Genomic DNA, 72,089 nt, shown 5'->3' on the forward strand with positions numbered 1-72,089 from the left:
CCTAACCGCCCTTAGTTTGAATCAATTTTTGGCGGGAAAGCTCAAGATTAAATATGATAACTTGAGACTACGATCGGGGCTACTGAAGAGTGATTGTGAAAAGAGAAAAACACTTGAGGTGTTTATGAGTGAAGACTATACTAGTAAGGAGAAGCAGGGTAAACCGGTGTAAGGAACAAACCGATTGAGTTAGCATAGGATGCAGAGGTGAAAATATAAAGGAAGCAACATCTGATAAAGAGTGATCAGTGTGAGTTGAATTGGGAAGACATTGTGAGAGGGGACTTAGCAAAGTTAGAATCAGCAACAAAGCAAAATTGCAGAGTGTGTGGAGGAAACACAAACCGGTAAGGTTGAAACTGGCAGAGTAGAATATTGTAAGGTTGCAAAACTTATTTTGCAATAGGGATCTCATTTGTATAACTAAGTTTTATATTGTTTTAACTAAGTTGGTGCTTAGTGTAGGGGTTGTAGCACCTTTAGGTTGTAGCCTATAAATTGTGCAGGGGTTGGTGTTCCTTTGAGTTGGTGCTCATAAATCAAGGGTTGGTGCTCCTTGGGTTGGTGCCCTAAAATTGTAATCAGATCTTTTACATTGTGAGGCTGGATTGGAGTAGAAGATCTCCAACAACTATTCTCATTGAGGTTTTTCCTTGTATATCTAGTATTGTGTGATGCATTCTTGTGTATGAGTTATGTTGATGATGTAGAAAATCCTTTCACACACTTAGTTTGCACTGTTTGAGATATTGGTTATTACTCAGTTTGTTTTATAAGGTACCGATATATCCCTATTGAAGGAAAAGTGTTTAAATCGCTGATTCACTCCCCCCTCTCAGTGATCCTTTGTGTCCAAAAATTGGTATCAAAGCCTAGGTACCCTATTTTGTCAAAGTGTTCTCTAGCTTGGGTAGATCCTGTCAAGTGTTCACAATGGCAAGAAATGAATCCGCCTCCCTAAAAAGCCCCTATGTTTGATGGTGTCAACTATGCTTTTTGGAGTAGAAGAATGTGTTATCACTAATTAAAAATGGGCTTTTCTTTTCCCATAATTGGCTATGGTCTTTCAAAATTTTGAGTAAGGCGCATTTTCAAATGCTTCAACTCTATTTTAGGCCTTAAGGGTTTAGGGTTTTTTGATTTTTAAATCGCCTGAAGTCTGTTAAAAACCCTCTGGTTTCTATTCTTTCATTACTTTATCCATTTAAGTAATGGGTCATGGGATCGTAGGAAGTGTCCCCCCTTGTCGTTTGCCTAGGCGGTCATGTTAATTAATTGCAAAAAATTTATGCCTTATGTGTATTCCTCCTAAAGTTATCGGGCCTAGTAAATAGTGTGCATCTCACGGATGGATCTACAGCTTTCTCTATTTTGCTAGGTGAAGTTGCACGTAGTTTAAAACCAACGAAGCTACGAAAATGACATGGCATGCCAACTAGATGGTCTAGCTGGTCAATGAGGGCGAGTAAAATGGTGGCATGTGGCATAAGCTACAACAATTAGCAAGTTGAGATTAAAGGTTAAAAGGCAGGTCCCAGAGTAGAGTCACATCGCAGGTTAGGAGATGACACGGTAGATACAGGTGTCAAGAATTAATCAGAGCCCAGTGCGTTCTCTTGGCAAATAAAAAAGTGACATGTCAACTCTGAAGATGACTATATGCTAGGTGTTCAAAGTGAGTCAGAGGGCCCACCCCTCCCCAAGCCTACTCAGATGGTTAAAAGTTGATCAACTAAAAAATGATCTGACGGCCCGCGCTATTTCGCAAGGGTAAGATGCTCATGCTTTATACCCTGCGAAATAGCGAAAGTGAACAAGGACCGTCCATTTGTCATGATAGATGGTAACGTGTCCAAGGACACGTGGTCTTAGAAGAAAGCCGTGGGCCCACCAAGGTGGAACCAGTGGTATAAGAGAAAGACACGCGACCAGTGTTGAGTCGAATGCGAAAGGCATTTCAAGGCCAGTGGTTGAGTGCCATGTGGTAGCACGTAGCCAATAGAGAAGCGAGACCCAGCGCGGAGCCAAGGCTATTAGTTAGTGTAATGGTTGATCAAGTTTCTTTTGATCGGACGGTTGGCTCTATTTCGTAGGACCAAGCTACTCGATAGTTATGCTTCACGAAATTGCGAAAGAGCAAAAAGAAATACTTGCAGGAACGTTGTGACCCGTTGGAGCGAAAAATACGAATTCTCCTATGAATTCAATTTTGAAGGGATGGCCGAAGCATGCGGAATCAATGTTGCAGTTAAGACCCTGGGTACAATATATGATTTCCCATCAATCGGATGAAGATATCCTTTTAAAGAATTATTGCAAAGGAGCAGATGTAGAGCAAGTCAATTTAGTTGCAGAGCATATTCCTTCGAGTTAAGAACAGTTTTTCTCGTACTCTTGTGTAGCAATTTTTGTGTGGTGTGTTTCAGAAAAGATATTGATTCGTCATAGAAGTATTTAGGGGCAGTATTCATTTCCTACATTTTTTTTAAAATGTCTCCTAAAAGAGAATTTTCTGGCAAAGTCAATTATTTAGAAAGAAGTATCTGTGATGATTTTCTTGAACAGTTGACATTGTCAACTAATCAGGCATCGAAGGCAAAATAATTAGTGCCTAGAGCTCCCCATTTGAAAATAGGAGAAGGACTATATGACAAGGGTAAATGGTTGAGAGACCCACAGGTTGGATTGTTTGGGTTGGGGTTATTTAAGATTGGATTTGGAATGAGAAATTCTCTGGCCCCACAAAACAGTATTTGGGAATTAGATGTTGGGAAATTGGTAGTCCCAGGGGTATTTATGAACATAGATTTGTTGACCCAAATTGCACTCAACTATGATCCAGTCACAAGAAGCATTCGGGATATAAATGGAAAAACCCTTATTGAGATTAATGCTGAAGAATTCAGAAATGCTTTTGGGCTTAATGAGTTTACCAATTTTCTAGAGCCCATAAATTTCAAGTCATTAGCTCAAATTTATAGTGCACAGAGGAATCATCTCAGGAATGGGCCACTCAAGGAATTTTTTGTAAAGATTGGTGGGTTGACAGTTGTAGGACCCAACACAGAAGAGACCTTTTCATTGAGTATGTTCACCCTTAGGGCTAAGGGAATGTATTGGGCAATTTGCCAAGTTTTGGGAGAAGATGCTGAAGAAAATATGCCCAATCACTACCTGCTCATGATTGCTTAGATTTTGAATCCTTCTCTTGTAATTACATTTGATTATGCTTCTTTCATTGCTGACACTATCCATGGAGGGTTAACAGGAATAAAGAATGGAAAGGTGGATAGGCCTTTCAAATGGTACTCACTCCTGATGCATCTATTTCTTTTCAAAGGTGGTGATTACTTTGCCAGTGGATTGGACCTTGTCAAGGAGAAAGAAGGAGAAAAGATGCCAGTACAACTATGGAGTACTGTGTTGTCATGGGATAGGGAGGATGCCAGTTTCTTGAAGTTTGACAAATACATTGCATCCAAGATCAGGACTCTCCTCTGCTTGGAGAACCCAAGAATCCCCAAGGTTCTTTTGGAGTTCATAAGACCAAAAGAATTCACAGAGAACATAAAAATTGTTCACAATTGGGGTGACATTTATTTGTATCCAGTCTCGATGGTTTTCAGAGTGTTTGGTTTTAGAGGCACCCCATTCTTGGTACCTTACCAGGTCCCTCTCAAAGTGGGAATTGCAGATATCCTTAGATAAATTGGTGGTGTACAAGAGGCAGAGCTGACAGGCAGGGGTAAAGGGACTATTTTCCCTACAATTACCATAGCCCACCAATTTGTAATAACAAAAGGGGGTTGGAATTGCTTTGAGAATTTTCTCAAGCCTTATCATTTGTCTACTGCAATATCCAGGTGTGCTAATCCAGAAGACTTCTTCAATGACATGTTTAGAAAGAGAGCAACATGCAGAGGTAGGCCCCATCAATTTCAGTTTCCTGAAGACCTCATCAGAAATGAGTTTGATCTAGATGAGCAGGAGCTGAGGAAAGAGAAATTTGTGGCTTATAAGAAATCCTTGGATTTTGTGCATCAGTTTGATGCCAGCTATGACCCATTGTCTAGCTTTTTCCCTCTGGAGGAGAAAATAAAGTTTTTAATTATTTGCTTTGAGGATGTGATGTAGACACTGAAGGAGAAGAGGGAAGTTGTAATCAAAGGAAACCCTAAAAAGGCAAGAGTGGTCCTAAGTAGGTCAGCTTCCAACAAAGCAATCCCTCCTGGTGATTATACACTGCACAAGAAATCTAGTTACAGTGTGCTAATGCCTACAACAGGGGAGCCCTCTACCTCTAAAGGAAAGAGGAAGATACAAGATGTCATTGACATCCAAGAGAGACCAAAGAAGCAAAGGGTAGGGAAAGAAGTACAATTGGATGCACCTTTGTATTCTCCATCCCAATCCCCTATCCACATAGGAGATGAGCAAGCAGCAACTGAGCAACTCCTACAGTTAGGCAGTCTAGGGGAAATTGCCTACACTTATGATGAAGTGGAAGAAGGAATGCCAGAAGAACCCCTTGCTGCTGAAATGGACATTCCCACCACTGAACTCAAAGGCCAGGAGTGGGATCCTGAGATAAAGTAGGCAAGTAATGCCTTCTTGGCTAACAACAATTTTGTCACATCTAAAGCATTTATGCAGTTTATATGGAAATAGAACATAGATAAATACAATGCTAGATGTGAAAAGAGAAAGGGTGAGCAGCCTAATAAAGATCCAGCCCTGGTAGAAGAGGAAATAAAGTAGGAGATGATGGAAGAATTCAAAACCATCACACCTAAGCAAGGGAGAGATATGGTGGCACAAGCTGGAGTGCTTATTTTACTCGAGTGGGATATAGCAGATGCCTTGGTACTAGACGCAGTGAGGAAGGAGACCAAACCCATGGAGGGAATTAATTTCAATAAGGATAATGCTGCACTCATCATGTGGTCTCTCAAGAGAAATGAGAGTAAGAAAAACAAAGATACCCCAGGGTCAATTTACCTTGGTGGGATGATGGTGAAGAGAGTGTAGAGTACAGGGGTAGTGGAAGCTGCTAGCACTTTGCTAGAGACTGCAAAATTTAGTGTTGTAGTAGCACAAAAGGAAGCCAAAGAGAAAGAGATCCTCCAGGTCAAGTTGGAAACAATTTTGAAGGCCTATAACAGTGCTAAGGAGGAGGTAAGAGGTAAGGATAGCATCATTGCTAAGCTGCAGAGCCAGTTGACTAGACAATACCATCAAGGTGAGTCTTCAACACTGATGATCTCCTCTACTCCTACAAGACCTCCACCTACTAGCCCTATCATTGAGTTTCCACCATCTCCAGCACCCTCCAGCTCTCAAATGGTTGAGATTACTCCTCAAGAATTAGAAATTTTAAAACAGGCTCAGGCCTTATATGCAAAGAAGTATGAGGAGAGAGTAAGAGCTACAATTTCCATTTTTGCAAATACAATGAATGCCTCATTGCTATATAATAATGTAGGTTGAATTTCGGATATATGGAATGAGCTCAAGGGAGATAAGGCCATTTTGACACCTATTTTTGACAAGTGAAGGCCTAGGGAGCAAGATTTAGAGTTTATATGTGCATCTTATGATGAAGCAGGGGCCAATCCTATCATTAAATCCACTTGTGACATCACTAAATATTTAGTACAATTAGTAGCAGAGGTGGATAATGTTGATAGGAAAGTTAATTTGTGCAAAAAGGAATATATTGATCAAGTTTTTGAGTTGCTCCTAGGAGTTTTTGCTAGCCCGGATCAACTGAAGGATAAAAAAATGTGGCTTAAGGAGATAGAAGCCAAACTGTCAGCAAGAATTAAAGGAATTATTGATCTAGATGATGCTTCTTTCTTTGTTATAACAATACAGGAGATAGAGAAAATTAAGGCACATTATGGTTTTCTCAATTCAGAAGTCAACAAATTGAGAAACTCCTGTAAAAAGTTGACCAAGGCTAAAGCTAAGGTGATTAATTTCTCATGGCCTACCGATGATGTGTATGATGAGTGGACCACAAAATATGCCACCCATGATTTGGAATAGTTGGAGAGCGCCCCTAAAAAGATAGAAGAAGTTACAACTAAACAGCCTGTTGAAGAAACTGCAGAGGCCGAAAAGAGCTTGTAACCTCTTTGTTTTGAAAGAAATGATTGTAACAAACTCTCCTTGAGAAGTCCGAAGCTTTGTGCATCCATGTTGTTATAAATGGATACCAGGACTAGAGGAAGTAGATTGCAAAAGAATTGTAAGAAAACGCTGCTGAAATTCATAGCTGAGCTTTTCTAAGTGTAATGGAGAAAATTCCAAAGTTTTTGTAATACTTTTTTGAAGAATAATATCAATATGCAGACCATCGGCTTTTGAGTAAACTTTGTGTTGTCTTCGAGTATTCCTGCAATTTGTTTACTGCTTTCATTCTGAATAATCAAGGGTTATTTTGTTTGAATGGTGTTGCAAGGCAATTTTTAGTAGATGTGATCGCTAGCTTTTCTCTTTAGGAGGGAAATTAAAGATGCGGGGATCATTCCTACCGGTGAACTCTTTGTAGGGAACTTTGAATCTTGATGATCATGGTTTAATTTGATATGCATAAATTCTTATAAGTGTTAGGCACATATAAGGATTAACAGAAGTCAAGCCAATGGGATGTGTGAAGATATTTCATTTTGGGGAGTATTGTCTGAATTTTAGATGACTCTGTGACCTTGGATATGGCATTGGTATTGATTGGAGTTGTCTATTACATGTTTTGTTGGTCACAATACTGAATATGAGTATAATTTGCATTCTTTTGTTTCAATTGGTTTCAAGGTGATTAAATCCACTGGTTTTCTGGACTAGTTTGCTATGGGTTTATGTTTGAAAGTGTGAATTTAGTTCACAAAGGTATACCCACCTGGACTTTGAGCAAGTCCAAAGTGTAGAAGGTTTATTTAAACCTTGTCATATGTTGTCTTGAGAATTTCCTTATCTTTGATATCTCTTCTGCACCAAGTTCAATCATATTATATTAAGGATGATTAAAGAGAATCAAATTTTGAAGACAACAAAAGTGGCGTCTCTGCTGGGGATAGTCACAATAAAGATATAAATGCAGATCTGTGTTGAGGCTTATAAAGAAAATTGTTGTGTGTTTGTGGATTAGACTGCTTGTTTTCATAATTCCCATAGTTTTATGGGTGGCGAATTTGTTACTTTTGAACCTGTCCTTGTGAGATACAAATATTTCTAAGAGGAAGACAAGCAAGATGCAAGGAGCAAAAAATACGAGATCATTCATGAAGAAACATCCTCGTGAAACCTTGCAAGAAGGTTTGCCATAATAGTCACAGAGAGGCCAGAAGAGATTTGTGTTGCATGAGCCATCAAATGCTGCTTGGGTGCAGAAAAACAATAATGCTGGTAAGATGCCTGATTGATCTGTTTATGCAAAGTCTAATTCATCTTCCAGAGATTTAGAACATGATATATTAGGTTTCCATTTGGGATTGTTTGAAAATATTGATAATGCACCTATTTTAAATCAAGATTTATCTGATGTTAGTGTTTCTGCAAGAGATAGAACCAATTCAAATGCAATTAGACACTCTATTCCTAGGACAATTAATGGGATCATTAGTTTGATTGACATAGATCAAGTTAATGCATCAGACTCTGAAGAAAACTTCCCTGATGAGGATAAAGTGTCTCAAGAGATTGAAGACTTAAATAGAAGGGTCCATCACTTAATCTCCCTAAGAGCCCAAAAGGAAGCAAATAAGGAGAAGGAAGTCAAAGCCAAATTAATGGAAAGGGATAAGCTCCTTAGATAGATAGCTGATCTTGAAGTACTTGCTAGGGAGAAAGAAAAAAATGAGGAGGAAGGCCCTGTGATTAGAGAGATTCTAATCCCCAAAACTAAACAAGCTTGTAAGTTAGTAGTCCCACCAACTAGGGAAGTATTTAATGACTCCCAGCTTCCTAAAGCTAATATGGATAAAGGAAAATAGAAATGGGTAGATGATGGAATAGAATCTAAAACTGTAGAAGAGATCTCTCATAAGCTCTTAGCACATGAGAGAGAAATGGAAAGGATGAGGAAAGAAAAGGAAGATCTCCAAATGGAATTAGAAAAGGCTGAGTTAGAAGCAGCGAATCAAGAAGTAGAAAGAAAGATTAATTACTTAAAGGCTCCCCCCATTACATTCCCATCAGAAGATCTTAGCAAGCCTAATTCTCAACATATTTCCCTTCCTCAGGCTAATACTCAACTTGCAGTACAAGCTAATATTGCCTCAGTAAGTCAAATCCCTATGAAAAAATAGCACACCTAAATACCTCAATCTCCAATCCCAAAAGTTAAAATGACCATGGGAAATAATAATGCTATTACCCCTTTTCAAAGAAGACCAATCAATTTAGAACAATATAGACAATTGTTCTTTGATGGGATCCCGGGATATCCAAATCATGTTCCCACTGAGTTAAGAGATAGACTCCATAAATTTGTTGGGAACAATGCAATTAGTGCTGAGGAACATCTAAAATCTTTTGGGGATCTAATAAATGATTATGAGATAGTAGATGAAGATGTTATTATGAAATTGTTTGTTCAATCCCTGGTTGATGATGCAAGAGATTGGTACAAAGGTCTCCCGGTTAATAGCATAGGGTCCTGGGAAGATTTTAAAAATTGTTTTCAAGAGTAGTATGGTGACAAGACTAATGTGAGTTTCATGCTAAATGAATTCAACAATATCAGAAAATCTGAAAATGAAAAGGTCACTGATTTCAATGCCAGATTCCAGAAGGCCATGCATAGATTGTATCAAGTGATGAGGCTAGATGATAACATGTGTCTTAATACATATTACAATGCATTTGATTCCAAGATGGCCTATATTTTGAGGGATAAGAACCCACATAACTTGAGAGATGCTTTTAGAATTGCCATAAATGTAGAAAGTAATAGAAAAGCATCTGGGGAGTTAGGAAGAAGGACAAATGGTAGATTATGGCAAGAAACCAAACAACAACCTAATAAAGTTGCTAAGGAGGATGATAAGATAGAGAAATTGGTTACTGCTATGAAAGATTTGACTGCCAAGGTTAACAAAAATGATAAACCTCATTATAACTGGCAAGATAGACCCCCTAGATTGCATGATATGCCATATAATACCAATTGGAAAGATGGCAAGCCCCAAATTGAGAAGCCTAAAATTGCCCAAAGTCAAGACACTCTAGATCCCTTGAAAGGGAAAACTATTCACAATATAGAAAATACTCCTTGGTGTATTGCTTGTGATGGACCACATTCTCCTCATCAGTGTGCAGTGGCTCAGGCTCTAGAAGAATCTATGAGACCAGAAGCAGAGCCTGACATTAATATGTTTGAAACCATCATAGAAAGTGATGAGGAATCTATGCAAAGTGGATACAGTGATGTGCTGGATAATGAAAGGTTAGTGCAAGGACAGTTAACCTTAGATTGGCATCCTACATTGAATGTGGTAACAATTGAGGATGAAGAGGTTCATCTTAGGAGGCCTAGTGAGGAAGAAGTTAGAAACCTCACTAAAGCTGCAATTGCCAAAGCAAAACACAATTATAACTTGAGAAGCACTAAGAGAGATACTGATCAGGGTGAGCCGGGTTCTATGTTCGTAAAGGAGGTCACTAAGAAGGGGGCATCAAGTAGTGCTACCATTGTTCCCAAGGTTGGTCAAGAGAAAGAGGAACAAGTTAAAGATGTACCCAAAGGCAAAAATGATAAAAATGTTGATGATGTACAAGGAGTAGTAACAGTGAAAAAGACAAGCCAGTTCAAGACAGAAAGGGTTAGAACTAACACTAAAACATGCAATAGTTCTAAATTTGACATGGCCCAAGCTCTTACTCAAATGAAGGTCACTGTTCCCTTAGTAGAATTACTAAATATTAAAGAACATAAGGATGCAACTTTGTCTCTATTCTCTAGTATATCTGACAGCGACACAGTCTTACCCACCGGTTTAGCTAGAGTTAGAAAGGATCAAGAGTTCCAAACCCCAGAGGTTTATGTTGGAATCACTATCACTCAAGAGCCCTCGCAGGTAGATCCCTTCTATGTTACCCTATTAGTCAATAACCGGCTGATTAAAAACTGCATGATAGATTCAGGGGTTGCTGCTAATGTAATGCCTTATGGTGTTATGAAAGAATTAGGATTATCAGTAACCACTGTGTATGGGAAGTGCTATGCCATGGATAATAGAGAAGTGCCTGTGATAGGCACAATGAAAGATGTGGAAGTAAAAATAGCAGCATTCCCTGAAGCCACTTACAAAATGGATGTTATTGTTACTGACACTAAACCCCACTATGGTATGTTACTTTCCAGGCAATGGGCAGCAGCAGTAGGGGGAAATGTCCAACTGGACTTATCTTATGCCACTATTCCTATTAATGGTAATCAGGTCAAATTGTACAGAGAGCCACGAGCTCCTAGGGTAATAGAAAATGTAGACCCTAATATGCTTAATTGTATGATTGATGTAGACCTAGATAACTTCAGACTTCAACCAGTTTTACCTCAATTGAAGAATATTGACCCTATTGTGATCGAGTTACAAGCACAATAGTATGGATTGTGGCAGATGTATTTTGATGGAGCTTGCTCCAAGGAAGGATCAGGGGCAGGGGTTCTTTTTGTGTCCCCATCAGGTATAACTTTTAAGTGTTTATTTTTATTGGCATTCCAGTGCACAAATAATACTGCAGAATATGAAGCCCTATTATTGAGACATGAGGTTGCAAAAAGGCATGGAATCCAACTGTTGAAAGTAATGGGGGATTCAGAATTGGTTGTCTCTCAGGTCAGATCTAAATATGTATCCAAGAATGATAGATTAAAGTAGTATAAGCATGTTGTTTGGGATGTTATTGAACATTTTGATGCATTTTCTATTAATTGGATAGAGCAAACAAATAATATTATGGCAGACTTCCTAGCTAATGTCGCTTTGAAAAATAATGATGCAACCCATATCGGTATCTCCACTGTGGAAATAAAATCTAGGCCTGCTATTCCTGACAATGTGTACAATTGGCAAGTTTTTGCTGATGATGAAGACATTCTTAGGTTTATTCAATGTGTTGACGATTATGATGGACAAAAGATTGATTGTAATGCATTGGTGGAAGTGGTAGACAATAGAGAGACAATGTTTGGAAATGATGTGGTCCAGTTGGAAACTAATGAAATACCTAAAGGGCTAGTAGGGCTGGAGAGCATGTTCAGTTACAATGATAGTCACTTACTTCAGCAATCGACCACCAAATTAGAAGAGTTGGAGGAGGTAAATTTGGGGACTGAGTCATCCTCGAAGTTAGTATACATTGGAAAAAAATTACCTCCTCATGTCAGGACTAACCTTATTAATTTATTGAAAAGGTATAAACATGTTTTTGCTTGGTCTTATGAAGACCTAAAGGCGTATAGACAAGATCTTTTTCAGCATGAGGTTCCTTTACTTCCAGATGCTAAGCCTTTTAGGCAAAAACAGAGACCTATTAACCCCTTATTAGAAGCTAAGATGCAGTAGGAGCTAACTAAATTAAGGGAAGGGGGGATTATCAAACCTATAAGGCATTCTTCATGGATCTCCAATCTAGTCCCAGTAAGGAAGAAGAATGGGGACATCAGATTGTGTGTAGATTTTAGGAATTTAAATGTTGCTTCCTTGAAGGATAACTACTCATCCCCAAATATGGAAGCCATGCTATAGAGAGTGACAGGATGTGATCTTTTATCCATGATGGATGGTTTCTTAGGGTATAATCAAGTGTTAGTAAAGGAGTCTAAATAGTTTAAAACAACCTTCACTACTCCATGGGGAACTTATGTTTATGTGAGAATGTCATTCGGATTAAAAAATGCTAGAGGTACATTTCAGAGAGCTATGGATGTAGCTTTTAAAGAATTCATTAACATCATCATGGTAGTTTATCAAGATGACCTAACTTGTTTCTCTAAGAAGACTGATGATCATTGTGGACATCTGGAGAAGGTGTTCAATAAAGCCTTGGAATTTGGTGTATCACTAAATCCCAAGAAATGTCATTTTGGGGTCATTGAAGGAAAGCTATTGGGACACATAGTTTCCAAGGAAGGGGTAAGGATAGACCTTGAAAGAATTGAAGCCATCAATAAGGTGTTTGAACCTAAGAATGTGAAAGGTATTCAATCTTTTTTAGGCAAAGTAAATTTTGTTAGGAGATTCATTGCAAACTTCGTAGAGATAGTGAAGCCTATTATCAAGATCCTCAAGAAGGATACCAAATTTTATTGGGATCAAGAAGCCTCAAAAGCTTTTGCTGAGATTAAGAAGGCAATCCAGGAGGCACCAGTGTTGAAATCTCCTGATTACAATAAGCCTTTTTCTCTATTTTCTTTTGCTTCATATCATATGGTGGCTATAGTATTACTACAAAAGGACAATGAGGGGTATGAACATCGCATAGCCTTCTACAGTAAGTCTTTGCAGGCAGCAGAACTAAAATATGAGACCATGGAGAAACAAGCTTATGCTCTAGTTAAAGCTGTTAAGGCTTTTAGGCCATACTTAGTGAATGCAAATATCATTGCCTATGTCCCACATGCGGCAGTTAAGGATATTTTGTCTCAGTCTGAGGTTATTGGGAAGAGATGCAGATGGATCAACAGAATTCAAGAATTCAACTTGGAGATAAAGATCACCAAATTGGTGAGAGGTTTAGGTTTGGATAAGCTCATGACTGAGTCTAATCTCATGAATGTAGAAATACATAATGTTGAGGTTAGAGATGCTTCAGTCACTAGTATTGAGAGGCAACCCTAGTACACAGAGATAGTCCCAAAAATATGTGCTCATTCAGGGTGATCTTTTTTGGAGGAAAAGAGATGGAGAGCTACTAATGTGTTTGGATGAATTCCAAGCTAAACGGGTGCTGACTGAAATACATGACGGAGTATGTGGAGGTCACTACTCTACTAAGACTACTGCTGGTAAGATAATCCAGGCTGGATACTATTGGCCCACTCTATTTAAGGATACTCATGCATATGTTCAGAAATGTGACCCATGTCAGAAATTTTCATCCAAGCTGAAGTATGAAGGAGCCTTACCTTTAAATCCAGTCTCTGTAGAAGCTCCTTTTGTCCAATGGGGCATTGATTTTATTGGAGACATTATTGAGAAGTCAGGGAGAGGTCACAGATGGATCATAGTGGCCATTGATTATTTCACCAAATGGATAGAAGCCATCCCTACAAGAAAAGTTACTAGTAAAGTTGTCATTGATTTCCTGATGGATAATGTTGTAACTAGATTTGGAACACCTGCAAGATTGGTGATGGATAATGCCATGTGTTTCAGATCAGAAGAGTTTGTAGGCTTTTGTACCAGTCACAGAATACTCATGTCCTACTCTTCGCCTTATCACCCTCAAGGGAATGGACAAGCAGAATCCAGCAATAAAAGCCTATTGACTATCATTAAGAAAATCCTAGAAGAGAATAAAAGGTCTTGGGATCAAAAATTGAAGTTAGCTCTATGGGCAGATAGAATAACAGTTAAGAAATCCATTGGAATGTCACCTTTTGAATTAGTCTATGGTGCCCAAGCCAGATTGCCAGTAAATAATCTTCTTCCAGTTTATAAGTTTTTGCAAAGTGAGGACATGGAGATATCTGAACCGATGGAAAATAGAATGATCCAAATTGTAGAAATGGAAGAGCTTAGAACTTCTTCCCATAAGAGAAATCAGACGATCCAGTTATAGTCAAAATATCTTTTTGATAAAAGGACATCACAAAGGAAGTTTCAAATTGACGACATGGTTCTTCAGTGGAATGCAAAAGGACAGGATAAGGGAAAGCATAAGAAATTCGAATCACTGTGGATTGGCCCTTTTGTGATTTATGACTTAAATGGTAAGGATTCATATTTCTTGAAGAATATGAATGATGAAATATAGGAATTTCCAGTGCATGGACAATTCCTGAAGCATTATTTCTCTTAATGTCCATGCACGGTAGGTCCTTTGTTTGTACATATTTTGTTCCTTTCCTATTTTTCTGTTTTGGTCTGTGTTTTGGTCTGTGTTTTGGTCTGTTTCTCCAGAAGTTTCTGAGTCTTCTTGTGTTGACCTTGCAGTCAACCATCCCCAGTCAGAGCCGCTATTATCACTGATTAAAAATGGGCTTTCCTTTTCCCATAATTGGCTATGGTTTTTTGAAATTTTGAGTAAGGCACATTTTCAAATGCTTCAACTATGTTTTAGGCCTTAAGGGTTTAGGGTTTTTTGATTTTTAAATCGCCTGATGTCTATTTAAAACCCTCTAGTTTCTATTCTTTTGTTACTTTATCCACTTAAGTAATGGGTCATGGGATCATAGGAAGTGTCCCCCCTTATCGTTTGCCTAGGCAGTCATGTTAATTAATCACAAAAAATTTATGCCTTGTGTATTCCTCCTAAAGTTGTCTGGCCCAGTAAATAGTGTGCATCTCACGGATGGATCTATGGCTTTCGCTATTTCGCTAGGTGAAGTTGTGCATAGTTTAAAACTAGTGAAGTTGCGAAAATGACATGGCATGCCAACTAGGTGGTCTAGTTGGTCAATGAGGGTGAGTAAAATGGCAACACGCGGCATAAGCTACAATAGTCAGCAAGTCGGGATTAAAGGTTAAAAGGCGGGTCCCAGAGGTGAGTCACGTCGCAGGTTAGGAGATGACTTGGCAGATACAGGTGTCAAGAATTAATCGGAGCCCAATGCTTTCTCTCGGCAAATAAAAAAATGACATGTCAGCTCTGAAGATGACTATACGCCAGGTGTTCAAACTAAGTCAAAGGGCCCACCCCTCCCAAAGCCTATTCAGATGGTTAAAAGCCGATCAACTAAAAAATGATCTGACAGCCCGCGCTATATCACAAGGGTAAGATGCTCATGCTTTATACCCTGCAAAATAGAGAAAGTGAATGAGGACCGTGCATGTGTCATGATGGATGGTAACGTGTCCAGGGACACGTGGTCTTAGAAGAAAGTCGTTGGCCTGCCAAGGTGGAACCGGTGGTATAAGAGAAAGACACGCGGCCAGGGTTGAGTCGAATGTGAAAGGCATTTCAAGGCCAATGGTTGAGTAACACGTGGTACCACGTAGCCAATAGAGAAGTGGGACCCAGTGCGGAGCCAAGGTGGTTAGTTAGTGTAACGGTCGATCAAGTTTCTTTTGATCGGACGGTCAATGCTATTTCGCAGGACCAAGCTGCCCAATAGTTATGCTTCGCGAAGTTGCAAAAGAGCAAAAAGAAAGACTTGTAAGAACATTGTGACCCGTTGGAGCGAAAAATACGAATTCTCCTATGAATTCAATTTTGAAGTGACGACCGAAGCATGCAGAATCAATGTTGTAGCTAAGACCCTGGGTACAATATATGATTTCCCATCAACCGGATGAAGATATACTTTTAAAGAATTATTGTAGAGGAGCGGATGTAGAGCAAGTCAATTCAATTGCATAGAAGATTCCTTTGAGTTAAGAAAAGGTTTTCTCATACTCTTGTGTAGCAATTTATGTGTGGTGTGTTTCAGATAAGATATTGATTCGTCACAGAAGTATTTAGGGGTGGTATTCATTTCTTACATTTTTTTAAAAATGGCTCCTAAAAGAGAATTTTTTGGCAAAGTCAATTATTCAGAAAGAAGTATCTGTGATGATTTTCTTGAATAGATGACGTTGTCAACTAATCAGGCATCGAAGGCAAAAGAATTAGTGCCTAGAGCTCCCTATTTGAAAATAGGAGAAGGACTGTATGACAAGGGTAACTAGTTGAGAGACCCACAGGTTGGATTGTCTAGGTTGGGGTTATTTAAGATTGGATTTGGAATGAGAAATTCTCCGGCCCCGCAAAACAGTATTTGGGAATTAGATGTTGGGAAATTGGTAGTCCCAGGGGTATTTATGGACATAGATTTGTTGACCCAAATTGCACTCAACTATGATCCAGTCACAAGAAGCATTCCGGATATAAATGGAAAAACCCTTATTGAGATTAATGCTGAAGAATTCAGAAATGCTTTTGGGCTTAATGAGTTTAACAATTTTCCTAGATCCCATAAATTTCAAGTCATTAGCTCAAATTTATAGTGCACAGAGGAATCATCTTAGGAATGCGCCACTCAAGGATTTTTTTGTAAAGATAGGTGGGTTGACAGTTGTAGGACCCAACACAGAAGAGCCCTTTTCATTGAGTATGTTCACACTTAGAGTTAAGGGAATGTATTGGGAACTTTGCCAAGTTTTGGGAGAAGATGCTGAAGAAAATATGCCCAATCACTACCTATTAATGATTGCTCATATTTTGAATCCTTCTCTTGCAATTACATTTGATTATGCTTCTTTCATTGCTAACGCTATCCATGGAGGGTTAATAGGAATAAAGAATGGAAAGGTGGATAGGCCTTTTGGATGGTACTCACTCCTGATGCATCTATTTCTTTTCAAAGGTGGTGATTACTTTGCCAGTGGATTGGACCTTGTCAAGGAGAAAGAAGAAGAAAAGATGCCAGTACAACTATGGAGTACTGTGTTGTCATGGGATAGGGAGGATGTCAGTTTCTTGAAGTTTGACAAATACTTTGCATCCAAGATCAGGACTCTCCTCTGCTCGGAGAACCCAAGAATCCCCAAGGTTCTTTTGGAGTTCATAAGACCAAAAGAATTCGCAGAGAACATAAAAATTGTTCACAATTGGGGTGACATTTATTTGTATTCAGTCTTGACAGTTTTCAGAGTGTTTGGTTTTAGAGGCACCCCATTCTTGGTACCTTACTAGATCCCTCTCAAAGTGGGAATTGCAGAGATCCTTAGACAAATTGGTGGTGTACAAGAGGTAGAGCTGATAGGTAGGGGTAAAGGGACTATTTTCCCTACAATTACCATAGCCCACGAATTTGTAATAACAAAAGGGGGTTGGAATTGTTTTGAGGATTTTATCAAGCCTTATCATTTGTCTACTTAGTATCCAGGTGTGCTGATCCAGAAGACTTCTTCAACGACATGTTTAGAAAGAGAGTAGCATGCAGAGGTAGGCCCCATCAATTTTAGTTTCCTGAAGACCTCATCAGAAATGAGTTTGATCTAGATGAGCAGGAGCTGAGGAAAGAGAAATTTGTGGCTTATAAGAAAGCCTTGGATTTCATGCATCAGTTTGCTGCCAGCTATGACCCATTGTCTAGCTTTTTCCCTCTGGAGGAGAAAATAAAGTTTTTAATTGTTTGCTTTGAGGATGTGATGCAGACACTAAAGGAGAAGAGGGAAGTTGTAATCAAAGGCAACCATGAAAAGGCAGGAGTGGTCCTAAGTAGGCCAGCTTCCAGCAAAGCAATCCCTCCTGGTGATTATAAACTATACAAGAAATCTAGTTATAGTGTGCTAATGCTTACAGCAGGGGAGCCCTCTACCTCTAAAGGAAAGAGGAAGATACAAGATTTCATTGATATCCAAGAGAGCCCAAAGAAGCAAAGGGTAGGGAAAGAAGTACAATCGGATGCACCTTTGTATTCTCCATCCCAATCCCCTATCCACATAGGAGGTGAGTAAGCAGTAGCTGAGCAACTCCTACAGTTAGACAGTCTAGGGGAAATTGCCTACACTTATGATGAAGTGGAAGAAGGAATGCCAGAAGAACCCCTTGCTGCTGAAATGGACATTACCACTACTGAACTTAAAGGCCAGGAGTGGGATCCTGAGATAAAGCAGGCAAGTAATGCCTTCTTGGCTGACAACAATTTTGTCACATCAGAAGCATTTATGCAGTTTATATGGAAACAGAACATAGATAAATACAATGCTAGATGTGAAAAGAGAAAGGGTGAGTAGCCTAATAAAGATCTAGCCCTGGTAGAAGAGGAAATAAAGTAGGAGATGATGGAAGAATTCAAAACCATCACCCCTGAGCAAGGGAGAGATATGGTGGCACAAGCTGGAGTGCTTATTTTACCCGAGTGGGATATAGAAGATGCCCTAGTACTAGACACAGTGAGGAAGGAGACCAAACCCATGGAGGGAATTACTTTCAGTAAGGATAATGCTGCACTTGTCATGTGGTCTCTCAAGAGAAATGAGAGTAAGAAAAGCAAAGATACCCCAGGGTCAAGTTACCTTGGTGGGATGATGGTGAAGAGAGTACAGAGAATAGGGGTAGTGGAAGCTACTAGCACTGTGCTAGAGACTGCAAAATTTAGTGTTGTAGTAGTAGAAAAGGAAGCCAAAGACAAAGAGATCCTCCAAGTCAAGTTGGAAACAATTTTGAAGGCCTATAACAGTGCTAAGGAGGAGGTAAGAGGTAATGATAGCATCATTGCTAAGCTGCAGAGCCAGTTGACTAGACAATACCATCAAGGTGAGTCTTCAACACTGATGATCTTCTCTTCTCATGCAAGACCTCCACCTACTAGCCCTATCATTGAGTTTCCACCATGTCCAGCACCCTCCAGCTCTCAAATGGTTGAGATTACTCCTCAAGAATTAGAAAATTTAAAATAGGCTCAGGCCTTATATGCAAAGAAGTATGAGGAGAGAGTAAGGGCTACAATTTCCAGTTTTGCAGATACAATGAATGCCTCATTGCTATATAATAATTTAGGTATAATTTCGGATATATGAAATGAGCTCAGGGGAGATAAGGCCATTTTGACACCTATTTTTGACGAGTGGAGGCCTAGGGAGCAAGATTTAGAGTTTATATGTGCATCTTATGATGAAGCAGGGGCGAATCCTATCATTAAATCTACTTTTGACATCACTAAAGATTTAGTACAATTAGCAGCAGAGGTGGATAATGTTGATAGGAAAGTTAATTTGTGCAAAAAGGAATATACTGATCAAGTTTTTGAGTTGCTCCCAGGAGTTTTTGCTAGGCCGGATCAACTGAAGGATAAACAAATATGGCTTAAGGAGATAGAAGCCAAACTGTCAGCAAGAATTAAAGGAATTATTGATCTAGATGATGCTTCTTTCTTTGTTATAACAATATAGGAGATAGAGAAAATTAAGGGACATTATGGTTTTCTCAATTAAGAAGTCAACAAATTGAGAAACTCGTGGAAAAAGTTGACCAAGGCTAAAGCTAAGGTGATTAATTTCTCATGGCCTACCGATGATGTGTATGATGAGTGGACCACAAAATATGCCACCCATGATCTGGAACAATTGGAGAGCACCCCTGAAAAGGTAGAAGAAGTTACAACCAAACAACCTATTGAAGTAACTGCAAAGGCCGAAAAGAGCTTGTAACTATTTTTTTGAAAAGCTTGTAACCTCTTTGTTTTGAAAGAAATGATTGTAACAAACTCTCCTCGAGAAGTCCGAAGCTTTGTGCATCCATGTTGTTATAAATGGATACCAGGACTAGAGGAAGGAGATCACAAAAGAATTGTAAGAAAATGTTGTTGAAATTCATAGCTGAGCTTTTCTAAGTGTAATGGAGAAAATTCCAAAGTTTTTGTAATACTTCTTTGAAGAATAATATCAATATGTAGACCATCGGCTTTTGAGTAAACTTTGTGTTGTCTTCGAGTATTCCTGCAATTTGTTTACTACTTTCATTCTGAATAACCCAGGGTTATTTTGTTTGAATGGGGTTGCAAGGCAATTTTTAGTAGATGTGATCGCTAGCTTTTCTCTTTAGGAGGGAAATTAAAGATGCGGGGATCATTCCTACCGGTGAACTCTTTGTAGGGAACTTTGAATCTTGATGATCATGGTTTAATTTGATATGCATAAATTCTTGTAAGTGTTAGGCACATATAAGGATTAACAGAAGTTGAGCCAATGGGATGTGTGAAGATATTTCATTTTTGGGAGTATTGTCTGAATTTTAGATGACTCTGTGACCTTGGATATGGCACTGGTATTGATTGGAGTTGTCTATTACATGTTTTGTTGGTCACAATACTGAATATGAGTATAATTTGCATTCTTTTGTTTCAGTTGGTTTCAAGGTGATTAAATCCACTGGTTTTCTGGACTGGTTTGCTGTGGGTTTATGTTTGAAAGTGTGAATTTAGTTCACAAAGGTATACCCACCTGGACTCTAAGCAAGTCCGAAGTGTAGAAGGTTTATTTAAACCTTGTCATATGTTGTCTTGAGAATTTCCTTATCTTTGATATCTCTTCTGCACCGAGTTCAATCATATTATATTAAGGATGATTAAAGAGAATCAGATTTTGAAGACAACAAAATGGAAACCTATTTGTCCTCTCTAGGTTGTGATGTATGGATGTCGGTTGTGAATGGGTATATAGTCCCTAATAATCCCCCTACTGATCTAGATGCTAAGAAGGAATACGAGAACAATGCTAGAGATAAAAATGCCATTCTTAGTGGGTTATCTAATAATGAGTTTGTTAAAGTCATGCACTGGTCCTCTACCAAATAAACTTGGGATAAGTTGCAGAAGATTTTTGAAGGCGATGCTAAAGTCAAGGAAGCCAAGTTATAAAAATTGAGAGCACAACTTGAGGGTTTGAAGATGAGAGATGGGGAGAAGATTGTTGACTATCTCCAAAGGATTGATCAAACAACAAATACCATTAGAGGGCTTAAAGAAGAAATAAAAGATGAGTTGGTTGTGTAGAAAGTATTTAGATCTCTTACATCTACGTATCATACACAGATCTCAGAAATAGAAGAAGCAAAAGATCTAAAAGTCTTTATAATGGATAAGTTGTATGGCTCCCTAACTGCTTATGAGATGAGGACTGCCAGTACTGAGGTTGTGAAGAAAGAAGTTCCATTCAAAACATCAAGAAAAGGAAAAGTAGAGTTTTCTCATGATGCAACCGGTGAAGACTCTGATGACATCATGAAAAAATTTGTCAGAAGACTCAAGACGGGTTCGAGAAAATACAAAGGCAAGCTGCCTTTGAAATGTTTAACTATGAAAAGATTGGACAAATTGCTGCTAAATGTCCCTATGGTGATATAAATGAAGATGATCAATCAAGTTGTAGCAGATCATATGGTAAGGACAGGAAGAAGAACGTAAGAGGCTACTGAAAGCAGAGTAGTCTTTACACACATGAATATGATACCACGGACGAGGAAAGTGCCTCAGATGAGTGTTGTAGTGAAGAGATGTAGATATTGAAGAAGAGCTCATTAGTGCCTTGGATGAGATAAAGAAAACAAGAAGAGAGTTGAAGAAGGTAAAAAGGGTTGCAGCTGAAGAACAAGAGTTGTTGGAGCAATCTCTTGAAGAGTCCAATAAAACTATCGCAGATCTAAAACTCCAACTAGAAGAAGCCAAAAGGATCTATGAAGCCACTAGCACCGGTTTGAGTGAAAAGAAGAAGGAGCATCAAAATATGGAAGCAAAAATAGTGCAGCTCCAGAAGGAATTAGAGAAAATTCACAAAGAAATAAAATTGAGAAGAAAATATGAAGGCAACACTAAAGCCCTGGACAAGATGCTAAGAAAATAGAAGCAATCTAAAGATACTGATGGCTTAGGGTTTCAAGAAGGACAAAGTTCAAACAAAAAAGACACATCCAGTGAGGAGATACAATTAACCTCTTCAAATGAAGGTGAAGAGAAGAAGGCATTCATGGTAAGCAAGGATACCGACAAGAAGACATATGCAAATGTTTTGAGAAACCACCACACAAATTGGTATACTCAATCAATGAACCAAAGACCATACTCAATGTACCGACATGCAGATCCAAGGAGAAATGCAAGTGTTGATCATGAAGGAATCACCAAAGTTAGCAACATGAAAGGAAGACCCCTAGTGAGGTAGCCGTTTGTAGGTTCAAGACAACCTAACCGGTATGTTCCAAATTTTCATGGTTATTGTCACCGGTGTAATAAGTTCGGTCATAGAATGGAAGATTATAGGAAAATGAATGTCAGCCCTAGTTTTGAGAGTAGAAAATCATTTTTTGTATTACAAAGTACAAATGTCACATGTTATAATTGCAATGAGTTTGGTCACAAGAGTTATGAATGTAGGAGTAATATGCAAATGTCCTACAAGAATGCCTTGAGTACATCTTACAAAGCTAATGTGAAATGTTATAAGTGTCAAAATTTTGGTCACATAGCTAGGTATTTTAAGCTAAGAACTGACAAGCAAAAGAAAATAGTATCGGATGAGAAGTTAGCAACAAAACTGGAACATAAAGTGACATAAGAGGAAAAGAAAGAAGAGAAACAGGTTTGAGTAGAGAAGGAGAAAAACAAGACAAAGTACAGCCTGATTGTGCAGAGTGCTCTACATTATGAAAGGAGGAATCTATGGGTAGTTGATAGTGGTTGCTCAAATCACATGACCGGAGATAAGAAAAAGTTTATCAATCTTGATGATTGGAATGGTGGTTTAGTCCGGTTTGGTGATAACTCGTCCATCAAGATCAAAGGCTGGGGTACACTGAATATTGATGGAAAGCTCAAGGCTCATGATGTGTACTATGTGGAAGGACTGAAGTATAACCCGCTGAGTGTAAGTTAGATATGTGACAAAGGGTACAAGTTTACATTTAACTCTACTAGTTGTTAGATAAGAAAGAAGAGTACTGGCCGGGTTGTGGAAAAAGGAAAGAGGACAGAAGGTAATGTCTACAATCTGAAGGAATGTTATGAGTCCCAATGCATGATGGGATAGGTTGATGAAAGTTGGTTGGGCACCAGAGATTAGGCCATGTGAACTTTGATAATCTGGTTAAGATAAGCAAGAACTAGTGTGTGAGAAACATACCTTAGATCATAAAGCCGGCAAGAACATTTTGTGATGAATGTGTCAGAGGTAAGCATGAAAAGGTCATCTTTAAAATAAAGGAATATAACACCTCAAGATCTTTTGAGTTGATACATAGAGACTTATGTGGACCAACAAGGACAAGAGAATAGGTCGGTGAAAGGTATTTCATGTTGCTCATAGATGATTACTCAATAATGACCTAGGTAACTTTCATGATAAGTCACAAGCATTTGAGAGATTCAAGATTTTCAGGAAGATGGTAGAAAATGAAAGTGGGTATTGGGTAAAATGCTTAAGATCAGACCAGGGTGGAGAATTTTCTTCCAATGACTTTGTTGACTATTGTGAGAGACATGGAATCTGAAAACAATATTGAGCTACATGGACACCTAAGCAAAATGGTGATGGACTTGAAAAGCACTGAGAGGGGGGGGTGAATCAGTGACACCAAAAATAAAACTACTTCAAACACTAACCAGTAGATGAACTTAACAAAGATTTTAAACACAATGCATGCAATCCAAAATGATATAACAACATCCACAAAAAGCGAAGCATCCACCATAACACAAGTGTTTGTACGTGGAAAACCCAAATAGGTAAGAAACACGGTGAGATGGAACTCACAAGTTAACTATCTGTAGTAATAGATAACTGACCAATTAAGGTCTACAAAGTACTCTGCTTGGAGCGAATCTTGTTAGAGATCCTAAAGATTGATTAGAAGCTTATACCATGTTAAAGGCAATACCCTGTTAGGAGTAACCTCGGTGGAGGATTTCTGAATCCAAACTAATGGATCACCCTGTGAAAGGATTTATACATTGAATCTTGTTAGAGCTTACCCGATTAGGGGATTTGATTCTATTGTAATTGTTAGAAAACAACAAGAATGGTTTGATCTGTTCTGAGTAGCACAATACTTGCTTGATCAGATCCTTCTAAACATATTCAACACTGCTCTTTTGCATACTCTGCAATTGAACTCTTTTTCCTTTCGCACATACATAACACTATGACTTCCATCAAATAATTCATTGCGATGTCAATATATAGACCTTATGATTTCATGTCGGCCTTAAGAAATCATAACACAATTTCCTAGGTTCACTGTATCTGGACAAGTGATCATAACTCATCACAAAAATTACCGCCAAGCAGTTGGTGCTAGTAACTCATCATGAAATGTGGTAACTCATCACAAAATTACCAAATACCAGTTTGAGTAAAACATATGAACCATTGTCCTTGAATATCCACTTGATCTCCATCTTGATGTCGACTAAGTATAATCATAGGTTGTCTCTAATCCACATACCAGTTGACACAAAGTACCGGTTAGAGATAAACCTCTTAGTATAACCTCTAACATACCGGTTGACAATGTAAAGAATTGAAGTTACATCGGTAGTCAAATATAATCATGTGTGTGTGTGTGTGTGTTTCATCAATGACAACAAATGATGAATACATTACAATCATCATCAAGCCAACAATCTCCCCCTTTGGCATTGATGGCAACACTTAGAAAATTTTAAAGTAATACCGCTAAGTGTGCATACACAACAAATTTAAACATATACTCGTGCTCCCCCTTAATGCATACATTATACAAAATTTTTAAAAACACACATACATATTTCTACTCCCCCTTTGACAACAATGCCAAATTGAAAAAGCAATATATATATATATATAGAAAATTTGTATCAAAGTGTTCAACATATACAATAATAACTTAAAAATTTCATGCATTAGCTAATCTCATAAAAATATCATTAAAGTTCTACTTCAACTGTGATATGGAATTTGACCATGTTGCTAGCATGTGCTTAGTGTACTCTTTTGTAGACATAAGTTGTGTATGGAATTCTTCCATTGAGTCCAGTGTGCAAGTGTTGGGAGTTGCTAAGATAGCTTCTGCATTTGAGTAGGCTCTTTGTAAGATGTCTACTTGTGATGTGAGCAAACTCTTGAGTTCCTTGAGAGACTGGAGTCTCTTTGCCTTCTCATTATCATAGATGTCCATCTTGTTATACAAATCATCTACAAATTTGCTAAAGGCAAATACAGAGTCCTGAAGTGGGATGTATGCCTTGCATATCCTTTCCAGCTCTTGCTCTGTTTCTATTTGTCTTTTTGAGATATCAGAATAAAAGAAAGAAACATTAGAGGTGGAAGAAAGATACTTTCCTTCTATTTCAATAGCTTTACTCAACAAATTTTTATTGTGTGACGGGGCCATTTTTCCATTTTCAATATCCTTTGCCAGTTTTTCTCCATACTTCTTCTTGTGACTCTTTTTAGGATAGAGTTGAGTAGCATCTTCTAGTGACTTGATTTGATCAGATGCATCTGCAACTAACTGACCAAGTTTGCTAATAGGTGTAGGTAGATGTGTTGTAGATGTTTTTGGTAGTAGACCAGATAAAATATCTACTACAGTCTAAATTGTTTCAACTTTAACCCTCTGCTCTTTTAGTGTCTCTTATGCACTCTAGATTGCATGACACTTGCAATCTTCATTATTTCTGATGCGCTCATGTTGGTCATATCAATAGGTCCTGAAATACTTAAAGAATCATCATCATCATCAAGTTGTTTCTGCTTTGCCGGTTCAGAGGATACAAACTTGATGATTGCTTTCTTTGTATTGTTCTCCACTTCCTTTTCAGAGGTCTGTGTGACAATAATTTCAGTAGACTCCTTATTATCTTCAGTGGCCGATGGAGATTGGGGTTTCTCCAGTTGTGTTGTTTCTAGTGGATTGTCCACTTTTAGTTGAGTCGGTTACTCAACTAAGGTAACATGTACATTGGTAATTGTAGGAGGCTCTATATCTGGTGCAGTGTTGTCTCCAGATAGATCAATTGTGTTCTGAACATCATCAACAACATGAATAATGGAGTCATCTTTTTTCTTGAGAGGATAGACCTCATCATCTTGAATAATCTCTTCTTCATCCATTTCCGGTCGATTAACATCATCTGCAACATTATCCTCATTCATAGAGGATTGGATGAGTTATTCCATTCTTTTGATTTTACAGGCTATCCGATGGGTCTCAGTTTCAATAATTGCCTTCTTTCCACTAAGTAACTTCAGTCTTCTTGCTTTGAATGTAAACCGAGATTTGTATTGAGCAACTAAGGCACTAATATCATCTTTAGAAAATTCAGAAAAATATTGGACAAATATTTCATCAATGATTTCCTTTTCTTATTTTATAGCTTCCTCCCATTTACCCAAAAGAATAGTGTACAAATAATTTGAGATATCCCTTTCCAGTTCATGTGGATATCTACTGTAATGACACAAATGAGTGATTACTTGTTGAATGAATTTCTCTTTCTCATTTTTAGTGAAGGAATCAAAATGCTCTCTGACATTATCAAACCTATTCCTCCCTAGTGTCTTCATTGTTCTTTCAAAATGGGTTTCTGGCCTGAAAGATGCTATATCAATAGGCACAGTTGCCTATGGCACTTCCTTAACTATTTTTTCTACTCTACCGATATCCTTCACCTTCTTAGGTTCTTCTTCAGTATCTGAACCTTCCAATTCTGGTTGGAGAATAAGTTTTAAATTCCTCTTCTTTGGTGTATTCTCCTTCTTTGTATATACTTTAGGTGTTGGTTCCTTTTTGGTTAGGACACTCCAAGTCACCCTTGTAGTCTTAACACTAGAGGTGAGTCAATTTTTTTTTCTTTCCTTTCACATTAGTGATAGGAGAAGTACTGGTTTCTGCTAGTGCATCTTAGACTACCACAATGTCCAATTTTGTCTTCTTTTTGTCTTCGGGAGATGCTAATAGGGTATTAGCATAACCAACCAGTAGATCATGGTTCACATCATAACTCATGTCTTCCATCTCTTCTTCTCTTGGCACAATTGCTTGCATTAAGCAAAAGTTAGTGGTAACAGTAAAGACTATGTCTTTTGCAAAGTGCCTTACCACATCTTCTAGTAATTTCATTCTCATGCTCATCTTTTTCCGAAATTCATTAAAATAATTATTCATGGCCACAGGGAAAGTATTCTTTACAACCTTAATGCTTTTCTTGATTTGTGCAGAGATCGGTAGGTCTTTTGACCATTCAATTTCTCCAATTCCCGATAAAAGATTCTGGAAATAGAAGAATAACCCAATTAATAGCTAATCATATTTAAATTTTTGAGTGTTGTCCTTTTTAATAGATTGCAGATTTTGAAATAATTGCCTTCTGATGGCTTCACAAAGATCATAATTTGCATTATCAACTGTAAAGCGGAAAATCACGGTCGAACCCTAGTTGGTCTACCCTCTTCTAACTCCGAGGAGAGAGAAGGGAGGTTTGCTAGGATTCGATGGGTTTTCACTTAGGGGAGAGACTTTACATTCAAAAGAGGGGTTGAAACTCATAAGATTCAATCCCACACAATGTAAGATTGGATGCTAAATGAATTTCAAGGGTTTGGAAAGCAAAGCTACCCTCTTTTGTAAAGAATGTTGATTAAGGAAATTAAGCTAAGGATGCATAGAAAGTCATAAAGATTTGCTTATAAACTGAGTTTAGGTTATAGGATGAAGCTGTGGACCTGGAATTAGCAGTAGAATGTTGATACGGCGCTGTCCTGCAAATTTGAGAAAAAGTTGTCGGGACGAAGGCGCCCGGTGCCACGGTCCTCCGAAAAATCCGTGAAACGAAGGGGGATCTGTTCGTCTCTGCACAAGGATTCCAGATCTTCAATCTCAGCCCCGTACCTGCAACCTACACACAGAAAAGTGAAGATGATTGGGGGGTTAGGGATTAGGGGTTTGCCTTTAGGTCAAACCCCGGTTTTGGAATTAACCAAGAAATGAGCAAGTGTTGTAAATGTAAATGACTGTAATGTAAAAAAAGTACTAATACCTTGTTCTAAGGATGTTTGTATCCTTATGTGCAAAGGTTTAGATGTTGTATGTTGTAGTATGTAGCATGTAATAAGTGATCTCCTCTTCAATGGTTGAATCCTTGACTTGAATGCAACACTTAGCCTTGAATGGAGACTTGGAATGATCAATTGCTTGAATGCTTGAATGCTTGAATGCTTGAGTGCTTGAGTATAGTTTCCACACTTTTTCGGTCATGTATGTCTTCTATTCTCTTTCTTCTTTTTATCCCAAATGAGAGAGAAAAATGTAGTTTATATACTTGTCAATTAGGGCTGATAGACTGATTTTCCCGACCTTAGGCCGACCAGGGAAGTATATTTCCAAATTGCAATAAAAAAGACCCGATATCACTTAGGAAACCAGGCCCAAAATAGGACCCAGGGACCAGGGCGCTGGGCGCCATGGTCCTGGAGGACCAAGGCACTAGGCGCCCTGGTCCTGAGGGACCAAGGCGCTGGGCGCTCTGGTCCCACCTCCGGGACAACGGGGTGCAAGGAGGTTCAGGCCAATGGTGCTTGAAAAATGCAGTTTTCAGTGTCGTGAGCAAGTTTTGGGGTCTCCATTCAGGTTGCATGTTGCGTCGCCATCGTGAAGACCGAAATGCAGTCGAAATTGCAAGTGTCGCAATTTTAGGATGCTACATCAACAATCATTCTGTGAGCTATATGAATTGCTGCAGATGGAACACTATTAAGTCTACTAGAGTAAAATACTCGGTAGCCTATCACCATTGCTGCTAGTTTCACTGTAGAGTCTCTAATATTGTTGATAGAATAGGCACGCTTATCAAAAGTAGAACCGGTTAAAGAGAATATCGTATCCTTTGAAATTTGTCTGAGAATAGGTACTTCACCGGTTGAGAAATAACTAGTTACAGCCTGAATGGCTTCCTTAGTTATTGTGTGAGTTCTCTCTAAATACATATTCTCTCCATGAACTCAACTCAAAATGATTTTGATATGTTCATCCTTGAAATCTTCAAGAAAGTAAGCGACATTATGAAAACCTTTTTCAAAAACCCTAGCATACTTTGTTTCAATTTTTCCACTCTCGTCACAAAGTGATTTCAACTGAGTATAAATGTATAGAGATCCTAAATCTTCTATCTTGCAGTCAATATAACTAGACAAATCACCTTTGATCACAACTCCACTCAGAACTTGTGACAATGCATTATAGGACACAATTTGTTCTACCTCTATAACTTTGATAGGCTCATAAGTAATCATTAACCTCTCTACAGTCTTTGAAGTTGATGCCATTCCAAATGAACAAGATTCGAAGTAGGATGTTCAAAGAAATACCTTGTTTTGTGCATGTTGTCCCATTTAATGGTTGAAATACCCAAGTGCACACCAGTTCAACTTTCTGCAACCTTCAATTTATCTTAATTACACAAATCACGAAGCAATTCGGCAATTAATAGCAAAACAATCTTTCTCGGCTCAACAAGTTCTCCAAATTTCTTTCTCGAGTGCGTTAGGGTAAAAATGACAAAGTAAAACTTGCTTTTATCCTTTTTACCTACTGCATTAAATGCTCTCCTGTTAGGGTTACACACCCTAATTTTACTGCTCAAGGAGAAAACTAGTTCATAACATATTGACAAAAAGTTACCAAAATTTCATATTTCAAAATTCTTTTACCGCTCATTTTTCTCAAGGGGTTCGAAGGTATTTTGACCGTTGAGCTTCCCTTAACCATATTAAAAAGGCTTAATTCATCGGTGCAGGGTTCTATTCACTGGATGAATGAACACTTTCTTCTCCAGGTGAGTCATCACTTTTATTCTTCCAAATTTGATTCATTTCCTCTCTGGTTTCTTCAACATTAACTTTCTGCTTTCCTTTCTGATACTTAGAAGAATTGACCGGTTTGCTATTTCTGGATCTACAGAATTTTGCTAAGTGCCCCGGTTTGTTACAATGATAACAAGCCATATCAGATGATCTCCAAGGTCCTACATTTACTCTTCCTGTTCTTCTTCTGCATTTCATAGCCACATGACCAAAGTTATTACAGATGGTGCAAAAAACATTTGTTACCTTTTTACATCTCAAATGGACTAAACCGGATGTTGTAGGGTCTTTGCCAATTCATGTTTACCCGGTTGTCAAAGTTCCTCATCTGATCACCATTTGGTCTTGGATGTATGTGTGGTATAGGATTGTTTGCTCCATATCTACACTCAATAGATCAATGTCCATACATTCCACATGTGAAGTAATGACCTTGAAATTTCTTGGACACATACCTTGCATTAGTATTGTAACTTGCATTTATGTTAGGTTTGTCTCTACAAACATTTGTAGTGTGACCAAGTTTATGGAAAACAAAACAAACAGGTTTAAATACCTTCTTATTGGTAGAATTATTGATCTTAGGAGCAGATTTGTTCTTAGGAATGTTGCTCTTTGTACCAGAGGATTCACCTTTTTTAGATGTGTGAAAACCAAGTCCAGAGATATCACCCTTCATCCTTTGAGATTGAATTTGTTCTTCCAGCATGGTAGAACTTCTGTTGAACTTCTCCAATTTCTCATTGGCTTTAGTAAGTTGTTTAGTGAGATCTTCATTATGCTTTGACAGGTTCTCTCTCAGAGATGATGCAAGTTCAAGATCTAGCTTTAGGTTCTCCTTTTCTTCTCTTTCAGTAACCAACTACTCATGCATAGTGACATTTTCCTGCTTGATCTTTTCAATCTCTTGATCTCTTTCCTTAATAAGATCTTCAACAGCTCTTCTGGCTTCCAGTTCTTGACTCATGTAGATAGTGAGACCTTTTAGCTCTCTCCTCAGATTTAGTTTCTCACTATTTAAATTTTTAACTTCCTTTGCTAAAGCATCAATATTGGCTTCATCTGAAGAACTATTATCAGATATCTCTAATAGTTGTTCAGTTAGCTCTCTCCTTTTGACTTGTGAAGCTTTCACTTTGACCCTAAGTGTTTCAAGCTCATTTCTACAAGCTTCTAGATCTCTAGCCATCTTGAAGTAGCTCATGTCCCTGATGGTGGTTTGAAGGCTCCCTTCTAAGCAATTAGGCTTCAAAGAAGTTAGGCTCTGATACCAATTGATGGACTTGAAAAGCACTAAGAGGGGGGTGAATCAGTGACACCAAAAATAAACCTACTTCAAACACTAACCGATAGATGAACTTAACAAAGCTTTTAAACACAATGCATGCAATCCAAAATGATATAACAACATCCACAAAAAGTAAAGAATTCACCATAACACAAGTGTTTGTACGTGGAAAACCCAAATAGGTAAAAACCACAATGAGATGGAACTCACAAGTTAACTATCTACGGTAATAGATAACTGACTGGTTAAGGTCTGCAAAGTGCTCTGCTAGGAGCGAATCTTGTTAGAGATCCCAAAGCTTGATTAGAAACTTATATCCTATTAAAGGCAGTACCCTGTTAGGAGTAACCTTGGTGGAGGATTTCTGAATCCAAACTAATGGATCACCCTATTAAAGGATTTATACATTGAAGCTTGTTAGAGATTACTCGGTTAAAGGATTTGATTCTGTTATAATTGTTAGAAAACAACAAGAATGGTTTGATCTATTCTGAGTAGCACAATACTTGCTTGATCAAATCCTTCTAAACATATTCAACACTGCTCTTCTGCATACTCTACAACTTAACTCTTTTTCCTTTCGCACATAACATAACACTATGACTTCCATCAAATAATTCATTGCGATGTCAATATATAGACCTTATGATTTCATGTCAGCCTTAAGAAATCATAACATAATTTCTTAGGTGTAGTGTATCTAGACAAGTGATCATAACTCATCACAAAAATTACCGCCAAGTAGTCAGTGCTAGTAACTCATCACGAAATGTGGTAACTCATCACAAAATTATCAAATACCGGTTGGAACAATCAAATACCAGTTGGAACAATCAAATACCGGTTTGAGTAAAACATATGAACCATTGTCCTTGAATCTCCGCTTGATCCCCATCTTGATGCTGACTAAGTATAATCATGGGTTGTCTCTAATTCACATACCAGTTGACAAAAAGTATCGGCTAGAGATAAACCTCTTAGTATAACCCCTAACATACCAGTTGACAGTTTAAACAATTGAAATACTCATAGTCAAATATAATTATGTGTGTGTGAGTGTTTCATCAATGACAACAAATGATGAATACATTACAATTATCATGAAGCCAACAAATGGGGTGGTAGAGAGGAAAAATAGGACACCGAGGGAGATGGCTAGGACTATGTTGAATGAGGCCAACATACTGGATATATACTAGAAGGAAGCAGTTCATATTGCAGTCTACACATTAAACCAAGTACAGTTAAGAGTGAATAATATAATGACTCATTATGAGTTATGGTATGAAAGAAAACCATCCCTCAAGCACTTCAGAGTGTTTGGAAGTAAGTGTTTCATTAAGAAAGATTCTGATGGATTAGGAAGTTTTGATTCTTGGACTGATGAAGGAATCTTCTTGGGATACTCAACCAACAGTAAAGCCTACAAATTCTACAAAAAAAGATTGAGAAAGGTGGTTGAGAGTGTAAATGTGAGAATAAATGAAGACTCACATAGAGGAAATTTAGCACGAACACCTTACATTGATGATTCAAATGTTGAATATGAAGAACAATCTGACAATGGACCAGTAGAAGAAGTACCAAACAAGATCCCCAACCGGTATGTGCAGAAGAATCATCCGGAAGAACAGATCATAGGAGATAGGAATGAAGGTGTGCAGACCAGAAGGAGATTAGCCCGAGAAAGTGAGCAGGTAAATTTTTGCCTCATGACTAAAGTAGAGCCCAAAATTTTTGATGATGCTAGAAAAAGTGAGAAGTTGGTAGATGCCATGGATGAAGAGTTGAGACAAATTGAGAAAAATTAGACTTGGGAACTTGTTCCTAGACCAACAGACAAGAATGTCATAGGTACCAAATGGGTCTACCAAAACAACATGAATAAAGAAGGTAAGATAGTTCGGCATAAAGCAAGGTTAGTTTTCAAAGGGTATGCTCAAGTGGAAGGTATTGATTTTGAAGAAACCTTTGCACCGATTGCTAGGTTAGAGGCAATAAGAATGTTTTTAGCCTTCTCAGCCTATAAGGGATATAAAGTGTATTAGATGGATGTAAAATCTGCCTTTCTCAATGGTATCTTGAAGAAGAGGTGTATATGGAATAGACAGAAGGGTACTTGTTGCATGAAGATGAGATTTTTGTATGCCAGTTAAAGAAAGCCTTTTATGGTTTGAAGCAAGCTCCCAGAGTATGGTATTCCCAGTTACACAAATACTTGAAGGAGCAAGGATTCCAGAAAGGGAATGTAGACAACAACTTGTATGTCAAGGTAAATGGAGATCACATGATTATAATTGTTGTATATGTGGATGATATTATCTTTGGTGCAGACAAGGACATCATGCGCAAAGAATTTGTAGATCAGATGAAGATAGAAGTTGAGATGTCCATGCTGGGTGAGTTGTCCTATTTTCTTGGTTTGTAGATCTCATAGTAGGAGAAAGGAATTTTTACCTCCCAAACCAAGTATGCGAAAGAAATGCTGAAGAAATTTCAAATGGAGGACAATAAACCAGTAAGTACTCCCATTGTTACCAGTTGTAAGTTGAGAAAACTAGACGAGTCACCGAAAGTTGAGCAAACACTATATAGGTCTATGATTTGTAGTCTATTATATCTAACAAAATCTAGACCAGATATTGTACAAGTTGTTTGCATGATAGCAAGATTCCAAGATGCTCCTAAACAGTCTCACCTAAATGCAGTCAGAAGGACCTTCAGGTATCTACAAGGAACTATCAGTTGTGGCCTATGGTATCCAAAGAAAGGAGACTTTGCTTTGCAGGTTTATACTAATGTAGATTGGGTAGGAAGTATAGATGACCAGAAAAGTACAAGTGGAGGTTCTTTCTACTTAGGAGACTGGTTAGTATCATGGCACAACAAGTAGCAAGATTTAGTGTCATTATCTACTACTGAGGCAGAGTATATAGCAGCTGTTACATGTTGTTCACAGGTTTTATAGATGAAGCAGACACTGAAAGACATACAAGTGGAGATACTGGAACCTATTCCAATCCGGTGTGATAAATCAAGTGCAATCAACATCGCCAAGAATCCGGTAAAGCACTCAAGAACAAAACACATTGCAATCAAGTATCACTTCTTGAGGGAGAAGGTAGTAGACAAGGAGGTCATAGTTAAATATGTTCCAACTAGTGAGCAAATTACTGACATATTTACCAAGCCACTTCCTTTGGGTCCATTTGACTGCTTGAGACAAAAGATGGGAGTTGTCCCACCATATGGTAGCACTTAAATGCATAGTAGGATGCATGATTCGGGGGGAGTCAACCATTGTTACTATCTTATGACTCTTGAATCATGAAGCATGGACACAGGGGGAGATTGTGTCCTAATCGGATGTAGTCAAGAGAGAGATTATTGCTGTCAGACTAAGGTTCCCTTTTCCATTATTGTCAAAGGGTGAGAGAAATCAGAACAAACAAAGTTGACATCAATGCGAAAGGGGGAGATTGTTGGCATTGAGTTGTCATTGACGTCAACTGGTATTGCAGGCTACCAATAGGGGTATGTCACCTAGTATAAAGAAGATTGAACTAGCATAAGGAAGATTAACATGAAGGATTGTAAACCGATATGGTGAAAGACAAGTAGGCATTGACATTGTTAGTAACATCACCGGTAAGAGGTGATATGAAGTTGTGTTTTGGCATGACAAGTTGTAGCTGGTAGAAAGGTTGGTTGTTTTGCTTGAGACAATGTTTGTGATAAAGAGGCAGAATGACAAAGAGATCACAAAACCACTAAAGGTGAAGATGTCCTACTAGTGTGGTGTGCACTACCGGTTTGCAAAAAGAGAAGGTCTCACCGGTAAGGGCTTGTGCCAGTATGAGTTTGTTGAATGTTCAAGTTTAAACTAACCTTGTGTCGATGAGATGAGTGTATGCTGATGTGATGCCATGTGGAGCTGAGGTGGCAAGCATGCAGAGGTCAGTGAAGTTTTCATCGACATGGTTGTTGGAGTAGTTAGTTGACATTAATGAAAAAACCACAAATCATGGGATGATAACAGATTGATGTGGCTTGAGGAAGAATGAATGATAGAGAAAGATCAGGGAAGTTGTTGGCACCTGAATCAAAGAGAAGAAATCAGATTGCAAGAGGACCTCGAGAAGAAAACAACTGGGTCATAAATGAGTCGACAAATTTCAAGGCCAAAAATCATGGTTAGGATTGCCATCTTTAGAAAATATACATTGGATGATGGAAAACGCGTACATATGCATTCCTCCAATGCATACGATCGATCCAAGACAAATCAAATCAAATTGGATGCTGATTTGGTCGAGAGAAGGAAACCCTAACCACCCTTAGTTTGAATTGATTTTTGGTGGGAACACTCAAGATTCATCATGATGACTTGAGACTGTGATCGGGGCTACTGAAGAGTGATTGTAAGTGTGAAATTGTTGTCTCAGAGCTGAAGAGAAAAAAAAATTGAATTTTTTATTAGTGAAGACTGTACCAGAAAGGAGAAGTAGAGTAAACTGGTTTAAGGAACAAACTGATAGAGTTAGCATAGGATGCAAAGGTGAAAATATGAAGGAAGCAACATCTGGTAAAGAGTGATCAGTCTGAGTTGAATTGGGAAGACATTGTGAGAGGGGACCTAGCAAAGATAGAATCAGCTGCAAAGGAAAGTTGCAGAGTGTATGGAGGAAACACAAACCGGTAAGGTTGAACCGGTAGAGAAGAATATTGTGATAGCCTTGAAAATTGATTGTATGAGAATTCTCAATTTTGAGCTTAAATAGTGATCTTTCTGGTTTTATTTGCATCCTCTATCAAGGTTCAAGATCTAGGGTTTAGGGTTTATCAAAATTTCTTATGTCTTATGAATAAAACCCTAGCAATGATATATCTCATCATTGCTTTTTCCCACTAAGGCCAAGGGTTGTTTACCATGGGGGAGGCCATTTGATTTCCTAAGCGCTAAGTCATGGTAGACTGGCTTTATAGATGATTTTCCTAAGTCACATAAATATTTCCCTATAGTCAGTCTCTTTTAATATTTGCACTTGCACCCGCATTTTTCCTAATTCTAAAATCCTAAATGTTTCAGTCGGTTGATAAAAGAAGAATAGATCTGACAATTTGCGCTTCCACGTGGTTGAAAGTGCAGTGAAGATAAATACCACGACATCGCGAGATGATGCCAAGTGTTTCAGTGGAAAATGACAGGCTAGCGGTGTACCCTGCTGAAGCCTTGTGTCGCCAATTTTCTAATAGTCCTATCAATTGGAATGTGTTCAAGATGAACGGTGATGTTATGTTATGAGATAAAAGGTGTCTGACTTCTAATTTTGAAAGGGTTAGTGAGAACTGTGTAAAGCAATAAAGTGTGAACATATCTGACGACCCCCATATTTCCACGATGGAAGTTGCAAGGAGGTTACGGACCATGGCATCACGAGATGATGCCACATGTCTCGGGCTAACTAGGAAGACCTATGGTGGGGTTGTTGATAGAGTCAGGTCAAAAGATGATATGGTATTGATTAGTCATGACTTCATGGGTCCATGAATACATATGGAAGGTCAAATGCCACATTGATCAATAATGATCATTTGATTTGTCAGGTTGGGTAAGATCTGTGGTTGACTTTCAAATTTGAGATTAAAAGGGATCATTAAAGATATTGGTTGTATCTTGAGAGGAAAGATAGGATGAATAGGATGCAGACTTGTCCACTTAGGATTGATGGTGATGAGTTTGAAGTTTTGAATGTTGACTCACCATTGAGGAAGCTTGTGCGAGGTCCTTATTGGGTAAAGGACTTATTAGACAATTAAGGATGATATCTTAGAGATGTGATAGGATCGAGATTAATTTCAGGTTTAGATATGATGGATCACAAGTTCTTTGATGAATTCAGAGATTACTTATTGACAAGAATCCTCAAGCAGAAGACTATACACTAAATAGGGAATAAGATCAGAACAAAATCATTCACACAAGGTGAACATATGCAGGTGGAAATGGAGTGATGGCCTAGAAATGACGGTGACCTGACTTGTAGGCATTATTGCTGGAATCCATAGCTAGCAAGTGTAATACCCTAAAATTGGTCATCTAAACCATGGGCCCCTAATTTTGACAACATCACCAAGGTCCTAACCAAAGGAAATTAAATCAACTTTGAGCACACGATTAATTAATTCTTCAATCATTAAATGTCACATGGCAAGTGAATTATTCTATATTAATTAAATATTTATTTAATTAATTAAATCATTCCAAGTAAATCATTTTGATCAATTATCCTATTTAATTTATTAAATATCCTTGCATATTTAATTAATTAATAAATTTGCCATTAATCATAAAAAAGGAATTAATTTATCACAAAAGAGGAATAAATCACAAAGCAAGAGTTAAATTGAAAATAAAATAAAAGAATTGAATTGAGAGAGAAATCAAAATTGAGATATTATTTCTTTCTTCTAAATTGAAAACTTGAAATCAGAAAAACAATTAAATTGAATTATTAATCATTCTTTAAAATTGGAACTCAAAGTTTTGAGAAAAGAAGTTCAGTTGCATTGAAAAGACTCTTTTCTTAAATAAGTCAAAGAATTACCTATTTTTATCTCAAGTGCATGGAATTAATTGAATTATATCTCTAATGCAAACTTAAACTTATAATCTGAATGCATTTCAATTAAACTATAATTGGAATCTATCTCAAGGTTAATTGAATCTGATTTCTCAATTATTTCAATTATCCTAAATTATGTTTTTTCTTGATCTCTCTTGTGATTCTCTATAAATTCAGCCTTCATCTCTCATTCAAAACACCCTGGAGATTTATTGTTATTATACTGTTTTTCTCTAGAGTCATTGAAGATTTTGTGCTTGCTTTTTGAGATTATTGCATCTTAGTGTAGCTAGGAAATTTGGAAATCATCAAAGCAAATCGATATTAATCTAGCTGAATCATGAAAGCTCAAATGCAATGATCAATCCTAAAAACACTCAATAAAGACATGAAAACAAGACATCAATTCAAACGCAAACCATTGCAAACTTGAATGTCTCCTTCATGTGGCTCCATTGTCCTTTCTCCTTCAAATAGCTTTGTTGTGGATCTCACCTACTAGTGAATAAGCATGATGTGAAAGCAAGTAGACAAGATTGTAGCGCAAGAATACTCGAAGCATGATTGATTCGACCAGGTAGGGATCTTGATTGAAGAAATTCATCCAATTTATAGACAAATTGGAGAAAAGACAAAATTAGCATGAATTAGATTCAAATGGAAATTGCAAATCAAGAATGACAAACATGACAAATTATGACAAATTTGCACTTTCTATGCAAGATTGATTGATTGTCAATTATGACAAATTATGACAAATATCTATGTCAAAATTGATTGATTGTCAATTATGACAAATTATGACAACTTGAAATGTCATTCCCATGAAATTAGGAGAAAAATAGGAGAGAATTGAAATTAGGAAATTAGAAAATAGGAAATTAGAAAATTGAGGAAATTAGGAATTAAGAAATTTAGAAAATGAGGAAATTAGGAATTAAGTGAATTAATTAACAATTTTTCATTTATTAATTAATTCACAAAGAGGGAAGAATTAGTTAGCCAATTAAATAAACATTTAATTGTGACAAGAAGACTTAGGATAAATAAATAAATTATTTAACCTAGAGGGAGAAATGACAAGCAAGTTTAAATGAATAAATCATGAAACCCTAGAAGATGAATTAGAAAATGCAAGAATGACAATTAGGTCTTGATTGAAGGATTGATTTGATCATGATTCTGACTTGATAAAAGACCAATGTTGATAAGGGATTTGATTGATAAATGCGCCAATTGATGAGGAACAATAACTAATTGATCCAAATTGACATGAAGGATGACGATCGATGACAAACTGTGTGAGTGGGCCTCTCTATTGACTGGGACTTGCTGCTGTGGGGAATCCTTTAGAGTAGCACAAAATTAAAATAGATTAGGATCTCCTGGAATTGTTATGTCAGTTCCATTGTAAGGATATTTTAAACATTGATGATAGGTGGATGGAATTGCTTTCATTGCGTGGATCCATGGATGGCCAAGAATCATATTGTAAGGGAGATCGAGGTCTAAGACCTGCAAGAAAGTTTTTTCTATCACTGGACTGACTCTAATAGGTAATGTAATTATCCCTTTAGATGGGCGCTCAGCATCATCATATGCTTTGATTGTTATTCTTCTGGAAGCATCAATGTCATTTTCTGTATAACCAAGGCCAATGACCACTCTCAAGGTACAAATATTAAGACTTGCTCTGCCATCTATCAAGACTCGTCGGATTTTGCAATTATGGACAAAGACTTCAAGATGTAAAGGATCATTATGAGGGAGCTTATTAGGTGAGATATCATTATCAGAAAATGCAACATTTTGGGAAACAGCTAGATGTCCAATTCGGGCTTTAAACTGGTCAACATCAATGTCTGTCAGGACAGTGGACTCAATTAAAGCTTTATCTAGGACTGTGCGATGCATGGGGGACATTTTCAACAACTCAAGGATTGATATTTGTGTGGGTGTCTTTCCTAGATGAACCAGGGGATTATACTGACTTGCAGGAGTTGGTTTGGGAGGAACTGTAGGAGCCCCTTGTAGGACTATTTTGGATCGACGAGTGGTGACCGCGCAAGAAGGATCTTGTCCCTTTATTCTTAGGGTGGAAACATACTCATTTGACACGTGAAAACAATTGATGACATTGTTATAACCAGTATTTGCATAATTTGCTATTTGGGTAGAGTTTGAAGAAGACGCTTTACCCTTGTCATGATCAAGCAAAGGAGTTTTGAAAATTGTATGATCAGTGTTAGAGGTCGCACTGGGTGGATCTACCTCAATTACTCCTTGCTCTAACAAGTCTTGAATCATATGTTTCAATTGAAAACATGATGCAGTTTTATGCCATTTTGACCAGTGGTATTCACAATAGGCATTATCATTCCACCAATGCGGCTTTACCAATGGTTCTGCCTTCATATCTGGTAACTTGATAAATTTTTCTTGTATTAATTATTTCATTACTGACTCAATAGGCTCTCCCAATGGTGTAAATTGTCGAGGAGGCCCATCCCTTGATCAGAAAGGTCTTCGTTGTTGGTTTTGTTGCTGACCTTGTTCTTGATTATATTGTTGAGTATATTGTTGAGGATGTGGCTGTTGAGTAACATTGCTCACTGGTGTTTGATTTTGTTCCATATTCGACATATTAGGAGCACTCAATTTCTTGATTGTGAATGGGGGTTGATTTGCATTCACTGCTCTTGCATCAACAACTCCATCATTAGTGACATTCTTGTTTCTATACCAAAATCTATTTCTGTCCCCTGAATTGTTTGTGTTGTCACTGTCTTTGTTAAGCTTAATGATTCCCTTGGCTACAAGAGCAGTTTCAATGTTCATCCCTTTCTTAATGAGTTTCTCAATAGTACTGGGACTTTTCAATTTTAGTTCATACATCATTTCTGGGACCAAATTTTGGATAAACAAATTCACTTGTTGTTCTTTAGGTATATCTAGGGAAGAACGACTATACAAGCTTCGCCATCGTTGCAAGAAAGTCACTAATGGTTCACCTTGCTTTTTCTTAGTGTTGCATAAATCTGACATGGTCACGTCACTATCGATGTTGAACGCGAAGTGAGATATAAACTTTTGAGCCAATTCTGACCAATTCTTTATATTTCCTGGTAGAGGCGAATACCAATCCATGGCTTGTCCCGTGAGACTTCATGCAAATAAGCACATTAAATATGTTTCCTCATAACTCACTTCAGTACATGCCACGAAAAATGCTCGAATGTGATGTTTTGGATTGCCATTCCCTTTATATTTCTCAAAATTAGGTGCCTCAAAATGCTTAGGGAATGGAGGCATGTATAAGCTCTTGTCAAATGGATTAGGACATAAATCTTGATCTATGTACAGCTTCTTTGTTCCTTTGGTTTCCAATGCGTCAACTTGTTGTTGCAACTTCTCAAGCTGTTGCGTAATTGTGTCAGATTTTGGAGGTCCATCATTAATCCTGGTGGGTACTCTTTGTCGATACATCATGTTTCCGATTGGTTGTTGATGCTCTGAAATTTCCGTCTTTGGTGTCTTCGGCATATAATGTTCTTGGTAGACCTCTTGTTGTTGTGGTTGTGCCATGCCTTGATATTGACCTTGTTGCTATGCTTCTTGTGGTTGAATTATTGTTTGTAGTCTAGGTTGATATTGCGATTGAGGGTGTTGTTGATATTGCACAGACGTCAATTGTGGTTGTGAAGTATGATAGCTTGTTTGTCTTGGCATATATTGAGGCATATGTTGTTGTTGATGCTAACAAATTAGAATTTGCTGACTTTGTGCCAATTGTTGTCGCGGTGTAAATCCCATCATTTGCAAAAAACTTTTTTTGGGTGGTTTTTGTTGTTTCTCCTTAAGATGGGGTATGGCACTTGCATTAATTTTCTATGTTGTTTGTCCAATCCATTGTGGTGGTTGCAAGTTTGCATTAAGTTGTAATGAGGTAGAAGGCACTGCAATTTGTTGTCAAATGCGATATTGTTGTTGTTGTACATTGTTTGTTTGCACATTCGATTGTACCTTTTGTGTATTACTCAATTGTTGCAACATTTGTTGTTGGTGCAAACCACTATTTGTAGCTCTTTGTGTCGCCATTATCGAAGGATCTGTCACAATAGTGTTTGGCAAATATATTGAGCTTAATGGGACATAGGAACTTTGTTGCATTGTGGAATTGTTTTGGGCATTGGTGATATCAGGCATTCCAGTCGTGAAGCTTTCTTGCATCTTAGATTTTGATCCAATTTTATGCATATGAGGAACCACTTCTTGTTGAGGGACAACTGTCAATATTTGTGTGGTCTTCATTTGATCTTGTGTTACAGGTGTTGTGTTAAATAATGGATTATTTATTGTCTCAAATGGTGACTTTTGAGGAATAGTCGTTGTCAATGCCTTTGAAGCATGTTTACTCATCAAGGTAGGTTGAGTTTCTTGTTGCACATGTTCTTCATTTAGATGTGGAGAGAAACTTAAAAGCTCACCGCCTTATTATTTTTACACATTGATTTGCTCACTTGAGGAGGTCACATTACTCATCATGTCAAGATATTTTTGTGGGAACATCTTGAAGACTTTGTTCAAGAATTTATCCATCTTTTTCATCAACTTTGGATCTTGAAGGAACATGTCAACATCATCAGAAGCATCGAAATCTGATGAAGAATTTGGTTGGACATTTGGATTTGCCTCCTGTTGAATGCCTTGATCTGAACCAAATCCTTGTGAAAGAGTTTGTTCCTCATGTAATGTTTGAATTTCATGTTGCAGGTTTGGTTGATTCCAATCGAAAGGTGCATTTCCTCTTGGTGTTGGTGGAACACTCCCATGTCCTGGTTTCATGGGTACAAATACTGGTTCATATAATGGAGGTGGTCCAAGTTGAACCATTCCATATGGTGGTAATGATGTGTTTGATAATCCTTCAATTTGTATTGTTTGACTAGTTTGAAATTGTGAATTTGATATGTTGTCAATGGGTTGATACGTTGGTTCTTCCATCTTCTTAGATTTTGACCTTGTTTCAATGGGCATGTCACTATGCAAATGCAATATTTTTGGAATTTTTCAAGGATAATGTATGATATGCAACTAAATGCAAACTAAATAAATGAAGATGCAAATCTATGGCAAGAATGCAACCTATGTTTTTGGTAATTTTTCAAGATTTTGATAAAATTTTGAAATGCAAATCTAAAAAGAGACCCTTAGGAAATTGAAATGATGTCTAGACCTCAAAGGACAAAATGACAATGTCTCCCCTAAATGCTTGGATACTAAGCTAGGTTTGACCAAATGACATTGATGACAAAAAGAGAAAAGGTTTGATAAGGTCTAGACCTCCTAACAATGACTTAGGGTTTATCAAAGATTTGCAATTACTCAAGTATGACAAAACCTAGTTGTTTAGACTATATGCAGAGGGACAATTACTATGCAAATGACCCTAATATGATATGATAATGACCTAATCTTGATGAAGAGACCTAGGGTATGCAAATGCAAATGTATGACAATGTCAACCTAAAGTTGAATTATGAAATGGTATTACTCTAATGCAAGAGGACACATGCAAATGAATGACCCTTATTGATATGCGAAAGGAGTATGACCTAGGTGAAACCTAACCTTGGTACTTGACAATGACTTTGCAAAATGCAAACCTAGGATGAACCTAAATCTAAGTGACATGAATGTTGAGGCAAGATTTTTTAAAATGTTGGACAACCATGTTTGAAGGTGTTTTGAACTTTGTTGAATGAAATACTCTTGGGTTTAACCTTGTTTTGAATCAATTTGTCTTGTTTTTGAAATGAGACACAACTCAACTTTTGACAAGCAAAGAAGACAAGATATTTCAACTTAGACTCAATACAATCATGCTCATTCACACATTTCTTATGGTAGGCAAGGACATTAGGTACTTGAGAGGTAGACTCGTTATGGGATTCAAGGAGAATACATAGATGCTTGACCCCACGGGCTCCCCTCCACGGCACTCACTTCTTAGGGAAGCCAAGCATCAGTCCCCATGGAAATCCCCCCATGGTGAACTTAGTATCTCTTCCAAGTATCCAAACTTGTCCTTCTCAAGCAACTAGAAGGATTTTTGGCCTCTAAATACAAGGTGTTTAGTAAGGATTTCTGTTAAGCATTACTCCTTGGTGTCACGCAAGCGTGATTGAGACATTAAGCCCACCAAGATACCAAACAAATGTAGTCATGCAAGAATGATTTAGACCATGAGGTCCTACTTAGATGTTGATATGAGAAAGAGTTCAAGGGTCATCACTTCCCAAGTAACTACAATTCCCATGTAACCCTTCCTTCAAAGCTTTCGCTCATCAGGTATTTATTTATAGTGAGTTAGAACGCCAAGGTATTCTAGCCATACTCACTTTGGGTCGTTCCCTTCTCACGATTGTCACTTGCTTGCAAAAGCAAATGGTCAGGAAGGCAGGCCCTCTAAAGGTGACACACAATCAAAAACATGAGCATGGTATCGAAGATATTGATTTCTAATCACCCTAAGAAGGATGAGAGCATACTCTCCTACTCCAATGTCAAACTCAACAATCAAAGCAAACATACGTTCATTCCATCCTACTTAGCAATCAAACTAGGTGCCTAAATATTAATTACAAACACAAAGTTTAGTTATAGTCCAAGGCAACCTGCAAAACCACCAAGTTAGAAGTTTGATATGCTTGATCTTTGACTATCGAACCTGCATAAAATTTGTTAATAGTTTCATCTTTGTCTTTGCCATGCATAATGCCAAGGTGTTGCACAAAGAATCAGTACCATAAAAGCAAAAAGCTGAAACAGAATGCAAAACAAACCAATTTGCAAGTAAAAACACTGCTCTTTTACCTCTGTTTCTGGACTTACATAGGCATAGAATGCATAACACAGGCGCAGAATGATGTAACACAGGCGCAAAATGATGCAACACAGGTGTAGATCCCTTTGACACAGGCGTAGAAGTCTTTAACACAGGCGCAAAATGCTTGACACAGGTGCAGATTGCTCCTACACAGGCGCAGAAGTGCCTAGAAAGGCCTGCATTACCCTGTTTCTTGGGTTTTTCACCTGCAAATCATCTCAAAAGCACTCAAGAGCATGGTTAGGGGGTTAGTTCACATTGGGTTCACCAATTAATGTAGCTAGGAAATCTGGAAATCATCAAAGCAAATCGATATTAATCTAGCTCAATCACGAAAGCTCAAATGCAATGATCAATCCTAAAAACACTCAATAAAGACATGAAAACAAGACATCAATTCAAACGCAAACCATTGCAAAATTGAATGTCTCCTTCATGTGGCTCCATTGTCCTTCTTTCTCCTTCAAATAGCTTTGTTGTGGATCTCACCTACTAGTGCATAAGCATGATGTGAAAGCAAGTAGACAAGATTGTAGCGCAAGAATACTCGAAGCGTGATTGATTCGACCAGGTAGGGATCTTGATTGAAGAAATTCATCCAATTTATAGACAAATTGGAGAAAAGACAAAATTAGCATGAATTAGATTCAAATGGAAATTGCAAATCAAGAATGACAAACATGACAAATTATGACAAATTTGCACTTTCGATTCAAGATTGATTGATTGTCAATTATGACAAATTATGACAAATTTCTATGTCAAAATTGATTGATTGTCAATTATGACAAATTATGACAACTTGAAATGTCATTCCCATGAAATTAGGAGAAAAATAGGAGAGAATTGAAATTAGGAAATTAGAAAATAGGAAATTAGAAAATTGAGAAAATTAGGAATTAAGAAATTTAGAAAATGAGGAAATTAGGAATTAAGTGAATTAATTAACAATTTTTATTTATTAATTAATTCACAAAGAGGGAAGAATTAGTTAGCCAATTAAATAAACATTTAATTGTGACAAGAAGACTTAGGATAAATAAATAAATTATTTAACCTAGAGGGAGAAATGACAAGCAAGGTTAAATGAATAAATCATGAAAACCTAGAAGATGAATTAGAAAATGCAAGAATAACAATTAGGTCTTGATTGAAGGATTGATTTGATCATGATTCTGACTTGATAAAAGACCAATGTTGATAAGTGATTTGATTGATAAATGCACCAATTGACGAGGAACAATAACTAATTGATCCAAATTGACATGAAGGACGACGATCGATGACAAATCGATCGCAAGATCTAAAATGACCACAATCGATGACAAATCGATCGCAAGATGACAAGATTGATAAGAGGACAAAATAGTAATTAGGATTGATGATGTCCAAAATGATGACAAATGAGCACGCACATTGATGCGATAGGATAAGATTGACCAAAATCATGACTGAAGATTGTTATCGACAAGACCAAATTCGAAAGCGAGATAAATGAAGAATGCAGAAGAAGGACTCGATGCATGCAAATGATAAAGACCAAGTGCCTAACATAGGAGAAATGTTAATGCAATGCAAGAACCCTAAAATAAGGCAATGCGCAAATGTTAAAGTATGATTCTACAAGCATTGACCAGTTTTAGACGTCTACACTTAGTTTTATTTCTTTTTGCATATTTCATGATTGCTTGAATTCATATAGCTTACTATTCATCCATCTAGCATAATCTTGCATCCATTTAGCTTAATATCATACTCATATAGATTAAATCCTTCGTCTTGGTGTAGTCTAGTCACTAGTATTGCTTATACAAATCTAAGCGCAATCTTATACTCGCATCTTTTAGAAGGCAATTAGTTGATTTGTTATGGTTTTCATATTCATGCTTATATCTATCTAACCATACATGTAATGACTTAATTGAAGTGTTGTGTCTTGCAGCTTATAGACTTATTCCATTTTTTCACACACACATTTTTGGTGCCTACCGTGGGGTTGAAGACTACATCTTTCGGCCTTGGAGACTAACTTTTTCTTTATTTTTCAGATTTTTATTTTTTTGGATTTTTGTCCGTACAATTTCTGTGAATTATCGTACAAGTTTTCCCACAGTTATAGATGACAAACTACAAATATCGTGCGATCTCGTATGAATTATCATATGACTCGGTGAGAATTGTCGTACGGTAATCTGTATTTTGGTTAAAAAGAAGACTTCTTTCTTCAGCTTTTCTCATTCAATTTTCATCATACTACCGCTGACCCTAGTTTGTTGTTCGTCTGTTTGAGAAATTTTCACAGCCCAATCAGTTTTTTTGCAAAACGCTTGTTGAAGATTATGCTTGTCAAACAAAGACAATATGACTACTGATTCGTTGTCTTTGTAGGTTGCCTGAGGAGATTTGAGCAAACATTGTGTATTCATTAAATTCATTTTTTAGGAACCTAACTTGCTATCTGGTTAATGAACAAATATGTCTTTCATGTTTTAAGAAAATTCTGAGAGGTAGGAGAGTATGCTCTTGTCTGCATAGACAATAAGAAATCTAGACCCTTGAGGCATTTTTTTTAAGTTTGAGATTTGTATCTTTAGCGGGCCTACCCTCTCGAGGAGCTAATAACTCGAAGCCATTATGGCTGGTGAGAGGGGAATGACCCAAGTGGGAATGGCTAAACGCCAAGTACTCCAACCCACTATAAAATAAATGTGATTTGATGAAAATCAAGTCAACGACAGTGCTCGGGAATAGCTCTCCTTTGTACCTTTGGGTATATTAAACCTTGGTTTTCAAGGCTGGGAGACCTCTTAATTGAGTTTATACCCCAACATGCCGAACAGATCCCTTACTAGTTCCAATTAAGATTAGAAGCTACCCGGTTCACCTCCGAAAGGGGGAATAATATTTGTGCAAGAGAGATAGTAACTCTCCCAAGATACTTGCCATTTCATACCCCCATTAGCATTTGGATTTGGCTAATACGACATTGAGAATCCATTGCATGAGACTCAGAGGCCATATTCTGATTAGCTATTGGGTGTGTACCTGAGTCTGCAAGCAAATATTTTCTTCTCTCACTTATTTCCATAGGGTTAGTGTGTTGTGATTGGAGTCATTATACATATTGCGTGTTTACTATGTTTTCATCCCTGAAACTGAAATTGAAATACCAAAATTGGAGAAAACAATAAACAACTCAGTAGACAAAACTCTGTCCGTGTCAAAACTAGTCTATCCTACCTAGTCAAAACTCTATCTGTGTTGAAACTAGTCTATCCTAGTCAAAAACTCTGTCCATGTCAAAACTAGTCTATCCTAGTTGAAACTCTGTCCATGTCAAAACAAGTCTATCCTAGTCAAAACTTTGTCCGTGTCAAAAACTAGTCTATCGTAGTCAAAAACTTTGTCTGTGTCATAAACTAGTCTATCTGAGCTGTCCAAAAAGTCAGTCCATCTCAAAACTGGTGATCATCAGTCATTAAAAACTTGGTCTATTAGAAATTTTGTCTTTGTCCAGTAAACTGTCATATGAGTCTTCTGATTTATCATCTTGCTACATACCTCCTGTCATACGAAATTTCATCAGGTCTAACAGTTTGTTGTTCGAGCCTCAGTTTTGTGTCGTACGAAACCTAATAACCTGTCATCCTGCATAGGGAATTATCATCTGGTCTCTGATTTTGTGTCATACAAAACACCATTGCAATCATCAGTTTATCATCTGAGGCATACCCATCTGTCGTATGAGTCTAGACAACAACTCATACGAAATACTACTAATATTGTCCTGGAGCTATTAAACTATTGTCTGGTCCTATAAAACCTTTCATATGAATCTCTGATTTTGTCAGTCCAGAACAGTATCCATGATACCGATAGTGATTCCTCATCAAGTGAATCTGAAGTCTCTCAAACCTCCAAAAATTGATATACAGAAATGTCAAAAAGAAAGATTTCTGAAAACCATAGTAGAAAATCCATGATATTTAACTTGGCTAGTGGCACGCAAGCACTCAAAGCAGCTAAAACCATAGTAGAAAATCCTCTGAAGAAAGTAAAAGAGTGGTTTAAAGAGAAACATTGGCTTTTGAAACCTAAACGCAAATTCACTCCTCTAGTAGAATCATATGAATCTGCTTTCAAAAATTTATTAGCAAACGATCTGATAACCTTACCAGATAATTCTAGGCCATATGATCTAGAAGTTAAACCAAAATGATGGAGAGAAAACGAATACTGTGACTACCATCAAAACAAAGGTCATAACACAAACAATTGCATGAAGCTCAAGCATGAGATTCAAGACCTCATTGATGCTGGCAAATTTGTTGTTGGAATCACACAACTAATGTTGATCACAAAGATTTCAAAGATCCCTTACCTATTTATGAACAAGGTGATTCCTCAAAGTCAAAAGGAGGTGCCAAAGTTAATTACACTTATACCAACAATGACAATGTGATCAACATGATTGAGTCTTCCCAACTTGAATATTGCAATGTGATTATAATCAAAGATAAACAAAACAAATCACAAAATGCAAATTTTGTGACCCGCGCTCAAAAGAAAGTCACTCTCCAAGGAGCTAGTTCTTCAACTCCTACTCAAACGACATCAAACCTACCAACCTCATCAAACAAACAAAAGGATACAACATTTGCTAAATTTAAACAACTAACTTCATCACCATCCTCTGGATATAGCATTGCCGAACAACTAAAAAGAACAAATGCTCAAATCTCCATCTTTGAATTGCTCAAAATCTCTTCTACTCATAAAGAAATCTTGGACAAAGTGTTGCTCACAACTAATGTCCCAAAATATTTAGACATCAACCGGTTTCAATCTATGGTGGGTCACCTGACTTCTCCTCATTATCTTAATTTCTCTGAAGAAGATGACAACTCACTAAATCACCCACATAACTATCCATTGCACATTGAAGCTATGATTCATAAACACCGAGTTAAACATGTTTTGATAGATGGAGGCATTGGGTTGAATATTTGTACCTATAATCTTCTTACACAGTTGGGCTTTTCTAAAAATGTCATTGATCCAGCCAAGAAAATAACAATCAAAGCTTATGATGAAGAAGAAAGAACCTCTAAAGGTTTATTACTATTTCCAATCAGAGTAGGACCTGTAGAAAGGGATGTTATTTTCTAGGTGCTCGATCTTCCTCCATCATACAACATCTTACTAGGCAGGCCATGGATTCATGAAATGAAGGCAATTCCATCTACATATCATTAGTGCTTAAAATTTCCTTCTAACGGGGTTGAAGTCAATATTCTTGTTGATACAAACTCCCCCTATAATGCATTGACAAAGAGTGATGATCCCTTCATGCCTCATAATAGAGAAGCCTCTACAGCTGAAAGTTCAGAAACCTTGATGAAGGACTTAGAAAAGAAATTGAAAATCATAGATATTGGCATGGATGGATACAAGATAGAACTAGTACTTTCGCTCATTTCTCTTCCTGCATCACCCGGATAGTCAGGAAAACCATCAAAGGCAATGAAGCCATAGAATTCCGGTCCAAATGTCATATATGATGTTCTCTTTGTACAATCCTCCACTTCCCTTGTAGATGAAATAGAAGAGGATGTTGTTCTCAAATGGCTTTTCAAATAAGATAGTGAAAACAAAGAAGTAAGAAATTGTGAGATTTCCCTGACACAATATGGTCCAGGATATAAAATGATTCAACATATGGGATATTCAAGTACTGGTCCTCTGGGAAAAAATCAAGAAGGTATTATTGAACCCATTCATCTACAAACAAAGTCTACAAATGACAAAGTTGGACTGGGATACAATCCAGGAAAGACATCAGACCAAAAACATGCTTCTAAGTCTAAGTGGAAGAAAAATACACTGCCTTCACTACCACAAGAAGTAAACACTCAACAAAGTCAAGAAGAGTATGAAAAAGAACAAAAAGAAATAGAAATCAAGAGAGAGGAAATGTCCAATGATCAAGTTCCAATGGTATCAGCTACAACATTACAAGGAGTAGAAGTCCCAGAGGATATGAGAGAAGAGGTAGAAAGAATCAGAGAATTGTTTGTACCAAGCAAAATCCCGGTCACATACACTGGTAGACAACAAGTAGATGATTCAGAAACTTACTCGAATGAGTATGAATGGGGTTTGGATAATCTCTCAGATACATCTATTACAAAAACTCCATAAGATTCCAAAGATATCACAGATGAAACTCAAGAATTAATATGCTTAAAGCTACAAATGGAGATAGAAGAAATTAGACTAAAAAGATAGGCAGACTATGAACAAAAGCTGAAAGAAGGAAGGACACAAGAAAATTCTTCACCTACTATGTCTCCCTCTAATATGATAGAACAAATCAGGTATGGCACTACACAAGAAGAATTGGAAGCTACAGAAATAGAACCAGTCATTAGTCCAGAAGAATCTAAATGGAGTAGAAGACAAAAATTCATAGAACCATCAAGGTTATGTCAATAGGTATGTCAGATACATTTGATAAATGAACCAAATCATGAAGGAACTTGCAACATCAAAGATGTAGGTATTGACACTATACATACATTCACTCAATCACTTGAAGAAGAGTCAAAAAATTCATCCTATGACTCTGATGACTCCGACAACAGTCTTATTGATGACAATACCTATTCAGCATCAAACTCTGACTACTCTATCATGGTTGTCAGGAATCTGTCTACTAATCTTGCTATTGTTGAACCATGTTATGTGTCCAGTCTTGCATAGAAAACAATGCTACGAGTAGGTCTATTGGATTTGGTCAACTAAATATTAATGTGTACTTTAATGATCATGTTGTGACTATTCCTAGTCTCGAGACATTTACACAAGGTAGTCTTCTAGAACTCAACTTGTCGGTTTGAAGCTATGATGATAATACCGTGAACTCTCTCGAACTTGTCCAAACTTTATCTTTGGTACATTCTGAACTAATTGACTGTAGTCTCCAAAACTAGCCTATGAATGTACCTATCTTTGCCAATGACTATACGTTAGCCTACTACCTTAATGCAGTTGAACCAATGGACTCTTCCACCAGTGAACAAAGTGAGAACATGACTGAAACAAATATCAAGTATTTAAGTTGCAAAAATCAAAAAAGGAAAAATATAAGATCTGATGGCAAAAACCACATTGTGGCGATGTTAGAATCAGAAAGAGAAAAAACCTCTTTGAGGCACCTGAAGGTGAGATACTTGATATACTGCAAAGTTATTTCCAGGAAAATGTCTTTTATATTGATTGAACCAACTTAACTAGTAAATATTGGGAGTCAAGAGACACCACATATCATCCACTTAGCTCAATAATTATCAGCAAAAGAGTTGAAAGATTTCAGCAATCTCTTCCTAGAAAAGAAGATCAACTTTGCATGGACATACTCTGATATGTCGGGTCTAGATCTTGATCTCATCATGCACCATCTTTCTATTACACTAGGAGTTAAACCAGTCAAGCAAAAACTCTGCAAGATGCACCCTCATGTGGCACTATTAGTCAAATCCGAGCTAGAAAAATTGCTAAAAGATGGATTTATCAGAGCTATAGACTATGCTGAATGGATTTCAAACATAGTACCTATATCAAAGGAAGACAAATCTCTTAGGGTTTGCACAGATTTCAGGGATCTCAATAAAGCATGTCCAAAAGATGATTTTCCATTGCCTAACATTGATATGATAGTGGATATGACTGATGGATATGAGATGTACTCACTAATGGATGGATTCTCTAGTTATAATCAGATCAAAATAGCTCCTAGAGATCAAGAAAAGACAGCTTTCACCTATGCATGGGGAACCTTCTGTTGGAATGTCATGCCATTTGGGCTAAAAAATGCAGGAGCAACTTACCAAAGAGAAGTAACTACTATCTTTTATTGTATGATGCATAAGAATATGGAAGATTATGTTGATGACACTTTAGTGAAGACTATGAAGAGATCCACACATATTCAAGAGCTAGGCCTTATACTAGATAGAATGGAAAAATTCAAGCTCTAGCTAAATCCTAAAAAGTGTGCATTCGGAGTGACATCTGGTAAACTAATTGGTTATATTATTTCAAAGAAAAGAATTGAGGTTAATCCTAAGAAGGTCCAACCTATAATGGAAATGCCACCTCCAAAGAATATCAATCAAATGAGAAGTCTACAAGGAAGTCTCCAGTCAATCAGACGCTTTATTTCTCAGCCAGCAGATAAGGCTCAACCTTTCACAAAAGTATTAAGGAAAGGGGTAATCTACAATTGGGATCAGGAATGCAAACATCACCTTTAGAAAATCAAAGAATACCTATCCAATCCACCAATATTGATGCCACTAATTTAGGGTAAACCATTGATCTTATACATATCAGCTATTGATTCATCATTAGGGGCACTTCTGGCACAACAGGATGAAAATAAAAAAGAGAGCTATATATTACATCAGCAGAACATTGGTGTCTTATGAAATGAATTATACTATAATAGAAAAAGCATGCTTGGCATTGGTCTTTGCATCACAAGAATTGAGACTCCTCAAAAGTATTCAATCCCAAAGGCTTATAAGATTATTTTCCCTTGCACAAACAACATTGCAGAGTATGAAGCTTTGGTAAATGGGATCAAGCTGGCTATCGAATGGAAGGTTCTGGAATTACACATCTATGAAGATTCTCAACTAATCATCAATTAATTCAATGATACATATCAGACTCGAGATGAGAAACTGATGCCTTATAAGATAATGGTGGATGATCTCAAGAAATATTTTACTTTTTTTGTCATTCTAGCAAAAGATATGGCCACCTTGGCATCTATACCAGAGTTACAAGAATCTAATTTTTGCTTTGAATTCTTGGTGGAAGAGTTACATTACCCTGCCTATGATTCTCCTGAGTCCCAGATGGTTTGTTCTATTATTGGACATGACTCATCTCGCTACAACCATATTTACTCTTATCTACTAGACCAAATTGTCCCAGAAAATCTTACCCATAATGAGAAAAGGAACCTAATCTGAAATGCTTCTCGATACGTCATCATCGCTAACAACCTATTTAGGTGAGGTTTGGATAGTACTTTGCTTAGGTGTCTAGAAACTGAAGAGTCCCAATGTGCATTATTGGAAGTCCATGAAGGCATTTGTGGATCTCATTCGAATGGTCTTACTTTAGCTCAAAAACTACTAAGGGCTGGATACTACTGGCGAGACATGGAGAAAGACGTGATAAAGTTTTCTAAAACTTGTGAGAAGTGTCAGCTACATGGGAATCTCATACATGCTCCAACAAGGGATCTCATACCCTTCATTACACATTGGCCTTTTCAGCAATGGGCCTTTGACCTCATTGGTCAAATATATCCCGAATCATCAAACAGAAACAAGTTTATCATAACTGCCACTGAGTATTTCACTAAGTGGGTAGAAGCGGTTCCGCTCATCAAAGCAACCGATAAACAAGTAGCTCTGTTCATCCTTAACTATATCATCTACGGGTATGGGATACCTTCATCCATCGTGACTGATAATGGAGGACAATTCAAGAACAAAGATCTATACGAGCTCTGTGAGAAATTCAAAATCAAACAACATTGGTCATCTGTATATTACCCTCAAGGTAATGGACAAGCTGAAGTATCTAACAAAAACTTGCTAACTATCTTACATAGAACAGTAAACAAATCTGGGAGGGATTGGCATCTGCTGCTCAATCCTACACTATAGGCTTATAGAACAAGTATTAGAACACCAACTGGGGCTATACCTTTTTCTTTGATGTATGGGTCTAAAGCAGTCTTACCTATTGAAGTGGAAATACCATCTTTGAGAGTTTCTTTGCAAGGTTGTGTTACTAATGAAGACTACAGAATATCTAGATTGCAAGAGCTCGAGTTGCTGGATGAACGTCGACAAGTGGCGTTTGATCATCTGAGAGTGTATCAAAAGAGAATGTCTAAAGGATATAACAAGAAGGTTAGACAATGAGAATTTCAAGTTGGTGACCTTGTTCTGAGAGAAAATCCTAAAAATCAATAGCTTTGAGACAACAAAGGGAAGTTTGAACCCAACTGGCTGGGTCCCTACATCATTACTACAGTCTTTGGTTCTAGTGCCTATCAGCTCTCAACATCAGAAGGAGAATAACTTCATGAACCAATTAACACCATCCACTTGAAAATGTTCTTCACTTAGTATTCTCTAGTCTAGCAACCTATACAACTGAAAAATGTCCTGAAAAAAATCTAAAAATCATAAAAAAGTCCTGAAAAAAATCCTAAAAATAAAAAAATGTCCTAAAAAAATATTTTTAAAAAAACTTTGCCAATTAGGTGAAAACTTGGCAAACAGGCACCTCTTGTACTCAAACTCTCCATCTATCAATGCAATGTTAGCATTCCCGCTTTCATGCATATTTGATTTTGCTTGTACATATATTTTAGTCGCTTTTGTGACATCCTGGTTCTTTTAGAACCCTCATGGCTTGAAACTGATCAATGTCTTAGACTTAGGGTAATCAACTGAGAAAATTACATGTCCTAAGCGGTATCAACCAAGTCATCATTCTGTCAGTGATACCTAGTCGTCCAATCTGAGTCATTTACCTGTCTCCTAACTACTGAAGATTTTTATCACTAAGTACACAAGCAAAACAACATTACTGAAAACAATCACTAAACGGTTTGAGATATGCATGAAATTTTCTTTGTGTGTTGTCTTTTATATTGGTTTTTTATTATTATTCCCTCTGAGTAACTTGAGGAAGTCTATATTGACTAAGAGGAGCAAGGATTGGGGGCATAATATTTTCTTTGTTTTCTGCTTGTAGGAATGATTCCGATGATCTGGAAACATCTAATCAACTAGGTGTTTGTGATAAGAGCCTTCACATCAAGGTGAAATTGCCACACATACCTCGACTCCACTTATTTGTATGCTATAGGGAGGTTGGCATCATTTCTTTGTCTATTTTGAGGGAATCTATTTAAATGTGCAATCCAGATGCATGTGTAATCTATCCAAGGATATGAACAAAAAAAAGGTCATTGCGGATGTTGTTCTCAAATTCTGATTCCCTTCTCTCCTCCCTATTAGGAATACAATAAACTCTTTTTGCATATGAAGAGGACATTGAGGAAGAACAGAACTCCAGAAAAACATATAACAAGGTTTTAACAAAACCTTCTACACTTCAAACTTATCCAAAGTTCAGGTGGGTATACCTTCTGTGAAAACTTTCACACTTTTAAAATTTGAGATCCATAGTAAACCAATGCTAGAAACCTATGGACTTCATCACCTTAATAGAACTGAAACATTAATAGAAAATATTATACTCATTTTTAGTATTGATCTCCAAGAGAAATAGAAAGAAAACCACAACTGGATACCAGTGCCTTATTCGGGCTACAGAGTCACCCAAATCAAATTAGAATTCCAAAACTGAACAATCGCATACATTTCACCACCTCGGCCTTAATTAACCCCATACATGCCTAACATATACATGAGTTTTATCCTCTTAAAACTAAAACCGTTCATCAAATTCAAAATGAGTAAACAATTGATTTACTGATAGAGATATTTCATGCATATTTAATTCCTCTCCCTTGAAGAGAAAAGCTAGAAACACATCCATATGATTGCCTCACAATCCATGTTCAATCAAATAACCCTAGACTATTCAAATGAAACCAACAAATTAACGAGTGTGCACCAGAAGACAACACAGATTTAGGCCTAAAAAGTGTTGATCTATATCTTTATATTCATTTTTAAAAAATAATCTTACATGATTCAAAGTATTCTCTGTGATAGCTAGAAAAAACCCAGATATATTTCTGCAGAGTTTCTTTACAAAAATTCTTGTGATCCCTTTTCTATTAGTCCTGGTATCCATTTATAACATTATGGATGCATACAAGCTTCAGACATTCCTAAGAATGATTAGTTACAACCATAATTCCTTTGAAAGAAATAGTTACAAGTCCTCTTTGGTCTCAGCGGCCTTTTTGGTTTGTTGCTCCTCTGTAGCATCTTCTAACCATTCTGGGATTCCTTCTTCTTGCACCGCATATTTCTTGGTCCACTCTTGGAACACGTCATCATCAGGCCATGAGTAGCCAACAATTTTCTCCTTCAACTTAAGTAACCTTTTCCAAGAGTTTCTTACTTTCCTCACCTCTGATTTCAAAAAGCCATAGTCTGACTTTATCTTTTCTATCTCTTCAATTGTTTTAACAAATAGAGATGTGTCATCTTTGTTGATGATTTCATTCACCCTTAAAGAAAAATTAGCTCCCAGCTCATCAAGCCATACCTGTTTGTCCTTCAACTAATTTTGGCTGACAAAACCCCTACGAAACAATTAAAATTTATGCTCAGTATATTCTTTCTTGTACAAGTTAGCTTTCCTCTCCACATTGGTTCTTCCTTCTGCTAACTTGGTCAGACCTTTTGCTAGCTCACATGTGGATTTAATAATAGCATCCGATCTTGCTTCATCATAGGATGCACACATAATTTATAAATCCACTTCTCTTGGTATCCACTTATTCAAAATAGGCTCTAAAATAGCCTTGTCCTCATTCAGCTCACACAAGGTGTCCAAAATTCTTTTCATATTAGTGTGCACAGTGGGGGCCTCTACTGTATCAACAAAACTCAAAATGGTGGCCTTTACCTTCACTTCATATTTACTTGCAAATAGGGCTTGAGCCTATTTCAACTTTTCCAACTCATGTTGAATGGTCTTAACTGGTTGAAAACCAGAAGGCATAGGAGAAGGGGGAAATTCTATAATAGGACTGGTAGGTGGAGGTCTTGCTCGAGAAGATGCAATCATCAAGGTAGAGGACTCACCTCCTTGGTGTTGTCCTGCCAATTGACTCTAAAGTTTAGCAATAGTAGTATCCCTATTGGCTACCTCCCTTTTGGCTTCATTATAAGCCTTTAGAATTGTTTCCAACTTCACTTGGAGATCGGCTCTTTCCTTTGCTTCTTTCTCTGCCACTACCACACTAAACTTTGTAGTTTCTAAAACTATGCTAGCAGCTTCTACCACCCCTGTATCCTAGACTCTTTTTACTATCATACCTCCTAGAAAACTAGATCTTGAGGTATCCTTCCTTCTTCTACTTTCATCCCTCTTTAGGGACCACATGAACAGAGAAGCATTATCTTTGTTGAATGTCACTCCCTCCATAGGCTTGGTTTCTTTTCTGACTGCTTCAAGTACCAATGCATCTGCTATATCCCATTAAGGGAGGATTAAAACACCAGCCTTTGACACCATTTCTCTTCCAGCTTCAGGATTGATGGCTTTGAATTCAGCCATCATTTCTTGTTTAACTTCTTCGTCCACCAAGGTTGCATCCTTGTGAGGCTTCTCACTCATTCTCTTTTCACATCTTGCCTTGAATTGTTTAATGTTTTGTTTCCATACAAATTGCATGAATGCCCCTATTGTGACAAAATTGTTGTCAGCTAGGAACTCTTCAATAGCTTGCTTGACAACAAGGTCTAACTCTTTATCTTTGAACTCATCTTCAGTTAAGTTCATCTCGACACTAGGTGGCTCTTCTGGCATTCCCTCTTGTGTCTCTTCATATGTGTAAGCAATCTCTCTGAGACTTCCTAACTGCAATAACTGTTCTACTACTACCTGTTCATCTCCTATATGGATAGGGGATTGAGATGGAGAGTATAGAGATTCACCTGTTTTCACTTCTTTCCCCACCCTCTGCCTTTTAGGGGATTCTTGGATGTCAATGACATCTTCAATTATTCTCTTCCCTCTTTAAGTGGAGGGCTCACCTATTACTAGCATAAATACACTATATTTTGACTTTTTGTGTATCACATAATCACTGGGAGGGATAGCTTTAGAAAAGGCAGGCTTAGCTAGAACTAACTTAGCCTTGTCAAGGTTATCTCTTATTATAGCCTCCCTCTTCTCTTTTAGAGTTTGCATTAAATCTTCAAAGTAAAGAATTAAGAATTTGATCTTTTCCTCAAAGGGGTTGAAGCTAGACAGAGGGTCATAACTGCTATCAAATTGATGAATGAAACCCATACCCTTTTTGTATGCCACCCACTTTTCTTTCCTCAATTCTTGCTCATCCAAACTGAATTCATTTTTAATTAGGTCCTCAGGGAAATGAAATTGGTGTGGCCTACCTTTGCATACTACTCTTCTCCTGAACATACCATTGAAAAAATCCTTAGGGTCAGCAAACCTGGTTACTGTAGTAGACAACCTATACGGTTGAAAAAAGTCATCAAAGAATTTCCAACCACCTTTGGTGATCATGAATTGATGGGCCATGGTAACAGTTGGGAAAATAGTCCCTTTACCCCTATTTGTTAGCTCAGCCTCTTGCACACCTCCAATTTGCCTTAAGACCTTTGCAATCCCTATTTTCAAGGGGAATTGATAAGGCAATAAATATGGAGTGCCTCTGAAATCATAAACTCTAAAAACTATAGAAACAGGGTACAAATACATATCACCCCAATTATGAACAATCTTAATACCTTCAGTAAACTCCTTAGGCCTGAGGAACTCCAAAAGAGCCTTTGGGATCCTAGGGTTCTATGGGCATAGAAGAATCCTAAACCTAGATGCAAAGCATCTATCAAACTTCAAATAACTAGCATCCTCTCTGTTCTAAGACAAAATTGTGCTCGACAGTTGCATAGGCATCTCCTCACCCTCCTTTTCTTTGATCAAATTCATTTCCTTAGCAAAATAATCAGATCCTTTGAACAAAAAAATGTGCATTAGAAGAGAATATCATCCAAAAGGTCTATCCACCTTACCATTTTTTATCCTTACAAGCCCTACATGAATTGCATCAATGAGGTAAGGTGCATAATCAAATGTCACTGCTAGAGAGGGGTTCACAATCTGTGCCATCATTAACATATAATGGGTTGGCATGGTTGTTTCAACATCTTCCCCAAGGATCTGACATAGTGACCAATACATGCCCTTGGCCCTTAAAGTGAACAAATTCAGGGAGAAGGGTTCCATGGTGCTAGGGCCCACTACAATTAACCCTCCTATTTTAACAAAAAACTTCTTCAAAGGGCCACTCCTAAGGTGATCTTTCTGCACATCATAAACCTGGGCTAATGTTTCAAAATCAATAGGCTCTAATAAATTTGATGCCTCACTGAGCTTGAAAACATTCCTGAATTCATCATCATTGATCTCTATCAGGGCTCCTCCATTGACATTCCTCACACATCTAGCAATAGGATCATAATTGTGTGTGATCTAGGTTAGCAAGTCTACATCCATAAAAACCCCACTATAAAATCCCAACCATCTACCCTTGTCATATAAACCATCTCCAATCCTTAGACGGGAGGCTTTAGGAACCAATTCTATGATTTTGGCTGCAGCATTCGAGGACATGGTCAATTGTTCTAGGAAGTCATCACATATATTCCTATCTTGATAATTTACCTTCCCTATGAACTCCCTTCTTGGTGCCATCCCATTAATGCAATTATATCAATTGAGATTCAAACAAAACTCTGATAAGGCAAGCACACAGTAAAGAACTGATTTTCAAACTGTAATTAGCAAGCAAGATACAAAAAACCTGTTACTCTCCTGAAGAAATTTGCTCTGCACCAGCTCCTCTACAACAAACTCGTCAAAACAGTGCCAATATTCAATTGATGTAGACCTTAATATGGTAACTTGGCATTGAATTGAGACAATAATCCTGCATAGTTCGGCCATCAACTTATAATTGAATTCGCAAATCGAATTCAAAAACAAGCTCCAACGGATCACTAGTTTTCTGAGTATTTCCCTATTTCGTTGTTTCGCCATTTCGCAGAGTTTAAAACCCCCACACCTTTCCTTCATGAAGCAATGACATTAGTTGGATCCTTGGAGACTTGCACTACCTTTACTCCTTCCGATCCTTCTGTATTAGTAACGGGCCCCACCTTCTTTTCGCTACTTCGTAAACACTAAACCTTGTACACTTCAATCACGTGAAACAATGCTGGTCATCCGATCAATTATCACTCGCACGATCCTTACTACTTACGGTGACCACCAGTCTTTTTTGCTAATCGCACACCACCATCACTGCTAGTGGTCTTCGCTGCTTCACGAAAGCTAACCACCCTACATCTTTAGGCTGCGAAACAATGCCCATCATTGGATCCACCTTGAGATGTACACCATTTAATGTACTCAAACCTTTAAAGTGGGCCCTCGGCTTGGAAACCACTTGCTTTGTTTCATCACCGACGAATGAATCTTATGTGTTGGTCTCCTATTCACTCAAGAACTCCATTAGGCTCCATTCTAGGACCACCACGTGTTCTATTTCACCATGGGTTTCAACACCATCGTCGGTTAAATCAAAGCGGGCCCTCAAGCAATCCTTTGGAGCCACGTGCATCTGACAAGTCATCATTTCCCTCAACCAAGCAACCCACCTATCCTACCATGTCATCCACCGTGTGACTGCCATGTCATCCACCATGTGACTGCCATGTCATTTCACTATTTTGCGAATGGTAAACTCCATTTGATTTGGGGCTGCGAATCCACGTGGGCCATCCGATCAATTCCAAGTTGATCGGTCTTTAAAATCATGACTTGCCTATCTTTCAGACCCACCAACCCTTTCTCTACTTCGTGAACACTAAACCTCTGGCAACTCTTCTTCATGAAGCAACGACAATCATTAAATCTTTGCAAATTGCTCACCTGTTAACCTTTTTGTGACTACCTTGCTTAGAGCCTCCACCTTTTCACTACTTTGCGAAAGGTAAAACATGGACATCTTTTGACTACGAATCTACGTGCACCATTGGATCAACTCCACATTGATCATCCTTTAACCAAAGGAACCACTTACCTCTGGCACCCACCAACTCTTTCGCTATTTCGCAGAGGGTAAATCACATACATCTTGGGCTAGCGAAGCAACGCGAGCTATTGGATCCAATACAAGATGCATTCCTTTTACCTGATGAACAATCCTTTGGCTGGGCCCGCTTACCCTTTTCGCCACTTCACGAATGCTAAACTGCAGGCATCTTCACCTAGTGAAACAATGCACACTATAGGATCAACCTTGACTTGCATGATAGTTAAGAATCCTGACAAACATTAAAACAATACATAGGTAAAGGCGTAAAAATTGAAAATATTTAAAAGACCACCTAGGGAAAACCTAAAGGGGGAGACACTTTCATGACAGAGCGACCCTTCCACTTAAGTGGAAAAAGTAATGCAGAAATAGAACACAAGGGTTTTCAAAACATAGGAAGGGTTAAATCTTTCAAAAACCTTAAACCCTCTTTGACCCAAAAAAAACACAAAGGCAACAAGGTTATGTCAAAAACATTTTTGCAGATTTTAGCCAATTATGAGACAAGAATACCCAATTTTCAAAACAGTGATAACAATGAACAAGATAATTAATATTGCACATGAAAAGGAAGGAACTCTAATCTTCCTGCTATTCTTGTAAATGGTTAGTGATGAATATTAAGCATTCCAAATCCAGTGACTAGTTTAAGTTGCATTCATTTTGCATTTTATGCATTTAGAGTGATTTCTGCATGATAACAATGATCACTTTATATTCTAAATGAGAGTTTGAAGTATCATCATTTCTACGCTAAGTGGTCTCTGTTTCATTATTTCTCCGATCGAGCACTTGTGTATTGAGATGTTAGCTACATACATACACATCTTATATAGATTCATACATTCATTTGCATTCACATTATTGCATAGAAAAAAATACACAAAATTTGCATTACTCATTATTCATACTGAAGAAATATGCATACATATAGAATAAAGCATATAGAAGAAATCATCTCATAAATCAATCGACATAAGTACAATGAAATTAAAACAAGATCTCGTATATATAATCATCAATATCTCGGGGTATAAGTGATATAACTGTCATATACAATCTCCCATTGGAGCAAGAATCGCATAAGCTACAAAAAATGGGGTATCTAACAAAATCTAAGAGCTATAAAATATCTAGCTCTCTGCCTCTCCCTCATCGTCAGGTGGTGGAGGAGGTGGAGCTTGCTGACTGGCATCTTGCCTCGATGCTCGAGCTCCCTCAGATCGAGCCATATACTAGGAATATGGAACAACCTGCTACGCTATAAGCCGCAATGTAATAGGCTGCTCGGCTAGTCTGGTGCAAAACCTCCTACTAAAGAGCATCTCGCTCTACCCTCATCTCTGTGACCTGACAATCGCACTCTGCTCTGAGATTAGCTAACTGACAATCTCTCTCTTCTCTGTGGTCTACCAACTATCGGTCCTACTTTGTAAGATGTGTCTGAGCCACTATCAACTGTGACTGCAGACCTACTAATCTCAATCTCATAGATCATGCTACATCAGCTACTCCTTGATCCCTCATAGGCTCTCTGCCTCCATCTCCACCCTTCTTATCCCTCCTCTGTCGTACCTATCTAGGAGCTACTCGCTCCTCCTATCCTCCACCCTCTGCTATCCTAACACCACTCATCCTGACACCAACAACCCCTAGAGATCCACCCTCTCCTCTCTGCTATTGTCTCCCCCCAGCTGGTAGCCTGTTGTTGCTCACACTAGGATCACCACCTACCCACCTAGGGGCCTCTGATATTTGTCCTTGTCCCTGTCTCTCTCCTTATTCCTATGCAGGGCATCATCCTCAATCTCCTCTATGAGAGGTGCCTGCTCAACTGGATTTGTAAACTTAGGAAATGGATGTTGCTGGAACCAATCCCTATACTGGGGCAATACCCCCGCATATGCAATATCCTCTAGATCATCCCACTGAAGTTGTTGTAACCTTATCAGTGCCTACATGCTCAAAGCGTAGGACAACCTAGGGGCCATCCTCATCTCTCCTCATCTACATAATGAGTGTATGCAATAAACTCCTGTGAGATCCCCTAAGGCCTACCATACTGCCTCATGACCCAATATACAATGAATCGCTCAATGACTATCACGGATCTGCCCATAAGTGGATGAGTAATGAACATATCTCTCTGCACAACCCTCCAGTCATCCCAAATCTCTAGGCCCATGTACGGTCTCCATACAACAACTATCAAGTCATCTAGTTGTCGTCTCCAGTACTGTATCTTGCCTAGATGGGGTTGAGTAATGTATCTAGAATATCTATAAATAATAGGTTGTTGTGGATCTCTGGCGTCATCCACTATAGGTCTGCAAGCTCCGATATGCTCCCAAGACCATATCTGTAAAATCAATACCCCTACAGCCATGCTCTTCCCCTCTTTGTATATAATCTCATGCATCTCATGATACATGTGGGTTAAAACACATGAACCCCATCCTAATCTCTTAGGGTGATCCACAAGCCTCTGCAACATCCTAACCCAGCCCCATAAGAAACCCTGTTGTCCCCTGTCCGGCATAATGAAGCAACCAATAAATCCTACCAAGACACAAGCCAGTGGAAACTGCTCACCGCACCTAGTCATCATCTCATCTCAGCTGATAGACCACGTAAGGATGTCCTCATCATGAAATACCTATCTCAAAGCTAGTAAGCCAGGTCGCTGTGCCGAATTGTAATCAACCTTATCCCCAACAAATGGAATCCTGAGAATCCTGTAAACATCCTCAAGAGTGATGCTCATCTCCCCAGTTGGTAAATGAAACGTGTTATGCTCAGAGTGAAATCTCTCCACAAGTGATGTGAGCATCCTATTGTTCTCAAATTTTGATTCCCCTATCCCCTTTGTAAGAAAATTTAAAGCCTCTATTGCAGGTGGAGAGAACGATAAGAAAATCAAAATCCAGAATAACATATAACAAGGTTTATACGAAACCTTCTACACTTTAAGCCTATCCTAGGCTTAAGTGGGTATACCTCTTGTGAATACTTTCACAACTATAATATAACATCCACAGTAAACCAATGTTAGAAACCTATGAACCTCATCACCTCAACAATACTGAAACTAAAGAGAAAACATGTGTTCATTTTCAGTCTTGACCCCAAGGAAGATAGAAAACTCCATAAATGATATCAGTACCTATTTCGGGCTACAGAGTCACCCAAACTAAACAAGAATTCCAAATCTGAACATTTACATACATATCATTACTTTGGTTTTATCAAACTAGTACATGCCTGGCATATATAGAAGTCTTTTCTTTATGCTAGACCCAGTCATCAAATTCAAGAAGAAAATAATTGATTTACTAACAGAAAGGTTTCGCGTATATTTAATTCCCCTCCTTGAGAGAAAAACCTAAAACATGTCTATAAGATTGCCTTGCAAACCCTATTCAATCAAATAACCCTAGATTATTTTTAAAAAATCAATAAATCAATGAATGCACACAAGAAGACAACAGAGATCTAGGCTTAGAATGCTTTGATCTGTATATTAATATTCATTTTTTGAAAATCTTACATCACTCAAGGTGATTTATGAAAGAACCAGAAAACCTTAGATATATTTCGGCAGAGTTTCTTTACAAATTCTTGTGATCATTTTTTCAATAGTCCTGGTATCCATTTATAATGATATGGATGCAAACAAGCTTCAGATTTTCCTAGGAATAGTTTGTTACAACCATAATTCCCTCTTGAAAGAGGTTACAAATAACCTTCATCCCTAACTTCCTGAAGGTTATTATAATATTGCATCATCAGTTGATTATTCTTGATCCTCTGCTTCTTGCACCATATATTTATCTTTCCATCCCTAAAACACGTCATCATTGGGCCAAGAGTAACTAATAATTTTCTTCTTCAATTTATTTAATATTTTGCAGGTGCTTCTTAATTGCTTGACTCCAGCCTCCAAAAAACCATAATGTGACTGCATCTTTTCAATTTCTTTAGTTGTTCGAATAAATAAAGATGTGTCATCTAATTTTATGAATTCATTTATCCATTGAGACAATTTATGTCCTAGCTCATCAAGCCATACTTTTTCATCTTTCAACTGACTTGAACTAACAAAAGCTCCAGGAAATATCTCAAACTACTGGTTAGCATATTCTTTTCTGTACAGGTTGGCCTTTCTCTCTGAACCAGCTCTTCCTTCTGCTAACCTAGACATACCTTTAACCAACTCACATGTGGATTTAATATTGGCATCAACCTCTGACTCTTCATAGGATGAGCATATAAGTTCCAAATTTTCTTCCCTTGCCATCCATTTATTTAAAATTGGCTCCAGAGTAGCCTTGTCTTCCTTAAGATCATTCAACATGGTTAAAACTCTTTTCATATATATATAATAGAAGCCCCTATTGTGTCAACAAACTTCAAAACTGTTCCCCTGACCTTCTCCTCATATTTACTTGTAAATATGGCTTGAGCCTGCTTCAATTTTTCCATTCCATCTTGAATAGATTCAGTAGATTGAAAACCAAGATTTATAGGGGACAAGGGAAACTCAATGATTGGACTAGCTGATGGAGGTTTAGCTGGAGAAGAGGCAATCATCAAGGTAGAAGACTCACCTTGATGATGTTGCCCTGCTATTTGATTCTTCAATTTAGCAATCATACTATCCCTTTGAGCTATTTCAGCTTGGGCTTCATTGTAGGTTTTAAGGATTACCTCCAACTTGACCTAGAGATCTGCCTTTTCCTTGGCTTCTTTCTCAGCTACAACCATGTTTCATTTTGTTGATTCCAAGATTGTGCCAGTAGCCTCTACTACCCCTGTGTCCTTTACTCTCTTCATAATCATGCCTCGGAGATAGCTGGACTCTGAGGTGTCTTTCCTCTTTTTGCTCTCCTCCCTCCTTAGTGACCACATAACTAAGGCAACATGATCATTGCTATAAGTTATTCCTTCCAAGGGATTTGTCTCCTTCCTTACGACCTCAAGCACTAATGCATCTGACATATCCCATTTAGGGAGAATCAACACCCCTGCTTCTGCAATCATTTTCCTCCCTTGTTCAGGGGCAATATTCCCAAAATTTGTCAATATTTCTTGCTTTATGTCTGCTTCAACTGCAGATGCATCTTTGTGAGGATTCTCATTTTTTCTTTTCTCACATCTTTCCTTGAATTGGCTTATATTTCTCCTCCAAACAAACTGCAAGAAGGATCCTGTTTTGATGAAACTATCATCTGCCAAAAATTTCTCACTGGCCTACTTAATGATAGGGTCCAGTTCTTTTCCTATAAAGTCCTTTGTAGTTAGGTCCATTTGGGCACTTGCTGTCTCCTCAGGCATTCCTTCTTGCAACTCCTCATAAGTGAGGGGAATTTCCCCAAGGCTTCCTAATTATAGCAGTTGTTTTGCTACTACATGTTCATCCCCTACATGGATTGGGGATTGAGCTGGAGAATATAAAGGCTCATTTGTTTGTACCTGTTTTCCTGCCCTTTTCCTTTTAGGAGAGTCTTTCTTTTTAGGAGAGTCTTGAATCTCCACAACATCTACTAATGGCCTTTTCCCCTTTGAGGAGGAAGGTTCACATTTTTTTTGCATTAGCACATTGTAAGTAGGTCTCTTGTGCATCACATAATAACCAAGAGGAAATGCCTTTGCAAATGTTGGCTTAGCTAAGACAAGTTTAGCCTTTTCATTGTCATTCTTCAATATAGCCTCCCTCTTCTCCTTTAAAGTTTGTATTAAATCTTCAAAATAAAGAATAAAAACTTGACCTTTTCCTCAAAAGGAGTAAAACTAGCCGGGGGGTCATAGCTACTATCAAATTGGTGGATGAAGTCCAGAGCTTTCTTAAAAGCTAGCCACTTTTCTTTTCTCAATTCCTGTTCATCTAAATTGAACTCATTTCTGATCAAATCTTCAGGAAAATGGAATTGGTGTGCCCTACCTTTACACATGGCTCTCTTCTTAAGCATGCCATTAAAGAAACCCTCCAAGTTGACAAATCTTACCACTGCAGTAGAAAACCTGTAGGGCCGAAATAAATCATCAAAATGTATCCAACCCCCCTTGGTGATTACAAACTGATGTGCCATAGTAATAGCTGGGAAAATTGTTCCTTTCCCCCTATTTGTTAATTTTGCTTCTTGCAAGCCTCCAATCTGCCTCAGGACCTCAACAATTCCTATCTTCAATGGGACTTGATATGGGAGCAAATATGGAGTTCCTCTAAAACCAAACACTCTGAACACAGTGGAAATAGGGTACATATATATGTCACCCCAATTATGCACAATCTTAATATCTTCAGCAAATTCCTTAGGCATAAGGAATTCAAGGAGAGCTTTAGGAATCCTAGGGTTCTATGGGCACAGAAGAATTCTAAGCCTAGATGCAAAACATCTATCAAACTTTAGGTAACTTGCATCTTCTCTATCCCAAGACAAAATTGTGATCCACAACTGAATGTGCATCTCCTCGCCATCTTTTTCTATGATCAGGTCCATTTCATTAGAAAAATATTCAACACCTTTAAATAGAAACATATGCATAAGGAGAGAAAACCACCCAAAAGGTCTATCCACCTTAGCATTTTTTATCCCTACCAATCCCTCATGAATGGCATCAGTGAGATAAGTTGCAAAATCAAAATTTACTGCCAGGGATGGGTTCAAAATTTATGCTATCATGAGCATATAGTGGGTTGGCATAGTAGTCTCTGCACCTTCCCTAAAAATCTGACAGAAGGACCAATACATCCCTTTAGCCCTCAAAGTAAATAAGTTTAATGAAAATGGTTCCATGGTGCTAGGGCCTACAACTGTTAGTCCTCCTATTTTAGCGAATAATTCCTTCAAGGGGCCATTTTTGAGGTGGTCTCTCTATGCATCATAGACCTTTGCAAATGTTTCAAAATTGATGGGCTCTAAATAATTTAATACCTTAGTGATTCTGAAAACTCTCCCGAACTCATCATTGTTTATTTCAATTAGAGACCCACCATTTACATTTTTTATAGTCTTGGTATTGGGATCATAATTATCGGCAATTTGGGTTAACAAATCCACATCCATGAAAACCAGGGACTATGAGCTTCCCAACATCTAGTTCCCATATGCTATTCATAGGAGCAAGGGAATTTCTCTGGCTGAAACCCACTTTGAAAAGTCCCAAACCTGATATTCCTATCTGGGGATCCCTCAACCAATTCCCTTTATCATATAGGCTATCGCCAGTTCTCAGGCGGGAAGCTTTAGGCACCAATTCTTTCATTTTACCTAGAGCATTAGTGGACCTATTTAATTGCTCTAAAAAGTCATCACAAATGGCTCTCTCCTGGTAACTAACCTTCCCCGTGAAATCTCTTCTTGGTGCCATCTCATAATTACAATTATTTCAATGAAATCTTAGAAAGAGTTCTTAAGAAATCAAACACCCAGTGATACCAATTCAACTATAAATGTTAATCAATTTGCATAAACTTACTTGTTACTTGAAAAATTTCACTCTGTGCACTGGTTCCTCTGCAAGATTCTTCTAATTGATGCCAAAGTCTCAACTGATGTGAAGATTATTACGACAACTGAGCATTGATCAGAAACAATTAAGCCACATTGTTTGACAATTAATTCATAATTGAATTCAAAAAATGGCTCCAACGGACCACAAAAATCTTCTAGGTGTTTTTCCTTTTTACTGCTTTGCGAAGATTAAACTTCACGCATCTTTACATCGTGAAACAATGCCAACCATAGGATCATGCAAGATGTGCACGTTCTTTACCTCACCTGCGTCATCCTTCTTAAAAATGGGCCCCGTCGTATTTTCGTTGTTTCGCGATGATCAAAATTTGTGCATCTTTGTAATGTGAAATAGCATGCATCATCAGATTAACTTCGAGCTGCTCAACTTTTATCCTTCACCATGACTGTTTATCCTTATGACCATATGTAACTGCCATCGCTAATGGTTTTTCACTGTTTAACAATGATTAAACTTCGTGCACCTTCACCATGCGAAATAGCACGCGGCATCCGATCAACTTCAAGTTGATCGGCCTTTAGTCTCTTTAGTCTTCAAAGTGGGCCCTCTTTGCAAATCCACTCATCTACAAACCTCAGACAAGTATCTTCCACATGGTTGTCACTTACTCACCCAAGAATTCTGTCAGTCTCCACATTTGAACCACCACGTGTCTCACTGCACCATGAATTTCACCAACACCGCCACCTTTTCAAACGGACCAATCTGGGTATCCAGTCGGAGCCATGTGTCTCATTGATAGATCATTTTCTATCTTACTCATACATCCAACTCTATTGCCACCTAATCCGCCATGTCACTATGAGCTCTATTTCACTGTTTCGTGAAGGATAAACTAAATGTTACTTTTCATTGCGAAACAATGCGCGACATCCGATCAACTTCAAGTTGATCGGTCTTTAAACTTGGGAGCCACTTACCTATTGGGCCCACCACTTTTCTCTACTTCACAGAAGGTAAAAATCCTACAACTTTTCAATGCAAAACTACGTGCACCATTAGATCATCTTCAAGTTGCACATTTTTTAACTAGCAAGCAAATCTATCTGTCAGGCCCACTACCCTTTCGCTACTTCGCGAAAGGTAAATAGCATGCATCTTCGCAATGCGAAACAACACCAACCATTAGATCGACAATAAGATGCACGGCTTTATCCTTCACCTTGACTTTTTTGCTCATGCTCACCACTTTTTTGCTACTTTGCGAAGGATAAACTTCGTGCATCTTCTCATCGTGAAACAACACCTGTTGTTGGATCCACCAGAACTTGCATGAATATTACAAAACCCGACACATTAATAAAATGAAATAAGACTTAGGAAAAGGGCATTAATCAAAAGAATTTTATATCCCACCAAGGTAAAGACCTAAGAAGGGACCCCCCTTCTAACGATGGACCAACCTTTCCACTTAAGTGGAAAAAGGTAACAAGAAAATAGAACACAGGGCTTTCAAGATGGAAAAGGTGAATTTGCAAAAACCCTAAACCCTTAGACAAATAACCCTCACAAGTAGAATGAAGCCATGAAAGCCCAAAATTCAAAGGATTGAAAAGAGAAATCACCCTGAATTTTAAACATTGATAATAACAGCTTAGATTGGGGATGGTTGGACGCGAAACCAATACAAGAACACAGAAAACTCTGGAGAATAGACCAAATAAAACAAGCCCAAAAGAAACCAACAGAAGATAACCTAATTATGTACAAACTATAACCTACTATGCATGGACTTTTAAAACTTAAGAGAAGTAATACTTCAGGAATTGTCCATGCATTGGGAATTCCTGTACTTCACCATTCATTTTCTGCAAGAAATATGAGTCTTTTCCATTAAACTCATAGACAATAGAAGGGCCTATCCATAGTGACTCAAATTTTTTATGCTTGCCCTTATCTTGTCCTCTTGCATTCCATTGAAGAACCATGTCACCAATTTGAAACTTCCTTGATGTGGTTCTTTTGTCAAAAAGATACTTGGACTGCAACTGAATCTTCAAATTTCTTTTATGAGCCAGAGTCTTGATTTCCTCCACTTCCACCATCTGAACCATTATGTCTTCCATGGGTTCTGACAACTCCAACTCCTCACCTTATAGGAACTTATATTAAGGGAGAAGGTTATTGACTGGCACCCTATCTTATGTGCCATAAACCAATTCAAATGGTGATACATTGATTGCTTTCTTAAAAGTAATCTTGTCTGCCCATAAGGCCAATTTTAGTTTCTGATCCCACGACCTTTTGTTCTCCTCAAGAATTTTCTTGATAATATTCAAAAGGCTTTTATTGTTGGATTATGCTTGGTCATTACCTTGGTGATGGTACGGTGAAGAGTAAGACATGATTATCCCATGGCTAGTACAAAATTCAGTGAATTCCTCTGATCTAAAACTCATGGCATTATCCATTATCAGTTTCACAGGAACACCAAATCGTGTTATGACATTATCCATCAAAAATTCAATGACAACTTTACTAGTAGCTCTTTTAGTGGGTATGGCCTCAATTCACTTAGTAAAGTAATCAGTGGCCACTATGATCCATCTGTGACCTCTTCCTATCTTCTCAGTTATATCCCCAATAAAATCAATGCCCCACTGAACAAAAGGGGCTTCCACTATAACTGGGTTAAGGGGCAAAGCTCCTTCATACTTTAACTTGGAAGAAATTTTTTGGCATGGGTCACACCTCTAAACATGCTCATAGGCATCTTTGAACAAAGTGGGCCAATAGTATCTATCCTAGACTATTTTACCAGCTGTGGTTTTGGCCGAGTAATGGCCTCCACATACTCCATTATGCATTTCTATTAGCATCCTTCTAGCTTGGGATTTATCTAGGCACATCAGCAATGCCCCATCTCTATTTCACCAATATAGATCACCTTGAATAAGGACATACTTTTGAGACTTTAGTTTCAATGTCCTTGTCTAATTAGGAGTCATTCCCTCTGAGTATGTTGTATCCCTCAAAAAATGTACTACTTCTGAGTACCAGGGCTGTGTCTCAATGCTTGCGACTAGGATATTCTCAATTTCAACATTGTTGACTTCAACATCAAGGAAATTTGATTAAGCCATCAACTTGGTAAGACCTAACCCTCTTACCAATTTGGTAATCTTGATTTCTAGATCAAACTCTTGAATCTGAGTTATCCATCTGCACCTTTTGCCAGTGACCTCGGACTGAGATAAGATGTCCTTAATAGCCACATGTGGGACATAAGCAACTACTTGTGCATTTACAAGATATGGCCTAAATGATTTTACAACTTTAACCAAGGCATATGCTTGCTTCTCCATGATTTCATTTTTCAGCTATGCAGCTTGTAGAG

Source organism: Cryptomeria japonica, chromosome 10 (genome assembly GCF_030272615.1).
Source record: "Cryptomeria japonica chromosome 10, Sugi_1.0, whole genome shotgun sequence".
Classification (NCBI taxonomy): domain Eukaryota; kingdom Viridiplantae; phylum Streptophyta; class Pinopsida; order Cupressales; family Cupressaceae; genus Cryptomeria; species Cryptomeria japonica.